We start from the raw sequence: 72,089 nt of genomic DNA, 5'->3' as shown, positions 1-72,089 counted from the left end.
TAAGAAAGAGTTGCATTAATATAGTGCCTTTCATACCTCAGGATGTTCCAAAGTGTTTTACAGTCAGTGAAGACATTACAAAGTAAATTCACTTTCGCAATGCAGAAACACAACAGCTACTTTGTTTGCAACAAGCTCCCCAAACATAATGTGATAATCACCAGATAATCTGTTGTTGTGATGTACATTGAGGGATAAATATTGGCCAGGATACCAGGGATAACTCACCTGATCTTCTGTGAAGTAGTGCCATTGGATCTTTAACAGTCACATGGCACCTTGGCTTAACATCTAAGAGATGGCACCTTCAACAATGCAGCACTCCCTCAGCTCTGCACTGAAGAGTGAGCTGAGACTTTTGTCTTCCAGTCCTGGAGTATGAAGAATGGTCAGAAAACCTATACAATGGGAATGATAGGATGCAATTTACCACATAGGAAGCCTGTCCCTGGAATAAAATTTGTTCCACCCACTTCAGATGAAAGCAACAAAACCAAATATATGAATCTTGCTGTGTGGCTGGAGAGTGTTGCTTTGATTTTGTGGGATGTGAGCATCACTGGCAGGACCAACATTTGTTGCCCATCCTTAATTGCCCTTGAGCTGCTTGGCTTGCTAGGCCATTTCAGGGGGCAGTTAAGCGTCAACCACTTTGTTGTGGGGTCTGGAGTCACATGTAGGCCAGATAGGGTAAGGACAGCAGATTTCTTTCCCTGTAGGATATTGGTGCAAATACAATGCATGGTAGAAATAGAAGTGTAGTACTGGGGTAAGTTATTGTACTTGAACCCCAGTTTTCTTTAATTGAGAATAGGTGAAGGGCCTGTGCCAAAATCCAAGAAACCTTCAAGATTGAAAACAGTTAAGGCAAAGGTAAATGGTGATGACGGAGAACAAAGATTGGATTTCAACAATCTGAGGAAGGCTACAGAATTCCACAGGTTTGCAATTCAGGGGAAGAATGAAGATGATGCGCTCAGCCTTCAGGCTATGTCAGGAAATCCATACTCTGGGAATGATGGAATGGGATTTCCTGCATAGGATATCTGTCCTTCAATCAACATTTGTTCAACTCCACATAAAAGCACCAAAAATATTCTAGCAAGATCAGGAAAACACTTTAGGGTAAAACATTTAGTAGATCAATTCCAATAAGTTCCACTTTATAGTGTGCCAAATATATAAAGCCAAAAATAATGACTAATGATTTTCAAAAGTTCACTTACTAGGAAGAATACTTTAAGTATAAAAATAATAAACCAACACTATTGCCAAGATCAGTGAGGAAATAAATCTCCAGAGGGAAAATCTGGGATTTGTAGGTGTGAGTGGAAATGGGAAAAGGAAGTGATGGGTGAAGTCTCTGTGTTCCGCAGGCAGCCTCAGTATTCAGTACTGGTTCCATGTCAGTGTGTGATCACACAGTTGCTTTTGTGCTCAAAATAAACAGTATACATTCAGTAAGTAGGCTGGAGAATATATTGTTCAAGTCAATTTCAAGCAATTGTCTATTGCTTTTATTCTGCTCACTTTTCAGCCAGACAATCCAGACAATCTAAGCAGGTGCACATCATGGATCAGAATTAATATCCATTTTTTTAAATCAGTGCGGGACTCAGGATGTATTTTTTTGTGTCTGTGGCCTGAGCTAAATGACTCCAATTTCACGGAAAACTGAAGGTCACTGCAAATATTTTTTTTTAAATACTGATCAATTATGGGTTGAAATATTTAACTACTAACTCTGGTAAAAAAAAATTACCCTGTTATTTGCAGACTTGTGTTTCTGGCGCGTAAAATGGCCAGATCATTTAGTTTAAGTAACTCACTTGCTGCCTTTAACTCCCCTTTCCTACCCCATTTTCAGAACATTGCTGCTTGAATCTTGTACAGAAATTACAGCCGTTCTATATTTGAATAAGTTGTGTGCATATTATAAGCTTTGCTTACTCTGCTGCTTCCACAGAGCAAGAATTGTGACACCTTGTGATTATGGTTTTAAACCAGACACAAAACAAAAAGATTAGAAGCTGCTTCACCTAGACAGCCCAGTTTTACAACTTCAGATTTTTCTGATCCATGTGTCTGACTTCAATATGATACCATCCTATTTGAGAGGGCAAGGGAGGAGTAAAATGCTGTGTAAACTGTCAGGAAGAAATAGAGTTGTTCCGTACACTTATATAGGCCACAAGCTGTAATTAGCATTGTTTTTCCATCCCCCACTAACACCCAGTATCCAACAGTAAGAGAACTTTACTGGAGATAGTGCTGGAGCGTTCCTCTGATTCCTCTGTGGTGCAAATCATATAACTTCTCTAACCAAACAAAAAGGTGTCACCCCGGAGCCAAGCAATTGCACAAAGTAGCATGCAACGATGTAAGATGAACTGAAACAAATTCAAAACCTCATTACTCATAGCATCCCTGTTCACCCACTCTGTGTTCCATGATCTTTCCACTTCCAGCTGACCTAAGAGTTCAAGTACAGGAAATAATATAATTGCAAATTAGTTTCCAATGATCTCAAGGAAACTGCAAGTAACCTTGCACCACTTGTTAATTCGACGAGGATAGACTTTTAGTCATGGTAGATTTGGTACTTGTTTTTTGTGGGGAAACAAAGTGTAGAATTTGTTCATTTTCTCTACCACGTCCAGAAAATCCAGGTATCAGAATTGGAAATTCCTCCATCTCCCGAGGAATCCTGTATAAATGTGAGGAGAATTATTACTTGCTTTGTTGATTGAATATAATTGTCAGTGATTTATACTGTTCTATCAAAGCCACCTTATAACAACGAGGAACTTGAGCTTTGGTCTTTTAACTCCTGCAACTGAGTGCTTAATTTTCAACCAGAAGGCCTTGAACTGTAATCCTGAGGCCTGAACTAACAATCGAAAGGATGTAAATTCAAATCCCCCACTGACAGTTTGAGAATTTGAATTCAGTTAAAAAAAATTCTGGAAACAAAAAGCTGGTATCAATTTTTGAAAAATGATCCCAAAGCTATTGGGTTGTCAAATGTTTGTGAGAGTCGAGCACACTGACTGCATCAAGGTTATAAATCAGCAATCCTCTATTCCACCGGTATCAAATCTTTATAAACATCGATGGAAAAAAAGCTTAAATAAAAGCAAAATGCTGTAAAAACTCAGCAGGTCCAGCAGCCTCTGTGGAGAGAGAAATAGAGTTAATGTTTCGAGTCCAATTTTCTCTTCTTCGGAACTGAAGAGAGATAGAAATGTGATGGGTTTTTATGCTGTTTAAAATGGGGGAGGGGCAGGTAGTCCAAAAGAGCAGGTCAGGGATAGGTTAGAGGGCGGAGGAGATTTAGTGACAAAGATGTCATTGAAACAAGCCAAAGGGAGTGGTAATGGTAATATTAAAGACATAAAGCATTGATCCAGCAGAACACTGTCTTTAATACTTCTGTTCCTTGCTGCTCTCTCTCTCTGCCTTCCCTTCTCTTGGCATCTGCGCCTCCTCTTCTTCAGCCCGTGCCCGGGGTCTCAGTCTCCCCACACCCACCACCACCCCCCCCAGCCAGCCAAAGACATCACCATGCCCTGAGGGGGTGCTGACAGGGTTGACCAAGCCCCCAGTCCAGCGTCATCCTGGGCCAATAGCCTCTGCTGGTGGGGACCCAGTGCTCCACAGGGAATGCCCGTCAGTGGACAAGACCTGGAGCCTGGCCTCATGCCAAAGTCAGAAGTTGGGATGTTGAGGTCCTACTCAGCTCCCCCACTACACATAAATACTTAACTGGCTCACTAAAGCCTGTCATGGAAGGAAAGCTGATGTCCTTACCTGGTCTGGCCTGTAGGTAGCTGCAGTCCCTCACCAGAATGATTGACTCTTAACTGCCCTCTAAAGTGCCTTATCATCTGCTCAGACACGGCATTATAATTGGCATTTATGGCACTGCCCACAACCTGACAATGAATATCAAAAAAAAAGAAAGAAGAATGAACTTAGTGACTTTCATGACCTGAGGGGTTGGGGGAAGGGGTGTGGTGCAGAAAGATATGGATCTCTTCCTTGTCTGCCACCCAAACTCATTTGCATCTTGCACCATGTGGCAGTAAAGAGTTCAGTGATGGTGACACAAGATAGCCAGACTCTCTTCATTCACCTATTTGAATGATGCCTCTAAGCAGGGAATGGTAATCATTATATCTGCGGTGAAACCTGCTCCCCAGATTACTTCTCAGTATTGAGTTGGTGCGACGATGAACAATCCCAAGAATAGGAATCTGATGAGAATTTAAAAGAAAATAAACATCCAAATAAAGCAGCCATTAATACCAATTCTCCAGTTAAATTTAGACAGATGATTGTGAGGGTTTTCCCTTTTCCAGCATTTTATATCCATTGCATTTTTTTGAAGTAATAAATGATTACACCTGCACAGTACAAGCTGAAGCTGTGGATATTTGGATACCTAATGATTTCCACAAATTATTAATTAGGAACTATAAGAAGATTATAGGAATATAGTCATCCCATCAAAATCCGATTGTTTTTCTTAGTATCGACCAAGATCAATTTCCCAGAAAAATGAAGTTGAATTTATTAAGCGAAAGCTGTTGCATTTTTAAAATATCTGAATAATTCCCTTGTTTTGAAAAAAAAACATACATTTTCCCAAGGTCTTTCTGGATCACTTTCTCAGCAACAGGATGAGCAGGTGACATAAACAGTGGTGTCTTCAACAATTCTACTCTCAGTTGAAAATAGTAGAAACAGTCCAGGGTGACTCAACCTTTAGAATCAATCTTCTGCCATCCAACTGATGTTCCAGGATGCTTTCCTCCTGCAGCTGACCTAGTCTTTCAAACACAGGAAGTTATCCCTCCCCATCTCTGGCTCTGCACCTGCCCCTTGCATTAATGTCTCCCTGGTGGGGCTTGAATTTGCTTCCCTGGATATCCAGCCTGTGATTGAAAGCTATTATGTCACTGCACATTCACCATGCATTATTGATTCATCCCACAGTAATTTTGTGCACTGCACTTTGCTGGCTAAATATGTTAAAATCCACTATAAGCAAGGTAATAAAATGTTCAGTAATACAATAGGGTGTTATTTTATTGTAGCAAATGTACAGAAATATGGACGCAGCCAGAAGGAAATGTGGCAGACTGAACATTCCAGTTGGGATAAAGTGAATAATACTGAAGTTCAGCAAAGCTAGACAGAGAAATGGAGAAATGTCGGAAACAGACTGCTGGACTGGAGAGCAAAGGAAATAAAAGGAGTATTCTAGAAAATACGGCTAGCACTTTCAATAAACTTAATTGTTGTCTGTGCCAGCATTTAAAACATATAGAAAATGTGTTAGAGAATCAGCAAGATGGACCTGAAAGCAATCTGCAAGCTCAGAATCCAACATTAACCACACGTCACAAGTAATTTAGAAATGGAAGAAGTAATAGAAGTTAAACACAACATTTTTTGAGCATTAAAAAATAATGTTGGTAGGATCACAGATGTCTTTTGTCTACCACCTAATCCCCAACAGAGCTGCTACCATTTTGTCTTGGTATGTCTCTTAAATGAATTAGTCCATTGTGGTTCCAAAGCTGCATTTGGGGTTAATAATTAATGAAGCAAAAGACAGCGGAAATGAACCAGTTATCTGGAAAGACAGCTTCTGCTGGCTAATGGCTTTAGCAGCTGGCTTTAAATTGTAAAGTGATTTACCTTAATGTTACTTTTATTTCACTGTAAATTTACAAGGCCCCTGTGCATAATGCCGTGAGTTTCCCTGACTGCTCCAGATATTGTCAAAGTACTAATAGGGTTTTAGATATTTCTTAAGTGAGCAGGAAGTAACATTTAAATGCAGCTGAGCACCGCTAAATATAATGGCAATGAATAGATAACTGAAAAGGATTTCACAATCATATTTACATACAGTTGGAATAGCTGCTCCATTGTTTATTATTCAGGAATAATTGCGATTTATAAATTGTTTGCCTATCTATGTGGTTGCACTGTAAAAGATGCATTTTTAAACTAACATTTAGTTTAAAAATGTGTTATATAATATTAAAATCTGAGAGCTTATAAAACAGAAGTACAATACATAATGCCTGCATTCTGTTTTGATTCTGTATTATAACTGGAAATATTTGAAGTTATTGAATCTATTGTTTTGAAGTTGCACCTAACAAATGGCATTTGATGTGGACAGGTGAAAGATAATGAGACCATTGAGTCTAGACTGAAGGGTACAACACAGGGTATTATTTAGGGGGAGATGGTGGCACCATGGTAATGTTGCTGGACTAGTAATCTAGTAGACCCAGCTGATTCTCTGGGAATACAGGTTCAAATCCCACCATGGCAGTGGTAGAATTTGAATTTAGTTAATAAATCTGGGGTATTTTTTTAAAAAAGCTAGTATCAGTAATGGTGACCATGAAATCTCTCTGGTTCACTGATGCCCTTTAGGGAAGGAAATCCTCCATCCTTACCTGGTCTGGCCTACCTTCAAATCCAGACCCACAGCAATGTGGTTGACTCTTAAATACCCTCTGAAATGAAATGATCTAGCAAGGGCAATTAGGGATCGGTAGTGATATCCACATCCAACTGCTGCAGTCCATGTGGTGTAGGAAGTTTCAGGATTTTGACCTAGTGACAGTGAAGGAACGACGATATATTTCCAAGTCAGGATAGTGAGTGACTTGGAGGGGAACTTCCTGGTGGTGGTGTTCCCATCCATCTTCTGCCCTTGTCCCTCTAGATGGTAGTGGTCGTGGGTTTGGAAGGTGCTGTCAAAGGATCCTTGGTGAATTCCTGCAGGTGCGTATTGTAGATGGTACACACTGCTGCTTCTGTGTGTCAGTGGTGGAGGGAGTGAATGTTTGTGGATGTGGTGCCAATCAAGCGGCTGCTTTGTCCTGGACAGTGTCAAGTTGTTTGAGTGTTGTGGGAGCTGCACTCATCCAGGCAAGTGGAGAGTATTCTATCACACTCCTGATTTGTGCCTTGTAGATGGTGGACAGGCTTTGGGGAGTCAGGAGATGAGTTACTTAATCCAGGATTCCTAGCCTCTGACCTGCTCTTGTAGACACAGTATTTATATGGTTAGTCCAGTTCAGTTTCTGGTCATTGGTAATCCCCCAGGATATTAATGCTAGGAATAATCAGCAGGACTGGCTGCCTCTGTAAAGAGACAAACACAGTTAACGTTTCAGGTCAATGATGTACATCAGAACTGGAAAAAGTTACCAATGTGAAACAAAAAAAAATGAAGAGAAAGGCTTGCATTTATATTGCATCTTTCATGACCACCAGACAGTGTTTCACAGCCTATGAAGTACTTTCAAAGTGTAGTCACTGTCATAATGTAGGAAACAGGCAACCCATTTGTTCACAGCAAACTTCCACAAACAGCAATGTGATCATAACCAGATAATCTGTACTTGTGATGTTGATTGAGGGATAAATATTGGCCAAGGCACCAGGGATTCCTCCCCTGCCCTTCTTTAAAAAAAGTGTCATTGGGTCTTTTGCAAACACCAGGTCTCATTTTAACATTTAATCTGAAAGACAGCACATCTTCAGTACTGCAGTGGTGCCAGTCAGGCAGGCTCATTGCTTCGGGCTCACAATGCCTTGTCTTTTTGTGCTCAAATTCAGTGATGAGATTTGAACTCAATCTTCTGACTCAAAGACAAGAGGTGCTACTAACTGAGTCACGGCTTCCCTATGGAATAGATTTTAAGCAAGTGAAAGCTGTGAGAGTGGGGACAAGAACAAAGGGGAAGGTTTGTGACCGTGTGGAAGGCAGGACAGTTTAAATAACAAAAGGATTCATGGTGCAAGGCCAAATGGCGTGGTAATGAGAGAAAGAAAATGAAGAAACAAGAGGTGTGTCTCGAGCAAGTGTGAAAGGCAGAAACATGAACAACTTCTTTATGAGAGCAAAATAAACAAGAAAAGCGGAAAAGAAAGACCAAAGGCAGCAAAGAAAAAGGAAACAAAAGGGAGGATGAGGTTTCAATCTGAAATTGTTAAATTGTGTTAATTCCAGAAGGCTGTAAACTACCTAAGTGAAAGATGAGGTGCTGTTCCTCACTCTTAGGTTGAGTTCCATTGGAACACGATAGCAGGCCGAGGATGGGAAGATCAGAGTGGGAGCAAGGTGGAGAATTAAAATGACAGGCGAGCGAGCCCGGGTTGTACTTCTGGACTAAACAGAGATGTCCCACATCCAACCTGCATTCGGTCTTCCCATTGTGGAGGAGACCATATCATAAGTAGCAAATATAACACACTAGACTGAACATACAAGCAAACCACTGTTTCACCTGGAAGTAATGTTTGGATGAGGAGAAGGGAGGAGGCAAAAGCACCTTCTGCGCTTGCATGGGAAGGTGCCAAGGGAAGTTGAGGGATTATTGGGAGTGATTGGGATGGGTCAGGATGTCACAGAGGAAACGATCCCTTTGGAATGCTGAAGAGGGAAGCGAGGGGAAAATGTGTTTGGAGGTGGAGGAAATGATGGAGGTGATTCATTGAACATGGAGGCTGGGATCTGGAATGCTGAGGGCAAGGGGAACCCTAGCGGGGTTCTGGGAGGAAGGGGAGAGGGTGAGAGCATAAATGCATGAAACAGAATGAAATTGATCGAGGACCCAGTCAATAAAATTGTTGGAGGGTGTGGGGAAGGGATGTCCTCAGTTGAGAAAAAAAAAGGCATTTTGGATGCACAAGTATGGAAGCTTGCATCACCAGAACAGATGCAATGGAGATGGAGAAACTGGGAGAATGGAATTGAGTCCTTACAGGGAGCAGGTCATGAGGACATGTAATCAAGGTAGTTGTGGGAGTCAGTGGGCTTATTGTGATTATTGGTTGATAGCATATCCCTGAAATGGAGACAGAGAAGTTGAGGAAGGGAAGGGGAGAGGTAGAGGTGGACTATGTGAAATTGAGGGAAAAGGTGGAAATTGGAAGCAAAGGTGATGAAATCTTCTCGTATTTGGTACTGCACACCTTGGAACCATTTGAACCCTAATAGTTTAACCATCTGTTAATGTGCTGAAATATTTCTCAAGCATCAAACATCAATATTAAATGGGAATTCCATGAATAATTGCTCCAAACTATAAACTCAGTAAAATGCATATGCAATATCATGAGCCCCAAGCAAGTTTAACAGAAGGTAGCTGTTGCAAGTCTACCATTGATTAAGCATTAATTATTGACAACTGTCTCTAATCTCATTAACTTGGAGTGGAGTTTTTCCATTGTAGAACAAGACATAAATTGAAAGGACAGTACTGCTCCCTCTTAGGCAAGAATATATGTGTACTTGGAGTAAAATATGTCATCTTGATAATAGGATACAAACCCTATAATTCCCTGAACTAAACTAAAACTAGAATTTGAAAATTACATAGTAATTACACAATTGCCAAATAAATACCTAGAAGGCAAACACTTTAGTTAAACCATGAGTTGCTGTGCAAATATGTTCTAAGTTAATCCTTGTCTGAAAGGCCTCATCCATTGGTGGGCAAGATGTCAGCATGTTTAGCTGAAGAAAAGATATTTTGATGTGCACTTAAAGCTTAAAATAAGCACACGGTGTTTCTAACGTCAAGTGTACACTGCAAAGCCATTCATTATCTCACAGCCCCAGATGAGAACAATGCCTTACAGGGTCCTGTGTGGTTCTCCAATTTGGGCACCAGCTGCATCATTCAGCAAAAGGTTTGCTGCTCAGGATTACTTGTAAAACACAAGTATGGTCGTTTTCTAATAAACACTAAATGCCATTCAGATATTAAAAGGACATGAATGCTTTTTTTTCCCAATCTAAGCCAAGCAATTAAAACCGAGTAAAACACTGAAATAAAAACAAATTGCAGGAAATATGAAGCAGGTCACTCAGAAGGAGACAAAGATTTTTGCAGTTGATAGACCTGCTGTTTATTTCCGACATTCTCTGTTTTTATTTTGGGTTTATCAGATTCACAGTTTTTCTTTTTATATCAAAATGCTGTTCTAGAAGCCAAGGAATGAAAAAGCTTACATTTATATAGCGCCTTTCACAGCCTCAGGACACTTTACAGCCAATGAAATACTTTTGAAGTGTGGTCACTTTTGTAATATAGGAAACTAATTAATGTTTTTAGAAGATGAAGCAATTAGAGACAGAGGTGGGTAGGGGGTGGGGGCACAATTAGAGACAGAGGTGGGTAGGGGATGGGGGCACAATTAGTGACAGAGGTGGGTAGGGGGTGGGGGCATAATTAGAGACAGAGACGGGTAGGGGGTGGGGGCACAATTAGAGACAGAGGTGGGTAGGGGGTGGGGGCACAATTAGAGACAGAGGCGGGTAGGGGGTGGGGGCACAATTAGAGACAGAGGTGGGCAGCGGGTGGGGGCACAATTAGAGACAGAGGTGGGTAGGGGATGGGGGCACAATTAGAGAAAGAGGTGGGTAGGGGGTGGGGGCACAATTAGAGACAGAGGTAGGCAGGGGGTGGGGGCACAATTAGAGACAGAGGTGGGTAGGGGGTGGGGGCACAATTAGAGACAGAGGTGGGTAGGGGGTGGGGGCACAATTAGAGACAGAGGTGGGTAGGGGGTGGAGGCACAATTAGAGACAGAGGTGGGTAGGGGGTGGGGGCACAATTAGAGACAGAGGTGGGTAGGGGGTGGGGGCACAATTAGAGACAGAGGTGGGCAGGGGGTGGGGGCACAATTAGAGACGGAGGTGGGTAGGGGGTGGGGGCACAATTAGAGACAGAGATGGGTAGGGGATGGGGGCACAATTAGAGACAGAGGTGGGTAGGGGGTGGAGGCACAATTAGAGACAGAGGTGGGTAGGGGGTGGGGGCACAATTAGAGACAGAGGTGGGTAGGGGTGGGGGCACAATTAGAGACAGAGGTGGGTAGGGGGTGGGGGCACAATTAGAGACAGAGGTGGGTAGGGGGTGGGGGCACAATTAGAGACAGGGGTGGGTAGGGGGTGGGGGCACAATTAGAGACAGAGGTGTGTAGGGGGTGGGGGCACAATATGGCGAGACAGCCAAAAATCAATTTCACATCGTCGCAAAACCTGTTTGCGATCGTCCAATCCACCCACATTTTCCACCACCACACATTGGGAATCTAATTTCAATACTTTAGCATCTGATTATAAGCCCTGCTCACTAGAATCACCACCAACCGCTGCCCCCACCCCCCCGACACTGGATCATCTGGGCACACTGATGTGTTTCACAGCTGTGCATAAGCAACATGTACCAGGCGAGCTGCACTTCACTCGGGATTTCGAGATTTGTTCGCCTACCTTGTTTCAGGCAGCACTCTCAGTCATCAGCGCCAGGCTTCACAGACAGCACCACGTTACTGTTAGGGGGGTTCACGGGCAGGTCTCTGCCTGCCAGACCAGCCACAAGGCAGGGGATGGCTTTTCAACAGCTGCAGGGCTAGGGATTGCTTGGGAATGGGGGAGAAGTGACTTCAAGCAAGAAAAAAGGCTGCAGGACGAGGGCTGTACTGGGGAAGGGGGGTATCCCAGGGTGTGTGCGGGGGGGGGCACAAGTTGATCTGTGTAAGTGGCCTCAGGATGGTGAGGGCTGAGGGGGCAGCCTCCAGAGGAGATGAGGCCAGATGGAGATGTGAGGGTGTGTGTGAGAGAGTGAGTGGTGATGTCCCTTGAGCTGGCAGTGAGTGTATGACGTGTGAGTTTAGAGTGATGAGATGGTTGCCTTACCCTGGTGGTACAGATTAAATCATTCATCTGTTTTCTGCACTGGATGGCTGACCTCTTGTGTGCAGCACTGGCACTGACCATCTCTGCCACCGCCTCCCAAGCTGGAGTGGTGAGACTGATGGGCCTCCTGCGGCCAGAGCGGGGATAGAGGACATTGTGGGGGCCTCCATGGCATCCCAGAGATGTGTCACTGATTCAGGGGGCTGCACCCTTCTTAGCTTTTGGGGCTACGTCTTCATTGAGAGTATGCACACGGCTGCAGTTTAAATATGGTGCCCGGCGTGAGGAAGCAGCAAGATAATGGCGTGGTGGGCAAATCGGAGGCTACCCATCAGAAAGACACAAGTTTCCTGTGGCTGCATAATTAATGAGGTGGGAATGGGACGATATGGCGTGAAAACCCGCCATTGCGGCCAGTGTGTAAAATGACTTCTTTCCTGTCCAATACTGCACTTTGTGTAAATCTGGGATGATTCCGCTGAGAGTATATTGCACACTTGATTTCCAATACTTTGCAAGCCTATATTGGAAGGCTTCATTAATATTGCTTAATATGATTTTGTCTTATTAATGAGTAACTGCAACAAAAAAGGGACAGCAAATATATAACTAGCCTAGAATACGAACCTTCCGCTATGTGTTGGTCCTCTCTGTGTGGGGTTGAAGTGTTTGCTTTTCATTTCCTCCAGCAGCATGAGTATCATTTTGACCATTACATCTTTTCGTTTCCCCCCTGCATCTTCTGTTGCGTGCTCTTTAACTTTTATGGACATGTTTCGAGTTATTACTGTTTTCCCAATGTCTTCTGCATTTCTTTAGTGTTTGTTGATGTTTGGGATGATGAACGCTCAGGCATTTTGTGTGGGTGACATTGTTCTGATGCCAACAAAAGCATATTTGATTTTGATGTATTGCTTTTTTTAATATGAACAGTTCAGTTCACTGACACTTCACCTCCTCTGTGCCTTCTCCTTTGGTGCTGTTTTTCATCCTTCACTAGCACTGGTCTAAATAAGCCACCTTCAGCTGCACAGGTTCAGTGACTCAAGTGAGAAATTTGAACATTTCATCTGATCACGTGCCTGACAACAATTGGTTAAGTTACAGTGGATCAGCATATTCAGTGCGACTAGCATAATAGTAACAGTGCATCATCCTTAAACCCCACATTCAACCTATACAGCCTCAACTCTAGGTAATCCCAGGAATATTTTAGCAAGCCTCCATGCCATAAAAGTCACACGCCTGGTGTTACACAAAGAATTTTTACCATGCAGTTCCACGTATTTTTTAGTGAAATCCCAAATGTGAAAATTCAAGTAATCCTTTATAATAAAAATGGAATTTAACTTATTCAATCACCACCATAAACCAATAGTCCAAATTATAGCCACATGGTGTCATGGAATGCAGTTCTCAAAATAACAGTGAAAATTCCAGAGTTTCACATCACCATAAAGTCCTTTTCCTGTATATTAAATGGATTCACTAAGCGCTTGGTGAGGTCGACAAACTCAGCTCGTGCCTTGTTTGAAGATTATTCCTCAGAATGTTGCAATATGTTATACCACAGAACATGAGTACGCTTATGTTTCCTCACAAAGGAACTTCTTCACTTGAACCATGACATTGTGAACAGTTGCAAGGGGGAATCTCAAAAACCATACTCGGTCACAAGATCGGAAAGGTTAAAATAAAAATCTGAAGTCTCAGTAGTCTGTTGAGAGCCATAGATAAAAAAGCTGTGAATGGCCACACAGGCTAATGATCGATATGACGGTTTTAACTTTGTTCTTACAGGACAACTTATATCTATTTAGTGCCTTTAATTGAACAAAACATCCCAAAGCACTTCACAGGAAGGTTACAAAGTAAAACTAGGCACCAAACTGTATAAGGTGATATTAGGTGCAAACGGCCAAAAACTTGATCAACAGGGAGAGGTTTTAAGGAGCATTTTGAAGGAAGAAAGACAAATGGAGAGTTTGGGAGGTTTAGGGAGGGAATCACAGAGTTTGGGACTTAGGCAGCTGAAGGTGCGGCCACCGATGGTGGAGTGATCACAAGTGGGGATGCTCACTAGATGAGTGCAGGGATTGTGAGATTGGAAGAGAGTAAAGAGATGAGGAAGGGCAAGGCTATGGAGTGATTTGAAAACAATGGTGAGAATTTTAAAATCAAGGTGTTGCTTGACTGGGAGCCAATATTGGTCAGTAAGTGCAGAGGGGGTGGGTGAACAAAACTGGTTCAAGTTACAACATGGGCAGCAAAGTTTTAGATGACCTGAACTTTATGGATGTAACCTGTGATTCAAGCAATTTTTAACAGGTGAAAATCTAAAAAATATTATGGACCGTAACTTCTGAGGTCTCCAGCGTTATACTGGGGGTACCTCAACGATGCTCTGGGAAATCCCCTTCAGATGTTCCCAGGTAGGGTTTGCATGGCAATTGCCTAGAAGTGCAAACTTTCCCTGGGCAATCATCCTACACTGGGAACCATCCGAAAATGCAATTTAAATCACTAATTTCAGATGCTTCCGACTAGGTTACACCAATAGATACCCAGAAAAATTTAGAAGGATTGAAACCACCTCTGGGTAACTAACCCAAGCTGACCACCCCACACCCTGACCCTGCAGGGGGAACCTTCATCCCCAACTACCCTACCTATAGGACTTGCCCCACCCCACACCCTCCCCAGTGCCTCGAATACCCACCCATGGGAATCCACCTACCAGCAGATGACTCTTCCCTAGCACCCACCCAGGCAGGCCAGACTCTCACCCCACCCCTATCCCAGGCCCGATCCAAAACCAATCTCCTCCACCCCCAAGGCCCTCCCATGGCTCCCTGAGGCCCGACACCCTGACCCCAACCTCCCGCAGGCCTGACCTGACCCATCCCAGGGCCTGACCCTGCTCCCCCAAGGCCTGACACCTTCCCCCACCTGCGGCCTGGCACCCTCCCTGACCTCTGACCCCCAGCCTCTGACCCCCAACCCCCTGCATTCCGACACCCCAACCTCCAGCCACGCCCCTGGCCTCCAACCACACCCCCGGCCCCTGACCGCCCACTCCGACACCCCCCCACCCGACCTCCCCCGACCTCCAAATCCCTCCATCCCCCAAACCCTATCCACTTACATTTAACATTTACCTTCTCCCTGGCCTGTCAAGCACCTTTAAACATCAAAGGGCCTTTAACTTACCTGGTTTAGGGCAATCCGCACTGTAAAAATAGGGGGCATGGCCTCCTTCACTTTGACCCTGCTGGACTCTGATGCTGGGCCCTGGGGACACACTGCACTGCCTGAATCTCACTCGGCCTGAGCCAGAATGTTAGGCAAGACAGGACTGGAAAATACTTGAAGTAAGTATTTGGGCAATCGGACATTGATTACCATTCCGGGGAAGTTCAGGCCCATTATTTTCAAAAGCATCACTTATGATCAGTATTGGCTTTCATTGACTTTTCTGACGTGTTGGTGACTAAAGGCAGTGGAGTCTTGCGTGTGTTTATAAATTGAGCTCCGAGAGGTGAGCTGGCCTTGTTTCGCCTCACTCTGGCTGGTGCAGTGTCAATGAAAAATGACTAAAGGCTCCTCCTGTGGCATTTCTTGTGATAATATGAAGGATATGCTGGAATGTTACATCCTGTCACGCACCATGTATTATTATATACAGGAGCAGCACAAAACATGTCATTAAATAATAACTAGATCCTGTGCAGAATTGCACAAAATGAAAAAAATGTTCTATTACTGTATTTCTGATTCCTTCTCATTCTTTCCTGTATCTTACCTTTGTATTTGGATCCCATTCATTTCCCTCTGTGTTATGTGCCACAGACCTTTAGCATTTCAATATGATATTTCTTTGTTGTGCTTGATACTTCTGTTCAATCCGTATTTGTCTCTCTTTCACCTATTGCCTCTCTCCTGTTTGCAACCTAACCATCTCTTTAGGTCAGAGATGTGACTTTACTCATAAACAGAATTGCCATGCTCCACATTAAAGTCCAGGAGTAAAGAAAGACAACGGCCAACATATACTGGAATAGTACTGAGACTGGATGGGAATGCATTGACCAACAGCTATTATAACAGACCACGGGTGAGAAAGAAACAGGGATCTTGGGACTAGTAGCTGAAGGGAAGAGGGCAGGTATGGTTAGTGCTTGATTGTGGCATGTTAGATGGAGTGGGCATTGGTGGCTAAAAAGGATTAGTGTCCTGTGCCCAGGGGTGCAGTTTGGGAACCGTGTGTGGTTTTGGGGTGGGACGAGCTCAGTACAGTCTGTCAACTCAAAATCCTGGAATTCCCTCCCTAACAGCAGTGTGGGTGTACCTACACCACATGGACTGCAGCGGCTCGAGAAGGCAGTTCACCACCACCTTCTCAAGGGCAACTAGGGATGGGCAATAAATACTGGCCCAGCCAGCGACACCCACACCCCGTCAATGAATAATAAAAAAAATTCCAGGCTTAGGACACAATGACAGTTTCTGGGCTAAAGAGGGCTAAGGATACACATGGTTGCTGAGAGGAATTAGTGTAGAATCAGTTACTTTCAGGGTGGATGCTGATTGTTTGTTGGCCATGAGTTAGAGATTGGATAACTTGTAAAAAGTCTTAAGTGGGATTTTTTTTGTGATTGAATATTTAAGCCCATTATTATGCCTCACACTCCTACTTATTATTGTAGTGTCAAATATCTTCTCGAATCCTACTGGCGTTTATTTTTCCCATTGAACATGTGCCCTAAATGAAACTTTTAAGTAAATATAGGCCAGAATTTCACGCTCCCGGACAAGATTGCATTTTCAACGCGATTTCACGCTGTGTGGCCGATTAAGGTCAATGGTCAGAAGGGCCAGGTGGGGGTGGGAGCCTGTCTGGTGCTGGGTCCAATGGTGACCTGAAGGCTGCCAGGGGACAGTTTGCAGCTTTGGAGTTTGATGAAACATATCTTTTGAACTGCAATGACATCTGAGCCTGCTGGACTCGCCAGGATTGGCCAGGCTGCAATGGCGCTGCAGGTGGAGAGTGGATTAATCAATGCTCCTCTGTCCGTTCAGGAAAGGAGAAGCCATGACAACATCGAGAGGTCAAGAATGTGTGGACACCTCCCAAACCTGCTCATATTGACAAGGTATGAGATGGATGCCTTAGCGATGGAGTGCCAGCACCTAGCTCAGCCTACTGCCTGTGCAGAGGCAGGGATTTCTGATGAAGGTAAGAGTGCAGTGCACAGATGCGTGAGTGTCAGAGTGTGTAAACATTGATACGTAGTCTCATCTGTAATGAAAACCTCAAGCCTGGAATTCCTGTTGTTTATCGAAAGATGTGGCACCATGATGCAGAACTCCATTGCCTCACCAGCCCATCTAGCAGGCACAGTGACGGTGTGATGACTAATACCAATGACATGTCATTTTCCTCCCCTTAAATCACCATCCGGCCAATGAGTGCAGGACCCCGAAGAGCCCCCTTGGCGCCGGAGGACCAATGGCTGTCACATGCATCACATCCCCTCTCTGCACCAGGCACCAGCACAGATACCAGTACCTTGGTGGGCACTAGATTGTCGGCTACAATGTTGGTGCACAGAAGTGAGAACAGGGCACACTTGAGGAGCAGGCAGAGGCAGCGAGTGCCCAGGGCCCCCACAGTCAGAGGGCTGCTGGAGACCAGGATCTTGCTGAGCCCAAGGCAGTGATGAGCCTCTGGAGTCATTCATCAAGTGGCAGATATTGGATCTCCAGCGAGATTCCCGGGGGATCTGGCAGAGATCTATGAGGGTCTGCATGCCATGGTTTTTGTCAAGGAGGGGTCCCTATGGAGTGTGAGTGCTGCGTTGACCCTCATGGCTGAGCGCATTGCCTCCTCCATTGAGAGAGTGGCGACTCTCATGGAGAGACAGCTCCTCAGGCTCTTGGGGTTGCACTCAGGCCTGCAAGCCCTCACAGAGGCAATGACCTTGGAAGGTTTCTGCCAGTGTGAGAGATGGATGAGGCACTAGTATCTATGCTAGGTGCCCATCCAGCAATGGCAAGCAGGGAGGTCCAGACCAACCTCACGTTGGTGCACGACCTGCTTGTCACCTTTGGAGGGCTCCTCTCAGGGCGCTCTGGACAACAGCAGCAACTCCTCCACCTCTCTGCCAGTGACCATGGCATCTGATGAGGCCACAATGACTGAGGAGAGTCCAGCTGTGGTGCTAGACTCTCCCTCCTAATTGGGGCCTACACAGCCTCTACTGGCCAGAGGATGACCACCAAAGTCATCAAGGCCAACAGGACAGCAGATTCAGCAGCTGCCTCCAATACCACTACCAGCGAAGGGTGCAGGCACCAAGATACAGCACTCGTAAACATAAGTTTAAGGCACTGTGAGTACAAGAGGGACTTTTCATGGGTGATCTTCTGTTCTGCCATGTTTCGTTCATTTGTTTACTGGTGTGACCATTAAGACCTTATATTATTATGTTCATTTTGCTTTTGTGTTAATGGCCTGAGTATGCTTCATTTGTTTTGTAGGTGCACACCAGTATGTCATGCTGAACACAAATGGCTCTAAACTTTATTGCACAGATGCTGAGTGGACTTTGGGTCAATGGAATCTCCAGGATGAAGGCAGCAACCCTAACTTGAATTGAAAGCAGTGCCTTGGCAGCCTAGCTGAAGGAGTGTTTAATCAAGGCCTCGCTGGTGTCCCTGCCACCCTGAAGGTTCCAGAGGTCTGCCTCCACATCCTTACCGTGTTCTTACCCAGGCACCTCTTCTGATCCACCATTGGATTCATCCTCTGTGGCCTGTGGAGCTGCTACAAGATCTTCTTCCTCCAGTGGGTCCCCTCTTGCCAGTGCCAGATTGTGGAGAGCGCAGCATGTAACCATGATCGGTGACACTCACTCTGGGGGCTATTGTAGTGCTCCCCCTGATTCAGGCACCTGAATCTCATCTTCAGCAGACCTATGGCCCTCTCAATCACCACCCTTGTGGAATCATGACTCTAATTATACCTCTGCTCTTGTTCTGTTCTTGTGTATTAGAGAGGCATCATGAGCCACCTTCTGAGGGGATAGCCCTTGTCACCCAGCAGCCATCCATCCAGCCGGGCTGGAGCACTGAAGAGCCCCGGCACCTGGGAGTGTCTGAGGATGTAGGCGTCGTGGGAGCTGCCTGGGTACCTTGCACAGACTTGTAGAATCGGCATCCTGTGATCACACACTATCTGCACGTTCATGGAGTGGAAGCCCTTCCTGTTGATGAAGGCACCGGGCTCACCTGCTGGTACCTTGATGGCCACATGTGTACAGTCTATAGCACCCTGGACACGGGGGAAGCCAGCAATGGCCGTGAAGCCTCTGGCTCGCTGTGTCTGACTGGCCTCATCCTTCTGGAAATGAATAAACGTCATGACCTGCATGAACAGAGCATCAGTCACCAGCTTGACACAACTGTGGACAGCTGATTGGGAGACTCCACACAGATCCCCCAATGACTCCTGGAAAGAGCTGCTGTATAGAAGTTGAGGACCACTGTGACCTTCAGAGCTACTGGCATTGGGTGGTCACCCACACAGATGGAGTTGATCTCAGGCCAATCACCTGACAAATGGAGATCATAGTCTCCCTTGAGAGATGGAGCCTCCTTTGGCATTGCACCTCTGGGATGTTGAGGTAGCTGCATCACTGTCTATAAATCCTGGCAGCAGCAGAGCAGCATCTTCTGCAGCCACAGTGCCTGCGCCTCTCCTCCCACAGGTGGTTCCCTTGGACACTGCCTATGGACACCTGGCCTCCTCTCCCTTCTGCCCTTCTCTTCCTCCTCAGAGAAGGAGCCATCAGTAGAGTACACAATCCCCATTACCAGAGGAACAGCAGGCTGTCTGGTGACTGGAAGGGCCCATATTTTATTGATCCTCCAGGGGCCTTGGAGACACCAATGAGTCTTGAAATGAAGGCTAGCAATGCAAAGCATTAAGCTCAAAACAGAGATAAAGCTGTCAAATTTCAGTAAGCAACCAACAGCAAACTGTAAACTCCTCCCTACTCACAATGGCAATGCTCTTGACCCTTTTAATCCCTCCCTTGGATAACAATTCGTTAAAAACTGGCTGCTTGTCTGCCTGTTTTGCCCGTGCGAGGAACATGAAATTCCACAGGCAACATAAAACCGAGTATGATTGGCTTTTTAATGGCCTTAATTGGCCCTTTAATTGTTGGTGGGCGTGGTTCTGACCCTATGCGCTCTCGCCAACCTCAATATTGCTCCCGTGTGTGATGACATCGGGACACACGCCCAACATCATCTCTTGCAATTTCACGTGTGTTCAGGTTGGGCACGCACCTGATATCAGAAAGTAAAATTCAGGCCATATAGAAATTCATAAATTGACTACAGCTGAAATGGCAAACCCCACCTTTTTTAACATCTCCCTTTGTTTCTCCTGCCAATTTTCTCCTCTCTTTTTTGCACCTTGGTTGTACTCTGCTAAAGGCCACCTTTAGCTTGTGTGACCGCTCTTTTATGAGTGAGCATCAAAAAAAAAAGAGGGTGAACAAATTGGCTACCCATGTGATCATGCTGATCAGCACATTCAATTTTCGATCCATGAGGAGAGCCAGCAAGGTCACTTCTTAGTTTTGTTGTAAGTCAAAAAGAATCCTAGGCACCCAATCTGCTTCAGTCCAATTTCACAAGCATCAAAAATTATCCGGCAGTCAGACACCACACCTTATCCACGGAAGCATATTGGGAAGATCTCTGCATTCTCTCAATCCATAATGATCATTAGGCAGCATCAACATGGTTTGCCTCACAATTACTATTAAAACATGTCCTCTCAATTCTGCTCCTGCTGTGTAAAGATAGCTCAGGTCCATTGCTCCATTTTTTTGTATTGTTACGTTTCGGGTAGTAACACTGCAACAATTACTTCATTGTTTAACTGACATCCAATGCTTGTTTTCTTTTTTGGCTGCTGGATTATTCATTTTTAATCTTGTACAGCTGTCCAAACATTTAACATGACCCAGATGTTTTATTGCCCTGAGAAAGCTGGTGAAACATGGGATGAGTGTGTGTGTCTGAAGTTCAGAACCATTGTGTGAGTGGATGGAACAACGATATTTCTGGTAAAGTTCAATAAACTCCAGTTTGTCCCATTATGTATTACTCACCTATCTAGAGTTTTAGGTTTATTGGCCTGCTAATTGCACTTGACTTTATATACACTAGTTTATTTTCAATTTATGTTCATCTTGTCCTAATGGCAATTAGATATGTTTCATTTGCAAAAGGAGTTAATTTCTCATTGCCAAGAAGGCAGGAAAGGATAGCTCTGGCTGGGGTGACAAAATTAACCTCAGCTCTGATTTTCAGATCAACAGAGATCAGGCCAGTCAAACTGCCAAGTTTTTTTCTAAGACAGTTGATCCCCTTAGCTAGTGAGGAACAAAACCCAACTGCTCAAACAGTATTGAAGGAGGGCTGGGCTTAGCTTCATAAATCCACTCACTCTAAAGACCTTTAGAATGCCACATTGCTGATGGTTAATAGTTGCATTTATTGCATATATTGCTTTGAAGAGTAGATAGAAAAATGTAGCATTGAGAAATGCTGGTGAGAGTAGTATCTTTATCAATTCACACTCATGGTCATCTCACAATATTTTGGTAGATGGTGAGTTACGAACTCATTGTCAAACGGCCATATCCGTGCGAATCCACATACAGAAAAACTTTGTTGCTACAAATGTGACCTACCAGAAAAATACTCAATGGTCTGAATTTTTGCACAGAAGGAGAGGTTCTCTGCCTTAGTGAAAATAGCTCTGGAGGCATGAATCTGCAAATCCCACTCCCAATCCCAGCCCTGTTATTTTTGTAGAGGGAGGTATGGGGCAGGTTTTCAATATCTCACGGAGGAAACTATTGAAATGCAGCTGCCTCAGTGAGATCTGATTTTCGCTAGTGTGGTGTCCAAAACATGACTTGTGCACTTCAGATCTGGTAGGAGAAATCTGCGTTTACCAGATTATTGGAGGGGCAGATTATGTCCTGTTGTGGACAGGAGGGTGTTTAATTTAAACAGCTCTGATTTCCCTTCTCACCACCTATCCGGAAACAGAAAGATGTTTTGATTTTGATTTCTCCCTTTATAAACGGCGTCATTTTGCCCAACACCTCAGTGTTGGTGTGATCCAATTTCTATTAATAACTCACAGCAAACCTGAGATAGGATAAACTTAGAGGGGTAGTTTATTCACACACACTCAAAATGTGGAAGATAGGTATTGTTACAAAGCCCCCAGTGCATTCACATAAAAACAGAGGAGTAGAGAAAGGAAGATCCACAGGGCAAAGACCACAGAATAAAGAATTATTGTTTCATGTGAGTCCCAGAGTCCAGAATCAAATTTTAATGGTGTACTCTTTCACTTGGGTCACGAGACTGAAGACTGATGCTGGGTAATTCATTTTTCCAGTAGAGATGGTTTCTGCGATGAGACAGGCATATAGAGATGAATGAATCTTGTAGGCACTGGTACAGAAGTTCAGAAGTTCCAGTAGAAACAGTATAGATGGGGCCAGGCATTTAAACCTGGACAGGGCTCTGGTTCTGAGCTGCTGCTTGCTAGATGGAAAATGATAGACTGACTGGCAGTATAGCAAGACAGGGTAACTGGCTCTCCCAGCTAGGGGGGGTGGGGGTTGGTGGGAGTGGTGGTGGTGGGGGGAGGGGGAGGTGTCACATGACATGACTCACAATTTTCTACTTTGGCCTAAACAAAAGATACACATTCCTTTCTCTGGATTCTTGAGATTGTTAATGTTCAACCATTAAGAAATCGAAAAGAAAGATGCAATAGTCTTGTGTCCTATCAGACTGGTCCTCTCCATTGACCAGGCCTGGCTTGGGAAATGTAGATAGTCTTTGTATAATTCGCTTTGAATTTGATCTCTGCAGCCACAGGGGTCATTAGCACCTCTTCAGAGATAATGAGGCACCAACTCCTCTGATATTGCCAGAAAGTTCCCTTTGTTCAGAGTTACAGGCATAGCTTCAACCTTTTTAAAGTATTTGTCCAATTTTAAAAATTTTATAAATTAGCCATGATGATAGATATATTTCATAACAATATAATGTGAGGGTTTAGCTCTCTTACAACCCTTTTGGACAGGTAAGGTATGGTCCCAGGAACCTTTGGGACAGGTCAGGTGCCCTTTGGGAGAGGTCAAGTGCTGTTGGGATTGTTAAAAGTAGGCATGAATCTGCATAAAAGTGCATTAACTCATTGTAACTGTCAAGCTCATTGGAACTGTCAAGAGAGTTATCAAAGGGAGCTGTAAAAGGGAGCTGTCAAGCTGTCAAGACATTTAAATCTCCCACCCTTTAAATATTTGAAAGAAAATGTCTACAGTGTTACAAAAATCAGTGCTTGCTATTTCACTCTATCTGTTGGCATAAACTTGATGTCTAGCATTTTAGGATTAGTGCTGCATGACTGATTTCACAACCTATTTTTATCACAGTGGGGTGCCTCTCAGTTCACAGCTCAGTTTGATTGACAGCTCCAAGTGATCTAAAATCTTTAAAGTAGGACTATGAATGTAGATGCTTGTTTTTATGAGGGATTAAAGGAAGTTAAACGTGTTGAATTGGTGTTTATCAATGAGAGTTTTCTTGAAATAGTGAACTCATCAACTTAAGAACTTTTTAAAATTTCAACATGGGACCTAAGCTCTTCCTATGGTGGAGATAAGGTGATTTGGTATGGATGGTGTTAGGGAAAAGGGTGGTGGGTGGACAGAATGGGTTGGCATGAGTTTGCACTAAGTTGGCAGAGAGGCTATTAAGGTCTGTGGGGACGAGTGGGAGACCATGAGTTGACACAGAGGGTATGAGGGACCATGGGGTGATAGAGGGGCATAGGTTTAAATAGAGCTTGAGGGGCCATGGGGGTGGGTAGAAAAGCATAAGTGGGATGGAGGGTATGAGGGGCCATGGGGTGGAGTGGGTGGGGTGCATGAGGTGGCATGGGTTGGCATGGATGGAATACGGAGTGTGTGGAGAGGTAGGTGTAAGCAGTGAGGGCTGATTGAAACTTTTTTTCATAGCTTCGACAAACAGTTGGTACCCTGAGACTGGCCTTTCGATCAGCCTGACTCCACACCTGGCAGCCTCCAAACTCTCTCCACAATTACCAATTTCACCAGCTCTGCCCCCACCCCTGGAATGAAAATCCAAACTTCTGGGGCACTTTCTCCCACTTCAGGTTTGTGGAACAGAGAATTGTCCCAATTCTGTTCTCCCAATCTGGGAGAGAAGATTCCAATGTAACATCATTTTCCTCACAAAAATTCTTGAGAATAACCATATTATAATAGTCACTGTTAAATAAGTCTGCCAAAATTTTGAGTTTGTGTCCTTCTCTTAAGCTATAGGAGGGCTGACCAGTAACAGACATTCAAACAGGAGAATGTGTCTTGTTAAAAGCATCAATTTCACACATTATATGAGCAAAACGTATTTCGCAAGAGTACAAGGCAAGTACATAAAATGTATGCTATTAGGACCCATCTTGGATCATCCATCTAGGAAGAACCTACAATTTCCCACCACAAATGATTCTGAAGTTTCCCCCTATACTACCCTGCCTAGAAATCCATCTTATTTTTGGTTGCTCTAAATATGAAGAAGACTTTCCTGAAATTAGTTTGAAATTTGACTTTTATGATAGTGAACTTTGTCCTCCTCTCACTGAGCACTTTGAAGTGCTATTCTAGATCTACTTTTTCAACATCATCTACTCTGCTATAAGACCATTTCTCAGTTCTCAGGTACTACCTTTCCTCAGGTCCTTCCTCACAACATTATCCTCTCTTACAGGAATTAGTTCTGTGTGTCTTCTCTGGGTTAACCCTCATTTTGAAAGACCCCCTTGACTCCTGATAACTATCACTCAACATATTACTCACACCTAGTCTGGCCAGAACACTGTACAACTTGACCACGAGCTCTTCTGACTTGCATTTTATTTAGATGTATTGTTCAGCATTCTATTCACTTTGCTGAGTTTCTATCAATGCTGCCTGGACACACTGAGTGTCCTCTCTTTCAATTTTACCCCCAAAATGGTAAGGTATGGGATACTTACATCATCCATTTTCTTCTTCCAAATACTTTACACTTGTCATCATCTTGAGAAATCTAATGGATGCCACTGAGGTAACTGTGATGTTTGGATCTGGTTACACCTTAAGCCATAGATCATTGGCAACCTTGACTTCCTGATGCAAGTTGTTGTCTCCCTGTAACAAATCTCTGAAATATTCCCAGCAACATTAAACTACCAGCGTCCCATAGTGGGATCCTCTAACTGGCTTCTGCTCCAATTGACCTATTTGGGGACAAATATATATTGAAATATGTGGGAAGAGGAGGAAGCGTGAAACAACAGACCTAAAGAGTCGATATTGTTCCAAATATTCTTATCAGTGGCAAAAGGGTATCAACAACTGAAAAAATGTCAGAATAACAGTTTTTCATATGGAAAGAACTACTGTTGTTATAATCAACAGTAATTTGAGAAAATAAACTGTCGATCATGCAATAAAGCACAGAATCTCTCTCCTTTGAAAAGTACAGCATGTTCATCTGTTTAACCTATAATTTATCATCTGTATTTTAGTTTTCATTTTAAAAACAAACATGCTTTGAATTTATCTACTTGAAAGGACAGTGGGAAAATTATCATCAGGAATACAAGGTGTTTGATCTCTTCTTGATGTATTTTGAATGCTGCTGGATTGAGTTTAGAAGGATCGGATCACTACTGTTTTCTCTAGATACATGTTTGGCAGCTCCAGGGCGAAACCGGTCTACCCAAAAGAAAATGCCGTATAATGGCCCATGATTAAAAACCTGTTGGCCTCAGTAACTGGGCTAAATTATCCATTTATTGAGAAATAAAGCACATTCAATTGCAAAAAACATGATATGCTGCAGAAACATATTTTGTAATCATCCCTACATTGGTTGCAGGTCCCTTCTGTAAGAGGAATTTTGCCTCAGACCCTGAATCATCACATGATAAACTCACCCTGCAACTCATGATGCTAACAGTCATCAAGAACTCTGATGGAGTGCATTTTTAAAGAACTCCTTCACTCCCCACAGGCTAGTTGCTGTTTAATTAGCTGCTAGTTAAGTTTTTTTTGGCTACTATCTATGTCCCATGAATGAATTCTGTCTTCTGTGAGCCACTTTGTGCTGATGTTAGACCAGTTTTATTTACTTTGGAAAGAGTTTAATGCAGTCACGGGGTGGCCAAGTGATAGGCCTGCCTTTGGGGGGAAGAAGGAGAGGTCACAGTGAAGAGGACAGGGGCAGATGGGTGATGTGGCAGGAGGTAGGAGTTGTGCAGGAAGCCACATCCACAGACTCACCCAGAGGCATTGTGTGGGATGCCTGTACTTCACCACAGAGGCTTGGTGAAGCCTCAACAAGAAGTCTAAGCCAGGGCATGGTCAGCCTGTAGCTGTCATTGTCGCAGTGGCCCATAATCTTTGTACCAGGGGTTATTCCAGTCAGTGCAAGATGACATTAGTAACATCAGGCAGGTCACTGAGGCTCTCTGACCCAGGAGAAAGGCAGACACCACATTCCACACAAACGGAGCAAAGCAGGATGAGAGACTGGCTTGTGGTTTGTTTTCCTCTTTGAATAACTTGTGGCCTAATCTATATTAGGAAGGTTTCTCTCTACTGTTACGATGTGGCAGGTGATGTGTGTCAGGCAGATCAAATCGACAAGGGAAACCTGGCCATGCTATCACAATGGTTCTGCAATTTGTATTTATTATGAGAAGATTTGTGTGCTGAATTCAGAAGTAGTGAGTCCACTAACACCTTTAGTGATTTTAAAAATTAAATTAAAATACTTATTAACAAAAGAAAATCATTCAAACATAGAGATAAGATTACAGTTACTTGATATTATAACAAATCCCAAAATTGCTGATTAATTTGACTCCAAACTACACACCCTCTTTAAGGCGACAGTCCAAAATAAATTTTAAATTTAAGTAAGCGATCCAGCAAGGTTACCACAGCACCTACTCGACAGTGGAATTCCAAAGGCTTTTAATACAACTTTAGTTATTGGATACAGCAGACTTCTGCAAAAGTGGCTAGAGGCTTTTCCCCAAGGTTGCTTTACATGGTGCACCTTTCAAGATGTTGCATATCCACCTCCCACATAAACTTCCATCCTTCTTTATATATGTTTCTCTCTCTTTAATGTGTAAAATCCCATTGTTCTGCATGCCTTCAGAAATTTACTTTTCCCATAATATATAAATCTTTCATGTTCTCAATATGGCCTCTTTACTGTTGGGAAAAATAAACATAATAACCTTGCCCTATTACCTTGTTAGTTGTAAACATCCTACCATCCCTATGAAAATCAAGCAACCCTTTCACTTATCTAAAAATTGCAAATTTTACTCACAGCTTAGCTGTGGAACCCACATCCTCACTTGTCCACCTCCATTTCAAAATAATTTCAACCTTGCAGTCTATCTGACTGTAATTCAATTAAATCACACAAACAGAACCATACACACTCACACCCATAAGCCTACAATAATATTATGAAAAATATTATAGTTTCATGACACTACTCATGAGTGATTCAGGTCTCACTCCAGTAGATTTCCTTAAGAACTAGTTTATCTACACTATACTACATGATACTATACATCTCTCTTGTACAGATTATTCCATCTTTCTTCATAGCCTCTTACACATGACTGCTGATGTCACTGTTACATCATAGTACACATCACTATCTTATTACCATAACTCTTAACCCATTATTCTACAGAGACCACCAGGCTTTGCCCACAATGCAGGTCTCCTCAGGGTCCGAGTTACCACCGACTGCACCCACATTGCATTGTGTGCTTCCTATCAACCACCTGACATCACAGGATCACAGAATCACACAGTGCAGAAGAGACCTTTCGGCCCATCGAGTCTGCACCGACACGTGAGAAACACCTGACCTACCTACCTAATCCCATTTATCAGCACTTGGCCCATAGCCTTGAATGTTATGACGGTGCCAAGTGCTCATCCAGGTACTTTTTAAAGGATGTGAGGCAACCCGCCTCCACCACCCTCCCAGGCAGCGCATTCCAGACCCTCACCACCCTCTGGGTAAAAAGGATTTTCCTCACATCCCCATTCCTCAATGGAAAACGATTCCACTCCCTGAATGTGCAGCTGTTTGTGACTATGGACAGTGTAATTTTGCAGGTTTAACAATGTTCCTGGAAACAGCCATAATTCCTTCCTCCAGTGCCAGCCCTCTCTGCCACCTTTATTCCAATCAGATCACTAGCTGGGCATTTGGCAGCAGGGATATCTCCTCTAGACATGATGCATGCATCCTGTAAGGAACCTGGACACAGATTCATCACATGAAGACCCCTCTTCTGCCCTTCCTTCGAAGGTGCGCACCGAGCTGATGTTGCTTTGGCCTCCTCTTCCTGCACTGGTTTTGCCATTTTCAGCAACTGAAATAAAAGAGTTCAACAATAGTTAGCTTTTAGTTTGAATGGGGAGCAGAGAGAGAATAATGGCTGCTAAAAGTGTTTGCGGACTCTGTCATGCAGACTTTGTGAAGTTGAGACAGATAAAGCAATGGGTGCAGTGTGAAGAGATCCTGTGCAATATCCCCACCGGCGTAACCACTCAGCATGGCCTTAATACACCCTCAGCCAATGATTTCCTCTTTGAGTCAGGAGAGGGGGTGCCGGCTGCTTCTGGCTTCTCCAATCTCAGTCGTCTTCCTCATTTGGGAAACCTTCTCCTTCAAGGAAGAAAGGAGTGGGTTAGTGCCGGTGCTGTGAGCTGTTCTGAGAATGTGCCTGTCTTCGTGGAATAGTGCAGGTGCTGGGTACGAGGAGTGAGTGCTGAGTGCTGAGAGTAGGGGGTGCAGAGTGAGTGAGTAAGAGGAGATGGAGGCAATTATAGCAGAGTGAAAGGAAATCGAGGAGAGGAATGTGCAGGGTGTTGGGACTGCAGGGGCAAGGAGAGAGTGCTTGGTGAGAAAGTTAGGATACTTACATTGACAATTCAGAGGAAGTCATTAAACTTCTCCCAGCATTACAGTGAGGACTTGCTAACAGCTTGTATCAATCTCCTTGTCCGCCTCATCACACTGGCACACACAGAGTCTTCTGCTCATCTTGGGGAGGGAACAGGGAGAGGGGAAGATCTCCCTCCTTCTGTTTGGTACCTGACCCAGCGTCTCCAACCCTGCGTCGGAGAACCCATATGGGTTGGGGGGGGTTGTTGACCAATGTACAGCTCTTGCTGCACTTCCTTTGTCGATACTTTGCTCGGCCCACCAATAATTGCCCACTTAAGGGTCTCGATTGGCTTTGGGGCAGAAAGGCTATCCATGTGCTTTCTCCAATGGGATTAACGGGCAGAGATGTTAAGGTGGCAGGGTCCCCAACCCCACCCTCTGGCCCAAATAAATGCCCCCCGGCACCATTCCCACCATATGGAAGGGCACTAAATTCAGCCCGATGTACTTAAGATCAGGTGTTCAAACACAACTGTGTTGGAGGGACTGTGGATTTGGGAAGCAAATCCTTGCTCTTCCTGTTGTTGGCAGTTATAACAGGAAAAACATTTCGAAAATGTTGAAAGGCCCTCAGCAAATGTGCTGTCAAAGAGAGGGTTAGATGAATGAAATATGTTGTTTCTCCATATCAAACATTTTCCTCCTAACCAGCTCCTGGGAGGTGTGCGAGATTGCATGTTGACATTTGTACTGATCCTTGCTGTTGCCAAGTGATGGCTTTCTACTCTACACACTGCCTTCCATAATACTAGAGTGGCAAAAGAACGTAGAGTAATACAGTGCAGAAAGAGACCATTCGGCCCATCATGCATGTGCTGGGTCTTTGAAAGAGTTATCCAATTAGTCCCACTCTCCTGTTTGTTTGCCCATAGCCTTGCCAAATTTCCTCTTTTCAAGGATACATCCAATGCCTGATGTCAAGGCACAAGTCTGCACCCTTGTTACTCCAATACACAGTAATTTGGAGTTTTTAGTGTGCACTGCTCTCATGTCTCCTTATGTGACATAAGTAAGAAGATCAGGGAGCAGAGTACTTTCCTGATCATGCTAACACTGCTCTGGACTGTAATGTCTGAGCATTGGATAGTCGCAATTCACTCTCATTGCTTTGCTTTGGGGATTGGGCTTAATGGACCATTGAGCATTGAGATGATACCATAAGGTCATGGTCATATGAACTTTGTGCTTATGTTCACCTTTTGTTCTTGTGTAAAGAATGATGCTTAATCATCCTGATGCTCCTCTGTTGTCTTTGTTCACACCAGAACTTGTGAACAAAGCCCCCAAAGTAACTTTAAAAGATCACGTTGCATTTTGTAGCAATTATGTCAGATAATGGAAAAATGGTATGTGCCTGACACCGATCTTCCCTTTCTTCAAGATGATGTGTACTCCAACCATGTTAAAGACACTGAGATATCTGAAGAATTAGAATGCAAGAGTTACTAAATTTATGTCATAGTCATGAAGAACTTTTTCCCTCATCCCACTGATACTTTTTAATCAAATTGGACTAAACCGCCAATGAAATAGAAATACACGTTTAAGAAAAAAGAAAGTGAACACAAAAAATGCAAAACACTGTTACAAAGTGTGCAGTTTGATTTTCAACCTTCCCCTTTCCTGTGCCTCTTTTTCATTGTGCCTCCCTCAATCAGGCAACTAACCAGGCTGAAAGGTCGCTCTAGAGACACTGCCAAAGACAGTCAGCTGCAGCGCTTGTTATGCCAGGGCCAGGCTAGCAGTTGGAATCAAAAGTAGCAATCCATATAATTATATAAAATTGATGTTTTACAAATGATCTAGGATGGCCTTTAGATGAAACTCAATGGAAGCGGAATTACAAGCTGTTCCAACTGATCCTCCTGCTGAGAAACAGATGTGTCCCCAACTGTGTGGAGGGGAGTAGACCTTTCCACCTCATCTTCCCTCCTCCCCATACACGTCCATATATAGTTTGGTCACTTGTGGTAAAATGTTTGTGACCTCTTCACAAGTTGAATGATGAAAGATTATCTTTCTTCTTCTATCTTGTTTTCTTCCTTCTGATCTCTTTAATTGATTTCCTATCTCTGATCTGCACACAGTTCTGCACACTTCTCATTTGTGAAGAGTAGGAAATGTAATCAGCTTTTATAATAGACTGGTACACGTTACTGAGTTAAAATTCCTGTGCAGCAATTTGCTTGCAGCTATTGTATAAAAAAAGGCATAGATAAACATGATTTACTGAAGAAAATACCTGTCACCTTGTCTCCAAACTGTATTGCACACACCTAGTGATCAACAGGGAAAGATAGTCTTCTTCATCACAGCAGGCATCATCGCTGTTGCTGGGAAGAACTGTGATAGAAGGGTAGGCAGGAATAATTTGCCTCCTTCCAACCGAGAGTCAGAAAATAGATGAAAACTGTGTTGGAAAACTATAAATGTCCTAACTGGCCGTCACAACTTCTTAACCTGTGGCAAAGCAAATGGGAAGAAGATCCCATAAATGACGATGTGAGTATATGGTGATCCTGACAGTGGATATTCAGAAAGGAGGGGTTTCAGCACTCGTCTTTCACGTGATCCCTTGTCCCTCTGCCTGCAACAAAAGATGCTGTATCATCTTCTTTCTTCTGCTTCAGTCTCACCTTTATTCAATTGTTGATGATTTTAGTTGTTGTGCCTCCTTCCTCTGTATTTCTGTGTTTTGCAATATGCAGCATACTGAGATGATTCCATATGGTGAGGCAGTGCCATAGTGGTATTGTCACTGGGCCAGTAATCCAGATACCCAGGGTAATGCTCTGGGACCAAGGTTTGAAATTTGAATTCAATAAAAAATCTGGAATTAAGAGTTTAACGATTGTCATGAAACGATTGTCATAAAAACCCATCTGATTCATTAATTTCCATTAGGAGGGAAATCTGCTGTCCTTACCTGGCCTGTCCTACATGTGACTCCAGACCCTCAGCAATGTCGTTGACTCTTAAATGCCCTCTGAAATGGCCTAGCAAGCCATTCAGTTCTCAAGGTCAGTTAGAAATGAGCATTAAATGCTGGCCTAGCCAGCGAAGCCCACATCCCATGAATGAATAAAAAACAACATTGTAGGGAGATAACAGACCTATCCAGGCAGCTGAACCTTTTTTTCAATAGTTCAGTAGTGTGATCCATGATGTTCCTGTTGGTTCCATGACACGTGATTACACCTTAGCTGTTCAGGTATGATGGGGGTCACCAATCGTGTGTGCAGGGCGTAACCCTTATACCCAACCAACCATCTGCATGCATTTCTGGAAGGGTGGGAGAGTTGGGGAGAAGTGGGGGTCGGGGACTGAGGAGATGTGTTTCAGGATGAAATCTTTGGGACAGGTGCTTGCAAAACTGACAAAGATTAGCACAATCCTTCAGTGGTGATCACACAGCAGCTGGACATTCATTGCAGGGTACCCCTTCCTGTTGATGAAAGCTGCTGGTCTTCTGGAGCCCTGAAGGTTACACAAGTGCAATGTACAATGTCCTAGACATGAGGGAAGCCAATCACTGCTGTAAACACAAGCATTCTCTCATTTCGAGTGCTGGCATCCATGAAAAAGTTGAGTATTGGCTGTTCTGTATCTGGAGAATCTCTGCCTCTAATTGTCCCAGTGTTCAGCCTGTTGTGAGCCTTAAAGCGCTTCAGAACGGTTCTGGGAATAGCAATGTAGACTTCATGCTTTCCCTAAACTGTGGATCCATTGCTGCTTCAGAGTTTTGGCTTATAGATTGTGATCTGAACTCATTGTTGTCTGGACTTTGTATCTGCTGCACCAACAATGCTCCGTTTCTTTGGTGAGTTTTGAAACGATTTCCTTCTTGTCCTTTTTCCAATGATTTGTAGATCTTTCAGGTCCGCAGTCTTCACTTTGAGTGTTTCTTGGGTCTTTTATGCACTGTCCGCTGCCACCATGTTTCATCTTAAGTTTGGACTTGGACGTGTTTCTTGCAGATTTGTCTGTTACCCTAACAATACTACTATAGGCTGTTACTCATAAAGACTATTCCTGTTTATTTACAGATATATACGTAATTCTTCATTCTATACACAAGGTTCTACTTGCTTCTCACCAACTGTCAGTTACTTAACCATGTGGCATTGCATCATAGTTACGTCAGCAGTGATATCAGTATCTGGTTCTCCTGATGTTAACCCTTTATCTACAACAGCCTGTGGACTACAGTGGACTGGGTAAGACCGTCTCTGAATAGGCCCCTTGACCTTCTATTTCTAACAGCTCCACCTGCTCCTGACCCTGGTTGCTCAGGCTGCCTGCTCCACCTCCTTCTCCCAATGCAACGAAGCAAAAATGGCTCCCATAAGAAGCTAAGTTCCGAAGGACGATAGCACAAAGATCCATATGATCTGGGTGCCACGCTGAGTGTCCCTTGCACTACTGCTTCTAGCCAATAATTTAGTGCCTGACGCGATTTCCCTTAGGTTTTATTCTGTGGTTTGGTCAGACATGAGCCACCCACTTGATTTTGGGCAGGCACAGGAGCCACCTGAATGAAGGGGTCAGTTAAGTTACAGCCAATGGTACTGGGTAGTGAGTCAAATCACTGAATTGTAATGCCTGCATCCCCTCCCCCACCCAAAACCCTCCCTTCTGTCATGTTGGCGTGGTTTTAAAATCGGCCTCCTAATTTTAGCCCAATTTGCAGTGATAGCTGCTTAACCTTTCAAAGAAAAAAATGAGAACCAGTTTGTGTCTAGCATAAATGCTGACAATTAATTACTTTGCTCTTTTTGTTTCTGGGCAGTGTCTCATTTCAACGAATGAAACTCAGTTGCTAGGACTATTTGTTGTTTTATATTCTGGTATTCTATTGTTTCTCCCTTATCTTTCTGGATTGTCTTTGCACATTGTGAAAGGATGGTGAGGCTGAATGGTAGATGTCCTAACCTCACTGTCCACATTTCTCCCCATTGCCTTGCATTTTGCACTGCCTCAAAATATTTATCCACAAAGATTTTTTTTTTCTCAGGCTTATTTTTACATCTGCTTAGGCTGGTACAGAGAGTTAAACAATGGCAGATGTAATTATTAAGCAGCATTCCATCTAATTAGTAAAACTCTTGGCCTGTCAGTTAACAAACTTGTGTATTCTGCAGCCTAGCCGATCTAAAGCTGCTTTGAAATGGTGATTTTTAATAGATATTTTATGATGTTTGTGATCACAAACCACACCACCCCCCCCCTCCAAACCAAGAGGAATTCCAATCTGATAAATCTTCCTGATGCAGGAATTAGAGGGACTGTTCAAAATATGGTTTTGTGGTGGCAAACAGCAATTGTTTCAAGATGCAAAGGGAAAACCACAATGGCAAATGGAAAATCCTGTTTCATTGTGAATGGGGAGGGAGGGAGAGGAAGCATTTCTCAAAACCGGATACCGCTAGGAAATTGATGATGTGTGAACCCACCCACTTGCCATTATTGTTGTGGAAATTTGCCAGCACATCCCAGGGGATTAAGAGATACAATGTGAGCTGTGAGTCTCCTGGCTGATTTACACTGCTCTGTCACTTGCTCCACACAAGCAGCATCTCATTTTTTGCCTACACTGTTATTTTTAAGGCCTTGACTAGACTAGATTTCAATTCCAGGTTTAATTGATAGAATTCAGTGTTTACTAGGTGGTGGCATGGTGGGATTGAGAACCTGTGCCCCCAGGATTACTAGCCCAGTGACATTACCACTGCGCTACCATCTCCCCATGTGACATGAGTTGAATTCTGATTGGTTGTAGGGCAGGACTGAATCCTGAACAACGAAAGAGTCAGATTTTGCTATTCGCCCACTTTTGATTGCGCCAAAATTTGAGGTGAAACTGTTTTAAAATGATGGGTTTTGGGAGTTGAAATTTCAGGTGTATTTATTTAGTTTTTGTCCTCAGATTAATCACTTGCAATATTTCTCAATATTAGTTGTAGTTGCATTTTGAGAAAAGGATTCTCTGTAGTTAATGCATTAACTATCTTTATTTCACAATTCTATCACTACAGGATGTTACTAGAACAAAAACAGAATTACCTGTTGTTACTAGGGTTTGGCAATAAAATCGTGAGTAAGATTCAGAGTGAAGGTGATTGTTATTTATAATTTTTAAAAATATAGAATTCCTACAGTTTGGATTTTCCTCCAGCCTGTGACATTTGACGAGGTCAAGAGTGGATTTAACAACTTTATGCCAACTTAATTTCTAGAAAATGTGTTTTAGTGTATAAAAGCAGGAAACATTTGAAATGTAGTAAAGGGTGATCAGCATCTAATGGGGGAGAAGATGTGTTAATCCTTCAGTAGAACTCAGCTCTAAGGGTTTTCATTCAAAAATATTAACACACTCTTGACCTTCTTGAAGTTGCTTAAATATAAATGCTTATTCAAATTAGTCATATCAGAATATCCTCAGTCCAGGTAAGCCACTTTCCATCTCTGGGCTGCTTTGAAACCTGTGTATGGATAGTTTTGACTTGTGAACCAAGAATGCATTGTCAGTTGGGACCAGTGCAAGTTATAGAAGATTTCAGTTCACAAATTAATAGGATCTATCTAGGGTCCATTCACAATGAAAGGAAGCTAATTGAATTGAAGTTCCAACAGCTGCTTTTATTTTCATGTTTAAAATATTTGCTAACCCTTCCAGGAGCAATTATTTTTGACTTGAAATACTGTGCCCTGAAAAATGCTTCAGAAAATTACATCGAAATGCATAGAACTTACAATGCTGAAATAGCCCCATTCAATCCAAATGGGCTGTGCTAATGTTTATAGTTCACACAAGCTCCCTCTCACTCTAATAACTTCTTTCCACTGTCCTTCCATATCTTCATTCCATTCTCCTTCATAAAAAGTTATTTTAATAAAATATTACCTTTAAAAAGCATGTTCCAAGCATGTGGAAAACTCTAATACGGGATTACAGTCATATTCAGACCGGACTTGGTTAAGAGTGGACTGTTACCAGTCATTTTCTGGCCAATGGGGAAAACCCTAGACTTGGCTAGAAAATTAGCTTAAAGTAAGATTTTAGAAAATAAATCTCTTGCTTTTGCATTCAATTCCTCTTCACTGATTTCTGAATGGACCAGCTCAGAAACAATACTTTAGGTTTTTATGCCCTGCTCCTCCTGGCTCTTCATTCCGGTAAGTATACTTCAAACACTTGGTTGCAGAGCCTTTTAAGGGTGTTGTGTTAGGTCGCATGTAGACCTGGCTCTCCTGAGTGCTATTGGGATGAATTAATTTTGCTGCAAGAGATTCAACCTTGCGCTACATCTCTTATTCGCATGTGCAAAGAGTCTAATGCCTGTTTGAGGCATGGCCCTGGACGCATTTTCCAATATGGCAGGCAACGCAACTTCCAGCTAGAAATGAGTGGCCCCTTCCTGCCTGTTGTATTGAAGGCTTAGGTGCCCATTTATTGTCTGAAAAATGGAAATGGTGCCACCCAATTTCTAGGTCTTTAGCTTTTGTGTCATTGTGAGGTCAACATCCAGCGCTATTTTTGAGCTGTTAATTTTTAGGATTCTGTCACATTTTTTAAATTGCTGGTCAGAGTTTGCTAATTCTCTAAGTTCCTAAGTATGTGAAGCTCCAGTATAAATGAATGGGATTGGAACTTTTGGACACAGAGCCCTTAAACTTGGCTGTGGTAAACTTGCATTGCTCATCCATGTTACCAAGTGGAGCTCCTTATTTTATGAGAGGATTCCGCACTAAACAAACCTCAAACTTTTCCTTGACCTGGAAGGTGAGAAAGATATGAGATCAATCCCTGCACTCCATCTTATTCCTTTACAGACACTCTGGGGACTGTGGTTGATAAGCAAGTGGTGACTGTTGCAAATAAAAACTCTTGTTCACAATTAATGCCCTACAACATGAAGAGTTGATTATTTTAAGGGACTCTTGAGTAAAATATATTCAGTACAGGATTTGCAATTTGCACAGCTTTTGTGTAAGAAAAGAAAAATTTATGTGCCGGTGGTTTAAGGGTGTCACAGGATGTCAAAAATATTTGAAGGATCGTATCAGTTCTGTCTTCAAACTTTCTCCATCAGTAACATTAAGGAAGGCATACAAGATGCAGCAAGGAGGCTAAGGAGATGTGCCATCAACAGACCATCCCCTAAGACAACAGCCTTCTCATCTGTAACATCTTTATCCTTACTCAAGAAACACACCACCATCCATTCTACACAGTTGACCAATCAGTAGCAAGAATATTAACATTAACTGACCTATTACAAACACAGTAGCCTGCCTGACCAATCAGCAGTATGATCCTATCCTCCACTACATATACGTACCCCTTTCACCTGTTCTAGTCATTTGTTCCAGGTGACAGTCAGAGTGCTGTATGAAAGTTTGAGGTGCATCAGTTCTTCCAAGGAACTCTTTTAAAGTAATAACTGCTTTTGCAGAGCAAAGTTTTTCATAAATTTGTCTTCCTCAAAGTAACTGCCCTCACCATGAAAACCTTCAAACAACCTTGTCTCCAACAGGTCACTGAATCTACAGGTACTTTTAAATGTAAAAAATGACAATAAATGGGAAACAGCTTTTTCAAAAAAAAACAATAAGTCCTGGCTGATAGGGGGGAACAAAGAGGAAGAGAAAATGTATTTAAATAATTTAAAATCCAGGTCTTATCACCCCAGCACACGAACCCTATTTTTCATCCCCTGCTCCTGAGCCACGCATTACCTCACTCCCCCCAAACCTTCCCTCGTGACCGAGGGAAATACTGACACAATTAGAGAAAAGGAGACAACATCATTTCGTCCCACTAAACTACATGAAGCATGAAACCCACATCCTTATCACCCACACATCAGCTCCCAAACTCCAGTATCCATCCCTCCCTTAGCTCAAGTTTTCCCCACAGCCTTGTGGTGCTTTGTTAGCAAATGGTTTTGGCTACCCCTCATTGAATAGGGTGGTCTGGTTGTAAATAGCTGTTTCATGCACATTCCTGCAAGTGCTATGTAATGCACCATCACCTAGCAAGTGTCTTGTAAAGCTCAGTTTAAACAAGAAAAGATTTATATATCCAGTGACGATCCTTAAGAAGCCACCTTCTCAATTCTGTGATTCTGGCTAATTAATCACTTGTCTCTCACCATGTTCATTTCCATCTAAAGCATTTCAGTTACTGTGGTATTGGGGTGTTAAGGGCTGAAAGAGTCAGCGGCTGGAATTTTTAGCTTGTCGTGAGGGTGCGTGCCCAACCTGACTGAGAGTAAAATGATGTGCGACATTTCAATCGGCAGCCGCGTGCCAGAGTTAACAGTTTAAAGGCCTATTAAGGCCATTTAAAAGGTAATTGAGATAAATTTTTCGCTGTCCTGTCCAACCTTGCAGCTGGTGGGCAGGTGAAAAGGCCAAGCGGCCTTTGGATTTTTTAGGAAACCTCACCCACAGGCAGGATGGAGTTTCTAACAGCAAATAAAAATAAAATTAAAAATTTAACATTTCATTTATAACATGTCGCTGCTCATGTGACACGGTCACATGATTTTCTAAATCTTTATTTTTAGCATTTAAAACTCTTCATCTCCCTAAGGCATCTCTGTGGTCCAAGGGGCTTTTCCAGTGCGTGCGCCCATGTACATGTGTGAGGTTTGCACTCACCTTCCTCCTCTGCACCCCACACAGGCAGCACCGGGAGCTGCCCTGCGCCACCCACGCTGGGCAGGCCTTAATTGGCCCACCAGTGTGAAATCACAGTCCAGCCCCGATCAGGGGCAGCAGTTGGCTTCCCGACCGGCCCCATGTACCCCCACCAAGCCCGCCCAACGAGGGGAAACTCCTTCCCAATGTGTAGGACTGGAGAAACAGTACTGACCACAAGATGATGGAAGAAAGTGTCACTTGACTAAGAGTCTAGAAGGAGAAAGCTCATGGCCCAGACTGAGTAATACCTGTGGACTTGTATATCTGTAAATAGTTATGTTCATTTAATAAACCAGTTATTATTCAGACATCTCTGCAATTGTTCTTTAGCCAGTAAAAAACAATATATAAAATGGTGACAGCAACAAAGGACCCAAAATCTGAAAAACAACTTTAAAAAAGTTTGGCAAGTCTGACCTGAAGGAAGACACCCAAACTGAAGACTTTAGTTAAGAAAGTTGAAAATCACCAAAAGAGCTCCATAGAAGACTTGGAGGCTGAGAGGCAGAGAAGAACTCCACTGTCCAGCTTACTAAGGGCTATACCATAGCACATGGAAGCCTGTGAAAAATCCCAAAACAGCAGCAGAGTCAAAGAACCTGCGATGATCGAGGAAGAGTGAGAAAACCTTGAAAGAGGCTTTGAAGCTTCAAATGTGTGGTGCAGTAAGCAGGCAGCACGGGGAGAAATTCTATTTTAACGAGCGCAGATCGATACACCCCATAGCCCAGGTCCAAGGTCACGCCATTACACATGGTGATCGTGTGGCAGCTTTTGAAAAAAAAACTGGCTGCTCAAAATGCTTCCCCAAGGGAAGGAAAGCAACGAATTGGCCCTGATAATTGCTTCCAGCGATTATTTGGAAATTCTGCAAAGTTCAGGACAGGCTACAAAAAAGGCTCAGTGACCATAGCTGGTATCAGTAAAAGCCTAATCAGCGCAGGAACACTCCATTGCTGCAACACAAGTTTTAAAAACCCAGGCAAATCTCCTAAGCATTCAAACAGCGATGGGTTCTAAATTCACCTTAACAGACCAATTTGGGCTTGTGAAAGGGTCTCATCGGGTTGAATAAGTCAATACATTATTGTGCTTCATTGGAGCAATTGCTGATGATGTGATAGCAAGACAAGGCATTAATGAAACATCAGACTGATTTGAAAGGTCTTAAAAACCTTTGAGAATTATTTAAATTTATGGAGTAACAAGATATTAGAAAGAGCCAAGTTTAACAAAAGGGTCCAGAAACCTAGTGCCCCCATCAATATCTTTATCAATGACCTATTGGCTGAATGTTGGGAATATGGTGATCTTAAATCTGATCTGATACGAGACCACCTCATAGCCGGTGTTACTGATGACACCATGTCTGACCCACTGCAATCCAAAGGAGACTTCATTTTACAGAAGGCAATGCAGTTGGTCAGACAATCAGAGCGTCCATCTGCAAAATAGAGCCATACTAAGAGGGGAGGACAAATTATGATTCTGAGAAACACCCCAGTGACAATACAGACAAAAGAATGCCAAAGACACTCCGGGGCATAAAAGGCCCTTATGGAGCAAAAGCTCTAGATGCCTACAGTGCCAAAAAGCCTCACAGGCATCAACAGTGTCCTGCAAGCACTGCAGAATTCTTTCATTCTAAAAGGTTGGGACACAATGGAAAGTTGTGCAGAACTAAAACCTCTAGATACACAAGAGGATCACAAGAGAACCTTCACACACAAAGCCATCAATGAAATAGAGGAGTCTCACCAAAAACAGGAACAATAATGCTCCCTAGGTGAAAACAAAGAACTAAGATTTACTTTCTGGAATGTTTGTGCCAATGGGACATCACCAATTTCAAATTGGCTACAGGAGCGAGTGTAATAGTCCCTGCTCGATAAAGAACACTGGCTAGTAATACAATGCCTGAAGCCATCTCCAACCCAGTTATATGACCCAGGAGAAATCAAACTCCAGGGCAAATGTACATTGCAAGCAATGCTCCAACATGAGAACAGATTTGGGAAATACTATATGTGCTTCACAGCCAGGAATTCTCTCTTCTGAGTCAGAAAGCCTGTGTCGACCTCAACCTCATCCAAAAGATCAAGGAGATCAACCAGCAAGGACCTGGGTCTGACTTCAAACAGGATTTTCCAAAACTATTCACTGGGCTGAGCAACTGAAGACTGAATACTGCATAATGCTGAGAAAAGATGCTAAACGTGAATGTCTTTTCACACCGAGGATGATACTGCACCCACTCAGGGAACGGGCCCAACTGCAGCGGGTCGAAATGACTAAGGTGAGAGCTGTGACAGAATGGTGCTCTGGAATGGTTCTAGTTCCAAAACCAAACGGGTCCCTTTGCCTCTGTTGTGACCTGACTCAGCTCAACAAGACTTTGGTGAGGGAATCCCACCTAATGTCCTCGGTGAGCGACAGCTTGACCAAACTCTCCAAGAGTACAGTGTGCTCAAAACTTGATGCCAACAATGACTTTTGGCAGGTTCCATTAGATGAAAAATCTAAATTATTGACAACCTTTATTACTCTATTTGACAGATTTTGCTTTAACTGTTTGCTGTTTGGCAGAACCTTGGCACCCAAAATTTTTCAGCAAATCATGTCTACCTTGTTGCAAGGTCCGAAAGGCATAATCTGCCACATGGATGTCCTTGTCCATGGAACAACTGTCAAAGAACATGCCAGGAGACTTAAAGCCATCTTGAACCGCTAACAGGAAGCAGAACAAACATTTAAGGATAAACGTGAATTCTTCAAAATGTCCTTCTGATTTTTAAACCACATTGTGAGCAGCGAAGACATAATGACTGAATCACATGAACCAAGGGCCATCAGTGAATTTCTGACCCCATTATCCAGTCAAGATCTTCAATGATTCCTGGTTTTTGTAAATCAGCTGGAAAAATTGCTGCTGGCCTAGCGCAAGATACAGAGCACCTGAGACACCTATTGAAGAAGGCCAAAGCACGTTGTTTTATTATTCTTTCAAGAGACATGGGGTTGCTGGATCGACCAGAATTTTTATTGCCCATCCTTCATTACCATTAAGAAAAGTGGTGGTGAGCTACCTTCTTGAACTGCTGTAGTCCATGTGCTGTAGGTATACCTACAGTGCTTTTAGGGAGAGTGTCCCAGGACTTGGATCCAGCGACAGTGAAGGAACGGTGATATATTTCCTAGTCAGGAGGGTGAGTGGCTTGGAGGGGAACTTGCAGGTGGTGGTGTTCCCAGGTGTCTGCTGCCCTTGTCCTTCTAGGTGGTAGAGGTTGTAGGTTTAGAAGGTGCTGTCGAAGGAACATTGGTGAGTTCCTGCAGTGCATCTTGTAGCTGGTACACACACTGCTGCTACTGTGCTTCGATGGTGGAGGGAGTGGATGTTGAAGGTGGTGGAAGGGGTGCCAATCAAGCAGCCTGCTTTGTCCTGGATGGTGTCAAGTTTCTTGAGTGTCGTTGGAGCTGCACTCATCTAGACAAGTGGAGAGTATTCCATCACGCTCCTGATTTGTGCCTCATAGATGGTGGACAGGCTTTGGGCAGTCAGGAGGTGAGTTATTTGCTGCAGAATTGCCAGCCTCTGACCTGCTCTTACAGCCACAAACATACGAACATATGAGTTAGGAACAAGAGTAAGCCACTCAGCTCTTTAAGCCTGCACTGCCATTCAGTAAGATCGTGGCTGATCTGACTGTGACCTCCTGCCTACACCCTCGATAACCTTTCACCCCCTTGTTTATCAGGAATCTATCTATCTCTGCCTTGAAACCATTCAAAGGCTCTGCTTCCACTGCCTTATGAGGAAGGGAGTTCCAAAGACTCACTACCCTCTGAGAGAAAATTTTTCTCCTCATCTCAGCTACAAATGGGTGACCCCTTATTTTTAAACAGTGACACCTAGTTCTAGATTCTAGACACGAGAGGAAACATCGTCTCCACATTCACCCTGTCAAGACCCCTCAGGATCTTATATGTTTCAATCAAGTCACCTCTTACTCTTCTAAACTCCAGCCGATACAAGCCTAACCTGTCCAATTTTTCCTCATAAGACAACCCGTCCAATCCCTAGTAAACCTTCTCTGAACTGCATCTAATGCATTTACTTCCTTCCTTAAATTAGGAGATTAATGCTACATACAGTATTCCAAATGTGGTCTCACCAGTGCCCTGTACAACTGAAGATTAACTTCCCAATTTTAAGATTAAATTTCCCTCGCAATAAGTGATAACATCCCATTAGATTTCCTAATTACTGCTGTACCTGCAAACTAGCCTTTTGTGATTCATGCACTAAGACACCCAGATCCCTCTGAATCTCAGAGTTCTGCATTCTCTCACCATTTAGATAATATTCTTTTTTATTCTTCCTACCAAAATGGACAATTTCACATTTTCCCACATTATAATCCACAGTATTTATATGGCTGGTCTAGGTCAGTTTCTGGTCAATGGTAACCCCCAGGTAGTGGGGGATTCAGTGATGATAATGCCATTGAATATCAAGGGGCGATGGTTGGATTCTCTCTTGTTGGAGATGGTCATTGCCTGGAACTTGTGTGGTACGAATGTTACTTGCCACTTGTCAGCTCAAGCCTGGATATTGTCTAGGTCTTGCTGCATTTGGACATGGACTGCTTCAGTACCTGAGGAGTTGTGAATGGTGCTGAACATTGTGCAATCATCAGCGAACATCCCCACTTCTCACCTAATGATGGAGGTAAGGCCTTTGATGAGGTAGCTGAAGATGGTTGGCCCTAGAACACTACCCTGAGGAACGCATGCCACGATGTCCTGGGACTGAAATCTCCAACAACTACAACCACTTCCTTTGTGCTGGGTGCGACTCCAACCAGTGGAGAATTTTCCCCCGATCCCCATAGGATCCAGTTTTGCTAGGGCTCCTTGATGCCACATTCGATCAAATACTGCCTTGATATCACCTCACCTCTTGAGGTCAGCTCTGTTATCCATGTTTGGACCAAGGCTGTAATGAGGTCAAGACCTGAGTGACTCTGGTGGAATCCAAACTGAGTGTCAGTGAGCAGGTTATTGCTAAGCAAGTGCCATTTGATAGCACTGCTGACAACACCTTCCATCACTTTGTTGATGGTGTTTGGATGCACACCAGCAGCAAACAGGGTAAAGACATGCTGCACTCACCAGATATCCTGACTCACTACAATCCATTCCTACCAACCACAATCACTGCTGATGTCTCATCTACAGGACTTGGGACTGTCCTGTTTCAAGAGCAACTGGATGGATGTCACCAACCAGTCTATTACACATCTCTGGCTTTCTGACACAGAAATGAAGTCTGTAGTTATAGAGAAGGAGGATCCCACAGTGACGTGGGCTTGGAGAAATTCTCCAACTATTACATTGGACTGCAAGCAGGTCATTGAGATGGACCACAAGCCATTAGTCTCATTACTGGACGAAAAGGAGCTCACCGGAATGTCCCCCAGAATCCAGAGGTTCTGCTTGTGACTAATGCACTTCACTTAGGAGACAGTGTATGTCCAGGGCAGGCTACAAACGACTGCGGACACACTGTCCGGAACCACAGTCGGCCAGCCTGCGACACTGGATGTTAATCTGGTCGATGAGGTCCAGTCCTATTCCCAGTTTGCCAGCAGCTACAACAGATAGACCAAGAGCAGGTGCAGGATGAAGGCTGCATCCTCACCTGTCAATGCTGTGTACAAGGTTGGCCACAGCAGCATCCCGGTGGAATGGCCATGAAAATACACATCAAACAATGGAAACACTTCACTATAATTGATCTACTGGTGTAAAATAAGCGATTGGTAATCCCTGTCTCACTCTGACCAGAGATTCCACAAAGAATCCACCAAGCTGTTTGGGCATCACAAAGTACAGAGCACAAGCCCAGCTTGCAGAATGGGGGTCGGGAATATCAAGAGCAATTGAAGAGGTGATTTCACACTGGCAGGTGTGAGTGCTGCACAAACCAGTCCAGAGGGAGCCCTTTATTCCCACCCAGTTCCCTCCCAGACCATGGGAATGTCGGGAATCAATCTATTTATGTACAAAGGCAAATCCTTCCTCATAATTGTCAACTACTTCAGGTGGATCGAAGTGAAGCGTTTACACATAATGACCACGGAGTAGGACATTAGGCTGTTGTAAGAAGTCTTCACAACACATAGCATTCTGGTGCTGGCCCACAATTTGCTAATGACTACTTCACCCATTCCACTGAGAACTATGGACTCCAACACCTCACCAGGTCCCCAAGGTGTCCCCAATCCAACGGTGAGATGGAAAGGGGCATCCGCGCTATTAAAACCCTCTTGAAGAAGAACAAGGATTTTTCAATGGCATTTTTGACATCCAGGTCTGCTCACTGCAATGTGGATTGGCACCATCAGAGCTGCTGATGGGTAGAAAGCTTCATACTCAGCTTCCCATGATGCTCAAGAAACTAATTCCAGAGTTGGCAGCTCGGCACTCTAAGAGGGTTCAGGAGCGAGAACAGTCCTACAGCAAACAACAAGCCTCCACTTACAATAGGAGGCACTGTACCAGAAACCTGCTCAGGTTGAACAAAGGGGACAAGGTTTGGATAAGAGACCTAGGCAGGAAAACATCATCGTCCGAAGGGATGACGATCGACAACAGTCTTACTTGATACATACCCCAGAAGGGACAATAAGAAGCAACAGGAGAACTCTTACCCTTATTCCGCAAGCAGAACCTTCTGTTACATATTAGGGAGAACCAGATGTTGAGAGTCAAACTGACAATGCATCAGATACTGCAACTCTTACCAAAAACCAATGAAGTTAAAGCATAAAATTCTAAAGGGAAACTACCAATCTTTCAAGACTCACAAGGATACGATCAAGGAGAATCGGGAATATCTCCAGACTGATTAAACCTGTGACGTTTAAGACTGGGGGCAGCGGGGGTGGTGGGTGGTGGAGATGAGATGGGTAGTGTGTAAATATATGTAGGCCAAGACTTTGAGGGGAGGTGTAGTATTAGGGTGTTAAGGGCTGCAAGAGTTAATGTGTGGGAACAGAGAAAGAGTACCACCCACACAGCCCCTTGGCCTCAAGCCAAGCTGTTCCAGTACAGCTAAAACACTGGTATCGACCCAGCAATGTGGAAAATTGCCCAGGTATGTCCTGTACTCAAAAAGCAGGACAAATCAAACCCGGCCACTTACCGCCCCATCAGTCTACACTCGATCATCAGTAAAGTATGGAAGGGGTCATCAATAGTGTTATCAAGCAGCACTTGCTTACCAATAACCTGCTTACTGATGCTCAGTTTGGGTTCTGCCAGGGCCACTCAGCTCGTGACCTCATTACAGCCTTGTTCCAAACATGGACAAAAGAGCGGAAATCCAGAGGTAAGATGAGAGTGACTGCCCTTGACATTGCAGCATTTGACCGAGTGTGGTATCAAGGAGCCCGAGCAAAACTGGAGTCAATGGGAATCAGGGGGAAAACTCTCCGCTGGTTGGAGTCTTACCTAGCACAAAGGAAGATGGTTGTGGTTGTTGGCGGTCAGTCATCTAAGCTCCAGGACATCATCGCAGGTGTCCCTCAGGATAGTGTCCTTGGCCCAACCATCTTCAGCTGCTTCATCAATGACCTTCCTTCCAGCATAAGGTCAGAAGTGGGGATGTTCGCTGATGATTGCACAATGTTCAGCACCATTTGCAAATCCTCGGATACTGAATGCAGCAAGACCTGGACAATATCCAGGCTTGGGCTGACAAGTGGCAAGTAACATTCACACCACACAATTGCCAGGCAATGACCATCTCCAACAAGAGAGAACTTAACCATCGCTCCTTGACATTCAATGGCATTACCATCACTGAATCCCCCACTATCAACATCCTGGGGGCTGTGATTGACCAGAAACTGAACTGGGCTAGCCATATAAATACTGTCGCTACAAGAGCAGGTCAGAGGCTAGGAATCCTGCAGCAAGTAACTTAACTCCAGACTCCCCAAAGCCTGTCCGCCATCTACAAGGCACAAGTCAGGAGTGTGATGGAATACTCCCCACTTGCCTGGATGAGTGCAACTCCCACAACACTCAAGAAGCTTGACATCATCCAAAACAAAGCAGCCCACTTGATTGGCACACCTCCACAAACATTCACTCCCTCTACCACCAATGCACAGTGGCAGCATTGTGTACCATCTACAAGATGCACTGCAGGAATTCACCAAGGCTCCTTAGACACCGTTACCATGTAGAAGGACAAGGGCAGCAGACACAGGGAAAAGCCACCACCTGGAAGTTCCCCTCCAAGTCACTCACCATCCTGACTTGGAAATATATTGCCGTTCCTTCAATGTCGCTGGGTCAAAATCCTGGAACTCCCTTCCTAACAGCACAGTGGGTGTACCTACACCACATGGACTACAGCGGTTCAAGAAGGCAGCTCACCACCACCTTCTCAAGTGCAATTAGGGATGAGTAATAAATGCTGGCCCAGCCAGTGAAGCACCCATGAATAAAGTCCAATGTGGCGACCACTTTGAAAATGGCCTCTGTGATGTGAGGAACCAGTTTACAATCAGTGGAGTTGTCCTTAACCTTAAAATCCATGACAAAATGTGATTTACAGTTCTAAAAGATGCACAAAAATATTGCATCAGTAAACAAGTCATCGTCACAATAGGAATCAAAATGACCAGAAAAACTGAGAAGGTAATCATTAACAATGTATATTAATCAAATCTTCCAGAAATAATCACTGTGATTGTACATTATTGGCAATATTCGGAAAATGTTGACAAATAGCTATAGTACTATAATTTATCCTGAACACATTATGGATTTTTGACTATTTGTCATTTGACTTGCTCAATTCTCTAGTGATAAGTTGAAGCAGGGACACATCTCTGATATCCTGAGTCACTAGTTATTTTCAAATCTTATAGCAGTGTGATGAAAAGTTTAACAATTTCCCTTAGTTTCAGCTTAATCAAGCATAATTTTCAAGTTAATTAATGTAAATGTTTGTACTCACCTGTTACTCAGATTGCTTTACTGTGTCAAATAGATCCAAAACTGTTTGCAAAAAGAAAAAAATCAAAAGTACACTAGGAATTTTCATATAATTACAACAGTTAAGAAGGTATGTCTGTTAGGGTAAAAGATTTTGTCATAAGGCTATAACCCTTTATTTTTGAAAATATGATTTTTCAAAATTCAACTGACAGGAAATTTTGCAATTTGAACTGAGACAGAGCAAACTGTTTAAAAATGCAAGGCCACATTCCAAAATGAAGGTGAGAAACAAACAGATCAACCTCAAGAGTGTGAAGAGAGAGACATTTCCTGTAATCCAGACACCCATTGAAACTTATAACTAGGGAAGAGACATTAAAAATGTAAAGTACTAGATATTGAAACAATGGCTGCCACAGACAGACCTACCCAAACTCTCCTGGAAATATACAATGGATGACGTATTTCAAGGCAAGGGCCAGCCACTTGAGAGAGATTGCAAGTGACACAGGTGGTGTCAAGAAAGTCCTGAAATCAAAGCCAATTCCAGACAGTGGATAAACAGCCCTTTTCGAAGTCATTGTGGCGAAAGACAGTCACATTACTCAAGTGATCATTTGGAAATCTCTATATGCCTTCGAGAATTGAGGAATTCTCAGTCTGCTTTCTTAGCATCAACTGGTCTAGTCGCTCGGCTGGGCAAGCAGTGGGTTACCCACTCTCAGCTCCTCAAAACCTGTCTCTGCTGGAATATTTCTTTCTATCACCTGCAGAACTGACCCAGTCTCTGTGTACCTACTTCACCTGTGATATCCACACCAAATACAAATTGAACCCTACAACTCCTATCTCCAGCCAGCTGAACTCGAACTCCTATGTGAAAGAATTCCTCATTAGACTCTGACTCTGGCCTATGGAAATCACGTGAGCTAATGTTCATTTCTGTGGTCCTTGTACCATTAAAATCTATAGTTGTAAAATTCTTTTCTATTCCCCATCCCACAGCTACACTCTTTCTCCACGTGTGTAGTGGGTGGGATGGTGTGAACATGCCTCCCCAGGTTTTGAATGTAAAGTAAACTAACTTTCTGAGTTAATCACAACATGAGTTTGCTAAGGGTTGTTGGTAAATTGAATCACACAAACCGAGGGTTTGGGAAAACATGCCAACGCATACTCTAAAAATAATTCAAAACACCCGCTAACAGACAGGTGGTGAGAGGTAATAAGGACAATTTGCCTGTATCTCTCCTGTCCATAACCGTGAGTTAAACCCAACCCCTTAGCCCGGTCCCAGTCCCCACCTCTTCTCTGGTGACTAGGACTTGGGGCCTAGTGAGTCTCTCTCTCCAGCTGTGCTTCTGAAGCAAAAAGGCAGTAAAGGTTGTATTGGTTAACTCTGCTGCTTGGTACTTCATAATGGCCATTTTTATTAGTTATAGCAGAGAAATAAGTGCCCTTTCCCTGTTGGCAATTTAAAAAAAAAACATTAAGCATGGTTGTCTGTTTCTTATCGTTAAACTTATGAATAGTGATATTAAAAAAAGCAAATGAAGTAAAAGGCTAAAATTATCCCAGATGAGGACACCCCCTCCTTGTTCCTTAAACCTATACAAGGAAATAATCTAACAATCTACACAATATATAGGAACATATTAGTTAAGTGAAGAAATGAAGGCAAAAGCTTCTTGCAGTGGACAATGAATGCTGTATGAAAATACAAATAAGGCCATTTCACTGAAGGTGCTTCACGGGGGATATTGGACTCCAACCAAATTAAATGGAACAAAATAGGCCAAACCAAAAATTTCTGGTAATTCTCCAATTCCAGGGATGCTTCCTGTTGATTTGTTTGGAAATCAACCCCTCGGGAAGAGGTTTCAAAGAAAATGCCAAAGATCCGAGATATAAAAGAAAATCACCATTCACAATCTATTGTAGTAAATATTTATTTGCTGCAAATTCTACAAAGATCTAGAAATTTACTGGGCAATTATAATAAAAACAGTTATGTTCCAACAGTAAAAAAAACCCTGTTTCCACCTCATCTCATGGATTCATCTTCTCTTCTGGAATATTTTGTATATTGTGCATAATTGGATTGAGCTTTTTGACCAATTATTACTGAACAATTCAAATCTCTGTCATTTGGTAACACGGTAATCTGGACTAATACGACCTTCAAACCATCTCTATGATTGTACACAAGAGAGGTGCTTGTTGATGCTCCTACCACACTATCAAATGCCTTGTTTACTGCAACTATGTAATCAGATCATTTACTCATTTGTATGGAAATACATTTCACTTTTCATAAGATAAAATCAAAAAACTGCGGATGCTGAAAATCCAAAACAAAAACAAAAATAACTGGATAAACTCAGCAGGTCTGACAGCATCTGCAGAGTGGAACACAGTTAACGTTTCGAGTCCGTAAGACTCTTCAACAGAACTAAGGGTAAATAGAAAAGAGGTGAAATATAAGCTGGTTTAAGGGGGTGGGACAGGTACAGTTGGATTAAGGGCCAGTGATAGATGGAGATAACCAAAAGATGTCACACAAAAGGACAAAGAGGTGTTGAAGATGGTGATATTATCTAAGGAATGTGCTAATTAAGGGTAGAAAGCAGGACAAGCAAGGTCCAGATAGCCCTATTGGGGGTGGGGTGGGGGGGAAGGGATCGAAATAAGCTAAAAGGTAGAGATAAAACAATGGATGGAAATACAGTTAAAAATAATGGAAATAAGTGGGAAAAGAAAAATCTATATAAATTATTGGAAAAAAGGGGGATCAGAAAGGGGGTGGGGATGGAAGAGGGAGTTCATGATCTAAAATTGTTGAACTCAATATTCAGTCCGGAAGGCTGTAAAGTGCCTGGTCGGAAGATGAGGTGTTGTTCCTCCAGTTTGCGTTGGGCTTCACTGGAACAATGCAGCAGGCCAAGGACGGACATGTGGGCATGAGAGCAGGGTGGAGTGTTGAAATGGCAAGCGACAGGGAGGTCTGGGTCATGCTTGCGGACAGACCGAAGGTGTTCTGCAAAGCGGTCACCCAGCCTGCGTTTGGTATCTCCAATGTAGAGGAAACTGTATTGGGAGCAACGAGTGCAATAGACTAATTTGAGGGAAGTGCAAGTGAAATGCTGCTTCACTTGAAAGGAGTGTTTGGGTCCTTGTACAGTGAGGAGGGGGGAAGTAAAGGGGCAGTTGTTGCACCTACTGCGATTGCATGGGAAGGTGCCTTGGGAGGGGGTTGAGGTGTAGGGGGTAATGGAGGAGTGGACCAGGGTGTCCCAGAGGGAACAATCCCTGCGGAATGCCGCCGGGGAGAGAGGATGAAGGGAAGATGTGTTTGGTGGTGGCATCATGTTGGAGTTGGCGGAAATGGCAGAGGATGATCCTTTGAATGTGGAGGCTGGTGGGGTGATAAGTGAGGACAAGGGGACCCTATCATGTTTCTGAGAGGGAGGAGAAAGCCTGAGGGCGGATGCGCAGGAGATGGGCCAGACACGGTTGAGGGCCCTGTCAACGACCGTGGATGGAAAACCTCAGTTAAGGAAGAAGGAAGACATGTCAGAGGAACTGTTTTTGAAGGTAGCATCATCAGAACAGATGCAACGGAAGCGAAGGAACTGAGAGAATGGGATGGAGTCCTTACAGGAAGCGGGGTGTGAGGAGCTGTAGTCGTGGTACCTGTGGGAGTCGGTAGGCTTATAATGGATATTGGTGGACAGTCTATCACCAGAAATTGAGACAGAGAGGTCAAGGAAGGGATGAGAAATGTCAGAGATAGACCATGTGAAAATGATGGAGGGGTGGAAATTGGAAGCAAAATTAATAAATTTTTCCAGGTCCAGACGAGAGCATGAAGCAGCACCGAAGCAATCATTGATGTACCGGAGAAAGAGTTGTGGGAGGGGGCCGGAGTAGGACTGGAACAAGGAATGTTCCACATACCTCATAAAGAGACAGGCATAGCTGGGGCCCATGCGGGTACCCATTGCCACACCTTTTATTCGGAAAAGTGAGAGGAGTTTAAGGAGAAATTGTTCAGTGAGAGAATAGGTTCAGCCAGACGGAGTAGAGTAGTGGTGGATGGAGAATGTTCAGGCCTCTGTTCGAGGAAGAAGCAGAGAGCCCTCAGACCATCCTGGTGGGGGATGGAGGTGTAGAGGGATTGGACGTCCATGGTGAAGAGGAAGCGGTTGGGGCCAGGGAACTGGAAATTGTTGATGTGATGTAGGGTGTCAGAGGAATCACGGATGTAGGTGGGAAGGGACTGGACAAGGGGAGAGACAATGGAGTCAAGATAGCAAGAAATGAGTTCCGTGGGGCAGGAACAGGCTGACACGATCGGTCTGCTGGGACAGTCCTGCTTGTGGATTTTGGGTAGGAGGTATAAGCGGGCCGTCCAAGGTTGGGAGACTATCAGGTTGGAAGCTGTGGAAGGAAGATCCCCAGAGGAGATGAGGTCAGTGACAGTACTGGAAACAATGGCTTGATGTTCAGTGGTGGGGTCATGGTCCAGGGAGAGGTAGGAGGAAGTGTCCGCAATTTGTTGAACGTCATATGAACATACTCGACCTCTCCCTCCAGCAGCGCTGCTGCACCCTATTTCTAAACTGCCTATGCCCTCAGTTCCATTTTATTCTTCGTCTCATCCGATGCCTTAGCAAGAAACTTTGTCTCTTTCTTTCAGGTGCAAAGGAACACAAGCTCCAACAACTCATCGACACCAACACCCATCCAGGACCTGCCCATCCCTCCGTCCCCACACCCATCTTCCAATCCCAGCCCCGGCCGTGTATTCACTATACCCCCTGACCTTCCCCTCTCCGATGCTGAATGTTCAGTGCTCCGCAAAGGACTTGGTTTCATACCCTTACGCCCTCATCTCAATGAATTTCGGGCTCGGCACGATGCTGAACTCTTCTTCCGCTGTCTTCATCTCCGGGCTCACTTCTTTGGGCAGGAGTCCTCTCCCCATTCAACGGATCCTTTCACCCACCTCTAATATTCTCCCTCCACCTGGACCCCTCCCCCTGGATTCTTACCTTCTCTTGATCTTTTCATTGAGAACTGTTGGCGTGACATCAGTCTTCTCAATTTCTCTGCTCCTCTCACCCACTCTAACCTGTCTCTCTCTGAACCTGCTGCACTCCGTTCTCTCAGGTCCAACCCTGACATTGTTATCAAACCCGCTGACAAGTGTAGTGCTGTTGCTGTCTGGCGCACTGACCTCTACCTCGCAGAGGCTGAGTGTCAACTCACAAACACTTCCTCCTACCTCTCCCTGGACCATGACCCCACCACTGAACGTCAAGCCATTGTTTCCAGGACTGTCACTGACCTCATCTCCTCTGGAGATCTTCCTTCCACAGCTTCCAACCTGATAGTCTCCCAACCTCGGACGGCCCGCTTCTATCTCCGACCCAGAATCTACAAACAGGACTGTCCCAGCAGACCGATCGTGTCAGCCTGTTCCTGCCCCAAGGAACTCATTTCTTGCTATCTTGACTCCATTGTCTCTCCCCTTGTCCAGTCCCTTCCCACCTACGTCCGTGATTCCTCTGACACCCTACATCATATCAACAATTTCCAGTTCCCTGGCCCCAACCACCTCCTCTTCACCATGGACATCCAATCCCTCTACACCTTCATAGGTGTGGCTATGGTTACCCATGTGGGTCCCAGCTATACCTGTCTCTTTATGGGGTATGTGGAACATTCCTTGTTCCAGTCCTACTCTGGACCATTCCAACAACTCTTTCTCCGATACATCGATGGTTGCTTCAGTGCTGCTTCATGCTCTTGTCTGGACCTGGAAAAATTTATTAATTTAGCTTCCAATTTCCACCCCTCCATCATTTTCACATGGTCCATCTCTAACACCTCTCTTCCCTTCCTTGACCTCTCTGTCTCAATCTCTGGTGATAGACTGTCCACCAATATCCATTACAAACCCACTGACTCCCACAGCTACCACGACTACAGCTCCTCAAACCCCGCTTCCTGTAAGGACTCCTTCCCATTCTCTCAGTTCCTTCGCCTCCGTCGCATCTGTTCTGATGATGCCACTTTCAAAAACAGTTCCTCTGACATGTCTTCCTTCTTCCTTAACTGAGGCATTCCATCCACGGTTGTTGACAGGGGCCTCAACCGTGTCCGGCCCATCTCCTGCGCATCTGCCCTCACGCCTTCTCCTCCCTCCCAGAAACATGATAGGGTCCCCCTTGTCCTCACTTATCACCCCACCAGCCTCCACATTCAAAGGATCATCTTCTGCCATTTCTGCCAACTCCAGCATGATGCCACCACCAAAGACATCTTCCCTTCACCCCCTCCTGTCGGCATTCCGCAGGGATTGTTCCCTCTGGGACACCCTGGTCCACTCCTCCATCACCCCCTACACCTCAACCCCCTCCCAAGGCACTTTCCCATGCAATCGCAGAAGGTGCAACAACTGCCCCTTTACTTCCTCTCTCCTCACCGTCCAAGGGCCCAAACACTCCTTTCAAGTGAAGCAGCATTTCACTTGCACTTCCCTCAATTTAGTCTACTGCATTCGCTGCTCCCAATGCGGTTTCCTCTACATTGGAGAGACCAAACGCAGACTGGGCGACCGCTTTGCAGAACACCTTCGGTCTGTCCGCAAGCATGACCCAGACCTCCCTGTCGCTTGCCATTTCAACACTCCACCCTGCTCTCATGCCCACATATCTGACCTTGGCCTGCTGCATTGTTCCAGTGAAGCTCAACGCAAACTGGAGGAACAGCACCTCATCTTCCGACTAGGCACTTTACAGCCTTCCGGACTGAATATTGAGTTCAACAATTTTAGATCATGAACTCTCTCCTCCATCCCCACCCACTTTCCGATCCCCCTTTTTTCCAATAATTTATATACATTTTTCTTTTCCCACCTACTTCCATTATTTTTAACTGTATTTCCATCCATTGTTTTATCTCTACCTTTTAACCTATTTCGATCCCTTCACCCCACCCCACCCCCAATAGGGCTACCTGTACCTTGCTTGTCCTGCTTTTTACCCTTAATTAGCACATTCCTTAGATAATATCACCATCTTCAACACCTCTTTGTCCTTTTGTTTGTGACATCTTTTGGTTATCTCCATCTATCACTGGCCCTCTATCCAACTCTACCTGTCCCACCCCCTTAAACCAGCTTATATTTCACCTCTCTTCTATTTTACTTAGTTCTGTTGAAGAGTCTTACGGACTCGAAACGTTAACTGTGTTCCACTCTGCAGATGCTGTCAGACCTGCTGAGTTTATCCAGTTATTTTTGTTTTTGTTTTGGATTTCCAGCATCCGCAGTTTTTTGATTTTATCTTATGAAAAGTGAAATGTATTTCCATACAAATGATTAAATGATCTGATTACATAGTTGCAGTAAACAAAGCGTTTGATAGTGTGGTAGGAGCATCAACAAGCACCTCTCTTGTGTACAATCATAGAGATGGTTTGAAGGTCGTATTAGTCCAGATTACCCTGTTACCAAATGACAGAGATTTGAATTGTTCAGTAATAATTGGTCAAAAAGCTCAATCCAATTATGCACAATATACAAAATATTCCAGAAGAGAAGATGAATCCATGAGATGAGGTGGAAGCAGGGTTTTTTTTACTGTTGGAACATAACTGTTTTTATTATAATTGCCCAGTAAATTTCTAGATCTTTGTAGAATTTGCAGCAAATAAATATTTACTACAATAGATTGTGAATGGTGATTTTCTTTTATATCTCAGATCTTTGGCATTTTCTTTGAAACCTCTTCCCGAGGGGTTGATTTCCAAACAAATCAACAGGAAGCATCCCTGGAATTGGAGAATTACCAGAAATTTTTGGTTTGGCCTATTTTGTTCCATTTAATTTGGTTGGAGTCCAATATCCCCCGTGAAGCACCTTCAGTGAAATGGCCTTATTTGTATTTTCATACAGCATTCATTGTCCACTGCAAGAAGCTTTTGCCTTCATTTCTGCACTTAACTAATATGTTCCTATATATTGTGTAGATTGTTAGATTATTTCCTTGTATAGGTTTAAGGAACAAGGAGGGGGTGTCCTCATCTGGGATAATTTTAGCCTTTTACTTCATTTGCTTTTTTTAATATCACTATTCATAAGTTTAATGATAAGAAACAGAGAACTATGCTATGTCTTAATGTTTTTTAAATTGCCAACAGGGAAAGGGCACTTATTTCTCTGCTACAACTAATACAAAGAGCAGCAAAAGTAAATCAAAAGGCTAAAAATATAAATCAAGACTGACACACAAAATCACTAATTTACTTCTGAATTTGGCCGGACATTCTACAGACAAGCCAAGCATTGAGTTCTTACTGCCTTAATGGTTTATTTTCTGAAAATCATTGCAATGAAACCAGATCACACTAGATCTCGTCACCATATGTGGTCATACGTTGCATTCCGTTAGCTGTAACATTTTTATGGTTAGCAGTAAAATGGCTCAGGCACTCATGTAGCATTCAGTTGTGTGGTCTGTCAGATATATCATTATAATATATTATGACACTGGTTATAAATGTGCATCTATGAAAGTACACATTTGTCTCACAGTCTTTCTACGATTTTTAAAAATTAAGGAGCGTAGTGGACAAAAAGGCGCCCTCATCAGCAGCCACATCTTGAGTGCCACAAGTACCCTTAGAATTCCAAAGTGGCGTGCAAGTGCACACTTGTGGAGCAAACTGTGCCATCACCATATAGCTGAAGACATTAGCACATGTGCGGGAAGCAGCCACCAGGATTGTGCAGCACAGCTGGGCAGATCATGATGTCAATCCGCGTACGACGTTGATTTTATGCCAGTGGTGTCGTTTTTGGAGCGCAACACTTCAGCCAACGTCCCCCGTTAACTTTGCACAGCTCCTCCCCATCTAGCCTCCACCAAGAAGGGATCAGCAACTACTTACAGGTTAGTTGCTCGTTGATTTCTCCTGGCTGTTGCTTTGACTAAGTGTTTGCTGCTTTCTACGGTTGTTTAAAGTTGCACTCGTCTACAGGGAGTGATATGGGACGTGCTGAAGGATTTTTTTGCTGAGTTCAAGGCTTTTGCATAAACCAGTGGTTCCCAGTTAAGGGTGAGCTAGTATAGATATTTCCCTTGGGACACTGTGACTTGGAGAATTACAGAGGTCACATAGAAGCAGGACAAGCTCTTGGAAGAGGGAGGAGGACAAGAAAAGCTGTCAGCAGGAGGCCATACTCACCTGGGGGTGTTCAGGGGACAATTTTCCTACCTGACCCTCAGCAAGGAAAATATGTGAGGTATCTGCCCTTTAGAAAGGACATCCTCACTGCAGCACACAACTGCAAACTCAGAGCAGGGTAAGGACAGCAGCGGCTGGAAAGGTAACTTTGGTGATGAACTTTTATGTGCCTGGATCTTTCCAGGCTGGATCTGGGTTTATTTGCAACATCTGGTAGTTTTGCTATCCATTATTTCATGAAGGAGATCATTAAAGTTCTCCATTCATTCAAAGCTAAGCAGATTTCATTATCTCATGCTAGGGCAGGCATTCAGAGGAAATGTGTGGCTTTTCCAGGACTTCGGACTTCCCCGTGGTGCACAATGCAATGGCAGCTCACTTTGTGGGCAAAAATGGAAAATGCTGGAAAAGCTCAGCAGGCCCTAACAGTGTCTGCGGACAGAAAAAAAAGCAGAGTCAACATTTTGAGTCCTTAGGACTCTTCTTCAGAGCTAAAGAGAAGTAAAAATGTAATGAAATTTATACTGTTTAAGGGGGGGGTGGAGTAGGTGAAGCTGGATAAAAGGCCAGTGATAGGTGGAGGCTAAGGAGCGATTGACAGAGATGTCATGGACAAAAGGACAAAGGGGTGTTAATGATAGTGACACTGACTAAAGGAGGTGCTGATGGTGGCATTAAGGTCAGAAAGCAGAATGTGATAATAGCAGGACAAGGGGAAGCACTCAGGAAAGAACAACACAAACAAGTGACCAATGGCCCTTGTGGGGGTGGGGTAGGCGAAGGGGAGGGTGGTGGGATAAAAGATTGAAACTAGGATAAAAGGTGGGGATAAAACAATGAATAAAAATGAAAATAAATAAAAATAAAAATGAGTGGATAAAAAAAATTAAAAATTAAAAAATTAAAATTAAAAAATGAAAATGAAAAGAGGGGATAAAAATGGGGTGAGGATGGAGGAGAGAGTTCATGATCTAAAGTTGTTGAATTCAATATTCAGTCCGGAAGGCTGTAAAGTGCCTAGTCGGAAGATGAGGTGCTGTTCCTCCAGTTTGCGTTGGGCTTCACTGGAACAATGCAGCAGGCCAAGGACAGACATGTGGGCAAGAGAGCAGGGTGGAGTGTTGAAATGGCAAGCGACAGGGAGGTCTGGGTCATGCTTGCGGACAGACCGAAGGTGTTCTGCAAACCAGTCACCCAGTCTGCGTTTGGTCTGTCCAATGTAGAGGAAATCGCATTGGGAGCATCGAATGCAGTAGACTAAATTGAGGGAAGTGCAAGTGAAATGTTGCTTCACTTGAAAGGAGTGTTTGGGCCCTTGGATGTTGAGGAGAGAGGAAGTGAAGGGGCAGGTGTTGCAGTTGCATAGGAGGGAGATCAAGTTTAGGGGGTGATAGAGGAGTGGACCAGGGTTTCCAGGAGGGAATGGTCCTTACAGAATGCTAACAGGGGGGTGAAGTGAAGATGTGCTTCTTTTTCTCTCCACAGATGCTGTTCAACCTGCTGGCCTAAATTTTCCATGAGGTGGGCGGGCGGGCGGGCAGAGCTGAAGCTGACGCAGGCGGCCTTTTGCATGGACAGGCCAATTAAGTCCCACCCAGCGCATTTCCCATTCCCATGGAGAGCGGGAGCCTTAGATTTGCAGCGGGCTTGTACAGACTACGGGCCCAATGGTGACCCGACAGTCTGTATACAAAAAGGCCAGGCAGCCTCCTTTAGGCTGTTCACAAAGGTCAGCCGCAGGTGGTACCACAGGGTGTCTGCACAGCAGGCCGATGGAGAGGGAAGGCCAGGGGAGGAGAGTAGGCCAGCGGGGTGTCAATGTGCCCCTCGCTCTTCTGATGATTGCCTTGCTGCCCTAGTGGAGGAGGTGGCAGCACAGTGGGAGGTACTGTTTCCCCAGGATGGGAGGAGGAGGGCTCCACACATGACGAAACATGCCTGAGAGGAGGTGGCAGAGGTGGTGACCTCCTGAGACATGGTGAGGCGTACCTGGATCCAGTGCCATAAGCAGTTCAACGACTTGTTGTGCTCTGGAAGGGTGAGCACCATGTTGGCCTTGGGCATTTAACCCAGCAGGTAGCCTTAGCCTTTGAGGGCCTCCCCACCAAGTCTTTGACTCATGTTGGGCATTTGTTGCACGCTGGGTGGTCAAGCAGACAGTGACCATGCTGACATCAGCCTGAGTGGTTAATGAGAAGATGGGTTCTCCCCGCACCATGTGTTGGTCTTAGTGGCACAAGAGTAGCCTGGGCAACCTGCAGGAGATGCAGCTCGGTGTATAACTCCAACATATGTCTTATTCATGGTGATGAGATGGTGGAAGGGGAGCCTCAAGGTCTCTTGGCCAAGAGCCTTCTGGTGCCCTCAGCGCTGCACTGAGTTGTGACTCCTTGCTATGGGAGCTAAGACTGTGTGTTTCTGAAAGTGATGTATGCAGAATGTGTCCAAGGTAGTCATTGGTGGCGAGGGGGCAGTGGGGGGTGTTGGGAGCAGCTGTACTATCTTCTGGTGACCAATCACCAGTAGTGTGGACAGGAGGCACTGGAGGCCTCAGATGGGCCACTGTGGTTGGGATGCAGTGTGTGCGTGCAGAGTACATGAGCGATCAACCCCAATAAATGGTCTTCTCTGTTCTGCAGGAGAAAAATGTGCACAATGCACATGAACATTCACCCACTGGAGGCGGCCAGGCCCGGTTTGTCACTTGACCAATTATGAACAGGAGACCTTGGAGCTAGAAATGTGCCATGCGCCCACGTCCACAGGTGTTGGTGAGGCTGGGGTGGAGTGGCCAGGTGTTTAAGGCCCACAGTCCCATCCACTCTGTCTCTCCACCATCCAAAGCACTGATGATTGTTGGAATCGTTAATGCAGTAACACTGCTCATTCACAGACTGAGACACTCTGACGTGTGGGTCATAGACAAAGGTCCCTCAGCCCTGCAAAGATGCGCGTGTCCAGCACCTACCAAAGTTGCCTTATCCCATTTGTGACCACTATCCCCATGGCCGTGTATGCCATGGCATCGCAACTGCACATCCAAATACTTCTTACATCTTAGGAAGGTTTGTACCTCCACCACCCTTTCAGTATGTCCCACATTACCCTGTCCAAAAGTTCCTCATCACCTCACCTGTCAACCTCATGCCCCTTACCTTAAATAAATGCCACCAGGTTACTCATCCCTGCGCCAAGGGGAAATGTTGCCTTCTGTCCACCCGTTCGATGCCCCTCATAACGGTATGAAGGTCAATAATGTGACCTGTCAATCTCCTGTGCACCACTGCAAATTTCGTCAGTGTATGCTATGTTTCCTCATCACTCCAACTCTCCTGGCCAGCGTGCATCCTGGTCAGGAACCTCTGCACTCTCCCCACTCCAATCCCATCCCTCCCATGAAGCACTGATCACAACTGAACACAGAAGTGTAGCTGTGGCCTCAACAGCGTTTTCTGCACTTGCAAAATAATCTCCCTGTTCCTACATTCTATTCCTCAGCTAATAAAGGCAGGTCTGGCTTTTACCTTGTTATACGCCTTATGTTCCCATCCTGCTACTGTAATGGGCCTGTCAACATGCCCAGCAAGGTCCCTCTAATTGTCCTTACTTTCCACGGTCCTACCATTCCTCATGTGTTCCCCTACCTTGTTTGTCCTGCCCAAGTGCAGCATCTCACACTTATCCACAAAACGTTCCATTTGGTATTCCTTAGGCCATCTGACCAGCCCATCTGTATCCGTCTGTAATGTTTGGGCCTCCTCCTGACTATTTGCCACCCCACCAATGTTCGTCTCCTTAGGTTCTGGAAGGTTGAGTGCATTATGAGCCTGGGGGAAAGGGATGAAGTGTGTCAGTGTGTGGACACTAACCGATCCACTGTCCTTGTTAATTTCAGCACCATCAGAGCGTGGCCGCCAGGAGGAATTGCAGATGCCCCTCTCACACCTGAGGGACCTGAGCTGTCACCTGTGTCACACCATCTCTGCCAGGCAGGCACCATCGCAGAGACTAGCACATCGGTGGGAATTGTAACATCGGCTAGTGTCCTGGGGCACAGCGGTAAGGGCATTTCACAGTCGCTGGAGGAGCTGGCAGAGACAGAGAGTGCCCATGGTGCTAGCAATCAGAGGACTGCAGGGGACCAGGCACATGCTCAGTTGGTGCCTGATGATGTCCCTCTGGAGTCGTCCGCGATGCAGCAGCTGCAGGAAATGCGGCCGGGTGTGCGAGAGCATCTGGGAGTGTTGCATGAGAGTGTGCTTCACATGGTCTCCGTGGTGGAGGAATGTGGTCGCGGAGTGTGAGTGATAGCATGAACCTCATGTCAGATCGTCAGGCTTCCTCCATGGAGAGATTGGCAACTCTCCTGGAGAGGGGTTTCCAGCAGAATAACCAGCTTCGGCTGGGGATAGGCTCGGACCTGCAAACCCAGCTGGTCATTGGCAATGTGAGAGATAGTCCGGGCACCAAGTGTCCCAGCTCGGTGCCCATGCATCTGCAGTGAGCAGGGAGGTCCAATGTGACCTCACGTTGGCGCAGCAGCTGCCTGTCATCTCTGTGGGCACCTCTCAGGGCACTCCAGATGAGGGTGGCAGCTCCTCCGTCCCTCTGCCAGTGACTGTGGCATCCGTTGAGACTGCGATGACTGGGGAGGTGCAGCTGTGGAACTGGCAGCTCCCTCCAGGCGGGGCCAGCACAGGCTCCACAGGCCAGAGGACGACCGCCAAGGTCATCGAGGCCAACAGGACAGCAGGGTCAGCAGCTGGCTCAGATACCACTCCCAGCAAGGGGGCAGCACCAAGACGTAGACCCGCAAGCGTAAACATAAGGCACCTTAGGCACCGGGTTTATCACTGGTGCTTTTGTGTTGGCCTGAGATGAGGAATTAATTTTGTTGAACCATATGATGCATCAAAATAAAATCCACATTAGTTACCATGGCTGAGGGTGTTTCCTTTGTGCTGCTTTTGTATGTTTCACAGACATCTCATGAGTGTTTGAGTGGACATTGAGGTTTATGTCCAAAGCATTTAGTTGCAGCAGATGAAGTGGCAGATTCAGCACTTAGTGCCGAGTATGGAAGTGCCAGGCAAGACTGGTCCTCCTGGTCCATCTGTGTGGAGCCAGCTGAAGTTTCATTGGATTAAAGTCTCCCGGGTGACCCTGCCTCCTTGTGTAGTCCCAGGTCAGCGTTTAGCCCCTCATCATCGCCCTGTGCTTCCTCATCCTCGGACTCACTGCTGGACTCATCGTGTGCAGCCGCAGACACTGTGTCGATGTCTTCATCATCTACTGTGTCCCCCCCTTTCCAGCGCCAGATTGTGGAGTGTGCAGCATGTAACCACTATCACCGACACACAATCTGGGGGGTACTGGACTGCGCCCCCTGAGCGGTTCAGGCACCGGAAGCGCATCTTGAGAAGGCCGATGGTTCTCTCCACCACAGCCCTTGTGGAGCCCTGGCTCCTATTGTACCGCTGCTCAGCTTCTGTTCTTGGATGGTGGAGAGGCATCATGAGCCACCTTCTGAGGGGATAGCCCTTGTCACCCAGCAGCCATCCATCCAGCCGGGCTGGAGCACCGAAGAGTCCCGGCACCTGGGAGTGTCTGAGGATGTAGGTGTCGTGGGAGCTGCCTGGGTACCTTGCACAGACTTGTAGAATCAGCATCCTGTGGTCACACACTATCTGCACGTTCATGGAGTGGAAGCCCTTCCTGTTGATGAAGGCACCGGGCTCACCTGCTGGTGCCTTGATGGCCACATGTGTACAGTCTATAGCACCCTGGACACGGGGGAAGCCAGCAATGGCCGTGAAGCCTCTGGCTCGCTCTGTCTGACTGGCCTGGTCCCAGCGGAAGTGGATGAAGGTCAATGACTGTCTGAACAGAGCATCTGTGACCTGCTTGACACAAGTGTGGACAGCTGATTGGGAGACACCACAAAGATCACCCACCGACCCCTGGAAGGAATCAGAGGCATAGAAGTTGAGGGCAGCTGTGACCTTCAGAGTCGCTGGCATGGGGTGTTCACCCTCACAGTTAGGAGAGATCTCAGGGCCAATCATCTGACAGATATAGTTGACTGTTTCCCTTGACAGACGGAGCCTCCTTCAGCACTGCACCTCAGACATACTGAGGGAGCTGCTTCGCTGCCTGTAAACCCTGGCAGCAGGATAGTGGTGTCTCCTGCAGCCCCTTCTGCTTTGGACTACTCCTTGTCCCTGTGCCCCTTGTGCCTGCGTCTGGCCTCCCAAAGGTGGCTCCCCTGGAGGCTGATTGTCCAATCCTGGCCTCCGCCTTATTCTATCCCCCCCTTCCTCCTCAGAGGAGCTGCCTCCAGTGGAGATGTCAGAACCCATAACCTGGCTAAATGGAGGCCTCCGGAAAGCTGCAGGCCCGATAAAGATTCCTGACTGCAGACTGCTGAGCTGAAAGTTCAAAGTACAGAGAAAGCTGCTGGGATTCGTTCTGAACTGCTACAGGTCACACAGGCAAGTTTAAAACACTTTCTGTAATAAATACTTCACAGACCAGATTGACAACCCCGCTGGGCCCTCTTATCCCGCCCGTGGATGAGGTTTATACAAATGTCTCTTGCCTGCCTGCTCGTTGCGCCCATGCATCGAGCCGAAGATCACACGGGTGCCTGAAAATCGGCATCGATTGCTGAGTTAAGGACCATAACTAGCCCGTTAGTTAACGGTGGGCGCGTGTCACACTTCATCGCACCCCCGCCCAACGAAATATCGCCATGGCGTGTGGTGACATCAGGGCGCTTGCCCAACATCGCCGCACGTCATTTTACACGCTGATGTGTGGGGCCCCCCCCAAACCATCCCCCCCCCACCCCACCCACCCCCAACCCCCCTCCCCCCCACCCCCCACCTCCCCCCCCCGGGGCCCAACTCCCCCACTGCCCCCCCAACCACCCTCCCCCCGGGGCCCACCTCCCCCACGCGTCACCCTGAACATCCTGCCTGCTGAGATTTTCCAGCACTTTCTGTTTTTGTTTCAGTTTTCCAGCATCCGCAGTATTTTGCTTTTATCCCTTCGTGGGCAACTCGTGTCACCTCTGCCCTGTGCTGGAACCAAAATGGATTCAACTCCCTCAACATCAGCTGGTGCATGACTATAGACAACAAACCACACAGTTCAATGTCTGGTACCCTGACAGTCCACTGTGCCAGCTGCATGGGAGCCACCATGACAACTGAAAGAGTGGCTACTGGGTGACAAGTGCTATCCACTGACTCTGATATACAATGTGCACACACACACGTGCACAGCAAACATATACCAGAAGTTATGCTGCCACACGAAATGTGATAGAGCAGACCATTGTTTAATGAACTCTACTGTTTTCAAGAAGTTTGTGGTTTTGAGATATTCCCTTAACCAAAATTAAACTAAGATAGTTCTGGAAAGTGGGGTTTATTGGAATTCCTGGCAGGGATCATTTCTGAAAAGTGATCCAGTGACCTGAGGTTGCTATGGAAATGAAAGAAAGGTAACTGAAAAAGGCAGATAAAAGCCAATTGGGAAGTTTGTGTTTCAGCCTGTTGTGGAGAACATACACATAACTCCTGATGTTCAGAAGGAGCAAGCAGTTCTCCAAGGGAAAAGTTGGTTTTCTGTTTGCAGAAGAGGAAGGACAGGAGCTCTTGGTGAAGCAAAGTGCGCGTTAGTTAAAAGGAGCTGAAACTTAGAAAATATGTGAAAAGCTTAGGCACAGTAAAGACTGGGTGATTTTACCAGAAGTGACCAGACTGTGAACTTTGCAACTTGTTGGTGTTAATGGAATCTGGGGAACTCAGATGAAATAGAGCTGCCAGTAAAAATAAATCCAGTGAGTGGGAAAGGTGAGAGCTCTTACACACAGAAGACATAAATTAAAGGACTTTGAGACTGCCATCTACATGCTGGAGCAATGCTGAGAATTTTCTGAGTGTTACCTCTGCTGTAGAGAACTTCACTGTTTCTAGTGAAACATCAGTTGTCTGTTAACACATGCTTAATTTATGTTCATCTTTGGTTTAATTGTTACAGTAAAATTTTTCAATTGAAATCTTGTCCATCAGCTCCTTCCATCAGTGTCCTTTGTGGATTCCTTTTTTTTAAGGTTATTGGTCACTAAAGGGACCCTACCAGTTGGAAAACTGAAACGATTGTTGGAATTTAATGCCCTGCCCATGGTGAGTTTGGTGGCAGGTGATATTTAATTGGGTGCAAAGGCAGCAGATGGGTACCCACTGCCTTGCTGCTACAGCCCTGATTAAGTACCTGGATGACCTTCCCACCTCACCGCCAATTGAGACCCTTACATAGGCATTTAATGCCTATTTAAGGGTATCATCCATCCACCCAGTGCCAGGAAGTGGACTTGCCATTCAGGGCTCCTCCAGAGCAATCCAAACAGCGGAAGCTTTGCGCAGTATTTAATGGAGGTCTCTCTGCCACCCAGAGGCCTTCTCAGGGCTCAAGGAGCCTGGGTTGGGTGGGTGAGGTGGGGTGTGGGCAGAAATTCCACCCACCAAGAGCTGCTGATCAGTCGGAGGATGGCAGAAATTCATTGCTTGACAGTGGCTGCCACCAGTACTACATAGACCTGAGGCCTAGGATTGCCATGGACCCAAGTAAGTGATGCTGGGGGCAGTTCACAGGTCTGGGTTCTGGCCGCAGAGGAGTTGGGGTGGAGGGGAGCATTGTTTGGTGGGGGGTCGGTGGGTTCCACTGCCACGTATGAAAATCTTGGAACCCAGTCTCTCTCACAGTGTGTCAGTCTTAATTGTTTCCTAGGTCAGATTCACTTCCAGCACCGATTCCAGCCACAATGGACCTCCCCTTTCAGAGATGCAGACAAGTTTTAACTGGTGCTAGCAAGTTAGGATATGGGCTCCTCTGCCGATTCATGCAGGCTATGTGCAAGATGGTTAGCACTGGCTTCACACAGCAACCATTCAAATAGGCAGGTAGCAGTAATTTGGTAAGCTACTGCGCTATGTTGAACATGCCTGGGTTCACCATGCATTACAATCTCTGTGTCCATTTTTGAAAGTATCCAATTTTGCACCTCTTGTCTTAGATCTTGCTTTCACTGTCTTTGTTTTAACTCCTGTGCTTTGCCAGTTTCTCAATATCTTGTGAAATAACTTGGTAGAATGTCAAAAACAGGACCTCCTTCACCAAATTGTTAGCATTTTAAAGCCATGTGAATGTCCTCAGATGTGTAGCTGCCCATTCACTGAGCTATCAGACACAACTGTATGTGATCTGCTCTCCCATTAAATATCGATAAGATCATGAAGCTAAGCCATCGTGGATAAGTCTTGTTAACAACGGCTGTGATGGAAATGTTGAATAGAGGACAGAGATTTGCAAATGAGATTTTTGTTTTGAATGCAGTGAGTTGTTATGATCTGTCATTTCCTGGCTGGAACGACAGTGGAAACAGATTCAGTAGTAATCAAAGAAATTTGGAAAATACTAGAAAAGGAAATATTTGCAGGGCTGCAGGGAAAAAGCAGCAACCTGGAGCTCGGTGGATAGTACTTTCAATGAACCAGCACAGGCACGATGGGCTGAATGGTGTCTTCAGAGCTGTATGTTTCTATAATTATAGAACATCAATAACTTCCAATTGTGGAGATATTCCATGTGTAGTTGGAAGGTCACCTTGGTGACAAATGTGTCATCAACATTGCAGACAGCCTCAGGCAGTGGTAATGGGGCTTGAGGGCAATGGCTATAGGGGATGGAGTTTATGACAGGAATTGAAACCAATAGTTTTGGTTTTCCCAACATTTAAAGGCACTGAAGGTCGGGCAAGCATCATGACAAAGGGTATTTAATGGAAAAACTCTGTAGAATGTGGATGATCGGTTAAATCAAGACGCTCCATTTCACTCATACAAGAAAATACAAGGGCAGGCATATTAAAAGATACAAAGCATCTGGGGTCCTTTAATTTGGACATGGAGACAAATGGCAGGGTTTGTAAATATCTTTCCGTTTTTATATTGTGCATGAAATGAGTTCTGGCTTTTCCTACCATGTCAACAGCAGACCTAAACCCGTGGCAAAATATGCTTCTAATCTGGCAGTGCATCATTGGCTGAATGTGGCGTGGTTTGAAAGATTATATTATCAAGGACATTATTCTATAAGATAGGGGTCAACTTGCCTTGTCCAGGCTATCCCAGAGCAACAAACAGCTGATGTAGAGGCAGAAAGTGTTAGTTCTAGCTCTGATTAATTTCATTTATATTTTATTTTAAAAATTAATGAGACTTTGCTAACTTTTAGAATACATATCTGTGAGTCATTGATAGTTTAAAACTCTAATACCTTCAACGCTAGGGGCTGGTACAGAAATCAGAGTACAAACTTGCAGCCGGCAACAACAACTTGCATTTATATAGTGCCCTTAATGTAGTAAAACATTCCACAGCAGTGTTATTGGACAAAATTTAACACGGAGCCCATTAAGGTGAATGGGCCAAAATTTGACAGACGGAGCTTAACGTGGATAAGTGTGAGGTTATCCATTTTAGTCGAAAGAATAAAAAGGCGACTTATTATTTAAATGGAGAGAAACTTCAGAATGCTTCAGTGCAGAGGGATCTGGGTGTCCTCGTGCATAAATTGCTGAAAGCTAGTATGCAGGTACAGCAGATAATAAGGAAGGCAAATGGAATTTTGGCATTTCTTACTAAAGGAATAGAGTATAAATAGGGAAGTGTTGTTGCAACTGTACAAGGCATTGGTGAGACTGCACCTGGAGTACTGTGCAGAGTTTTGGTCCCCTTACTTGAGGAAGGATGTAGTTGCACTGGAGGCAGTTCAGAGGAGGTTCACTAGATTGATTCCAGAGATGTGGGGCTTGTCTTATGAGGAGAGATTGAGCAGTTTAGGCTGATACTTACTAGAGTTTAGAAGGATGAGAGGAGATCTAATTGAGGTATATAAGATGCTAAAGAGGATAGACAAAGTAGACGCGGAGCGGATGTTTCCCCTTGTGGGGCATTCTAGAACCAGAGGCCATAGTTTTAGGCTAAGGGGTGATAGATTTAAATCAGAGATGAGGAGGAATTACTTTTCTCAAAGGGGCGTGAATCTGTGGAATTCACTACATCAGAGTGCAGTGGATGCCGGGACACTGAATAAATTTAAGGAGGAGATAGACAGATTTTTAATTAGTAACGGGTTGAAAGGTTATGGGGGGAGGGCAGGAAATTGGAGTTGAGGCCAAAATAAGATCAGCCATGATTGTAATGAATGGCGGGGGAGGCTCGAGGGGCTGAATAGCCTACTCCTGCTCCTAGTTCTTATGTTCTTATTATAATAGGCTTGGCCAAAGAGGTTAGTTTTAAAGAGCTCCTTAAGGGAAGAAAGAGAGTTTCAGAAAGGAATTACAAAACTTAGGGCTTGGACTGCTGAAGGCACAGCCATTAATGGACTGGTGAAGGATATAGGTTTAGGCATAAGAGTAAGGGTTGCAGAGTCCTCAGAGGGTTAAATGAGTCTAGACTATTTCATTCACCACAATGTGGCTGCTGGCTTAAGATCTTGGGCTGCCTGATATTCAAGATCTGCCAGTAAGAGACATCATATGGTTGATTTTCATCTTGGGTAGACTTCAAGTGTGCAACGGGACAGCCAATGACTTTCATCAACTCTGAATGGTAACTGTACCAGCAGGTCACATCTAGGAGTACCTCTTTTATACTGTCTGGCTGCAATTTGGGCCATCAAAGCCATAAGCTCTGCCCATGAGCACTTAATGTACATTAAGAGATTGTTTCAATTCGTTAATATGAAATGTATTGAAGCAAAATTTATATTCCATGTCGTGTCAGTTGAAGCAGTGGAGACTGCATCCTCTTGTTGGTTCTTCCTTGAAAACTGAAGCCATCCTTACCCAAATGCTAAAGGAGTGATTTCACCATCTAGAAATCATGCCTCTTGTTAACAACATAATGTTGTCATCAAAACACAGAGGTTTCCTCATCACAAACCCACCTTCCAGTTCAAGGACGCAGCATAAAGATGAGAATTTGAAAAAGGTAAAACAGAACCAATTGTTAAAGAAGAGTAAACTCTCATTTACATTCAATTACTATTTCATTCCAAATCGTCTATTTATAGCGAAGACATTGGGTGTGTGTACTATGTTTCGTTTTATCATAGTGTAAATACCACAATTTGGTGAGGACAGATACTTGGCTTGAAATTACAGGGTTGACTGAAATGGACAAGTTTATTGGTGAGGTATCAAACTTACTGCAAACATGATTATGGTGGATGACAGAATCCACTTCTCTGTCCAGAAACCAAGCAACTTGCACTGCTTCAGCTAGGCCATAAGGAGGCAGTAAGTGGTGAATGAATCATTACAGAACTCCCTTAGTTAATATAATTGTGCTTTTCCATTGGTCAGTGAATGTTGTCCTCATATGTTGAGGCTTATTGAAGTAAATGGTGACTTTTTTGAAATGGACACTCTTAGTCCAACTGTTGTCAGTGATACTCGTTGTTTGAAAAGGCGATAATGGGATAAATTCATTTTGAAGTTAGAACTTTACAAAACACAAATGATGAATTTGAAAATACTAATTATTAATGTTGAAATCTAAGCTTACTTTGCATAATATATTTTAATGTAAGGTTTTAAATGATTAATTATGCCAAGCATTTTGTCTCGATTAGTTAACTTGCTATAGGGGTAAAGTCTTGTGGCCTTTGACATAACGTGTTTTATTCTAACGAATCATTCTCCAATTTTGAGGTAATGAATCAGCAACATAACCAATTGGAACTTTTCATATGAAGCCAAAAGACCTTGGCTGAAGCGAAGAGTAAAATAAGGTAACATACTGTTACAATTAAAATTTCCATTATTTCCAAAGCACTGTTTAAAAAAGAAGGATGTTGATTTAAAATACAGCCCTTTGTTCTGCTGCGATTCCTGTTCCGAGGGTAGATGAGAGAATATCTGCTCCAAGGCGTCTTGAGAACTTTTTTTTGAGGTGATTCCTGAACGCAAGCATAAAATATTATGGTCAACCCATGAGGGCTAAGGGCTGCCTATTTCCTTCGGTGAATTTTTTTTTTTTTTTTGCATCGAACATGAAGCAATTCTTGGTTGTCACTTTTTATTAAACATGTGTTCATTGCAACGACTGATGAAAGTGTTGACTGATTAAGGGATGAAAGGGCCAATTTAATGCTTTGCACCTGTTGTAGAAAAAGTGCCACACAAATTGTTCGATAAGTACCTTCATGAGTTGCGGGGGGAAATGGGGTGTGCACTGCCTTCAATGTGCTCTCAAAATGGAGTTTTAGCTGAAAGCCGCCCACAAGATGGAGTCAGTATTTCAACTGAATGCTGGGAAGTAGCCAATATAGGGTAGCCCACCCTACCACCTCACTCTGCCCTTGGTCATTCTCACCATTCCCTCAATTCACACCCACCCTCAGTTCACTCCCCAGGAAGCAGTCATGGCCTCATCAGGTCCCTCCCTCGCATGTTCACTTGGACATCATCCCCCCCCCACCCCACCCCTCCAGAACCCACCCCCCAACCCCCGGAACCCCTTCTTCACTCTGGACCTCATCCCCCCCCGGAACCCCACACCCCCCGGAACTCCTTCACCCCCTGGAACCCCTTCCACCCCCAGAAGCCCATTCCCCCCCAACCCCAACCATCGCTTAGTCCTCCCAACCCCCAGACTCTGCCCCTCCGCTGCTTAGTTCCTCCCCCTTCCTGACTTCCTCAGGCACCCTTACTTCTTCCACCAACCTTAGCTCTTCCCCCTTCCCGAATCCTTCCTCCCCCTGGACTGTCCCCTCTCTGCATTCCTTCCTCGCTCCAAACCCCTTCCCTCGCACCTTCCACCACCTCCCCCACCTACCTCCGCAGATGCCATCTTCTCCTGTTACCCCCTTCATTCCCCTCCCAACCTCACCCACCGACACCTTCATTCCCCACGTCACAATCTCACCACCACCCCCCCTCTGCTTGCCATCACCCCGCTCTGTCATCACGCTGGCCGCCATCTTTAAAAGGCAGCCGCCAGCAAAGCGCTCATCGCCACCAGCTCACCACCGCTGCCCGGGAGACATGGCCAGCAAAGGCAAAAAGACTGCAGAGCCCCCGACACCACCCCCCCCTCCCCCCACCCCCACCCCTGCTTCAAAGACGGGTTCCTGGGTTCCTGGACGCTGTGGAGGCTGCTGGGATGTGCTCTACTCCCTCTCTGGCGGCAGGATGGGCGGCAAGGTCACCAACCCGGCTTGGGGGGCAGTGGCAGTGGTGGTCAGCACGACGGCCCAGCAGAGGTGGACAAGCACCCAGTGCGGCAAGAGGATGAATGATCTCCTCCATTCCGCCAGGATCAGTCACTCTTCATCACTCTCAACTCTCACACTCACAAACCCATCACACACCCACAGGGCCCTCACTCTCTGCCAGTGCGAGGGACATCACCATTCACTCTCTCACACTCACCGTCATTGTCCTCATCCCATTCTTGGGACCGCTCACCACCCACACAGGCCAGACACACTTATCCTCTGGCCTGGCAGGCATCCTGATACACTCTCCCCATCTCTATCCAGGACAAACTGGCTCACAACAGGATGGAAAAGTCCAGACAGGTGGAGGGATGCTGGAAATCAAAGTTCTGACAGACTTTGAAAACAGAGCCATCCAGCTGGCCGGTGATGACCAGGACCGGTCCTGTGCTGATGGTGAGATCGGCGCTGCTCAACCAAGTGAGGGTCCAGCAGTGCAACATCCATCAGACAACCAGGGTGTGAGTGATGTGTCCCGTTTCACAGGCCCCTGCCAGGCACTAATTATCCCCCCTTGCTTTCACAGACACATCTGGGAAACAGCCAACAGAGTCCATGACCCAGGGCCTCCAATCAAGCCCCGAAGAAACCTCAGAAGCGGAATCTGGAGACACCCTCCCTGAAGTCCTGTCACAGCGTCACCCACACCCTCCACCAGCGCAGAGACACACACCTCGGTGGGACCGAGCTTTAGAGTAGCCTCGGGATCACAAGCTGGTGAGCACATCCCACTTTCTGATCTACAGCAGGTGGAGGCAGGGACTTCCCAGGTCCCCGGCACTCGGAGGGCTGCTGGAGGCCAGAACGTTGCTAAGTCCGAGTCAGATGATGAGCTTCCGGACTC

The sequence above is a fragment of the Carcharodon carcharias genome, chromosome 8 (assembly GCF_017639515.1).
Source record: "Carcharodon carcharias isolate sCarCar2 chromosome 8, sCarCar2.pri, whole genome shotgun sequence".
In the NCBI taxonomy this organism is placed as follows: Eukaryota; Metazoa; Chordata; class Chondrichthyes; order Lamniformes; family Lamnidae; genus Carcharodon; species Carcharodon carcharias.
Note: the sequence above shows the minus strand (reverse complement) of the source record.